Source organism: Mangifera indica, chromosome 9 (genome assembly GCF_011075055.1).
Source record: "Mangifera indica cultivar Alphonso chromosome 9, CATAS_Mindica_2.1, whole genome shotgun sequence".
Classification (NCBI taxonomy): domain Eukaryota; kingdom Viridiplantae; phylum Streptophyta; class Magnoliopsida; order Sapindales; family Anacardiaceae; genus Mangifera; species Mangifera indica.
In genome coordinates, this window is record NC_058145.1 from 7345399 (window position 1) to 7417487 (window position 72089).

A 72089-nucleotide genomic window follows, 5' to 3' on the forward strand; every position below is an offset into this window, starting at 1 on the left:
GAGAATCTGGATTTTGTGGATTCAAAATCTTTTCGTCAAATGAAGAAAATAAATTATATTGGGGACTTTTTTACTGTTATGATCTTATGCAATTTGTTTAAAATTTTTGAGTTAGTTTGGGTTGATTCGGATTTGTTTCGCATCTACTTGAACATAATCTAATTTTTTAGTGGTTAACCCGATCGGAATTACTTTTTGTGTCAAAAATTATAACTCTAATCCAATTTTTTTGAGTAGTGTCGTGTCAAGTTAATAGATCGTATCAAATTTTGTTAGGGATAAATAAAACTATCTATACATATTTTTGTATACACAATTAGGTACATAAATAATATATCATTATGTAATTGGATGATTTTAAATTAAAGATAAAATAACACTTAATCACATAATAATATATCGTTTATTTACTTAAAAGTATATATACATAATATTATTTTACTGAAAAATTCAAGTGAATGATTTGGGCGTTGATTCATCCATAGCTACCCCTTTGACATTAAACTACTAGTAGTTGGTACCCTTTGGTGCCTCTCTTTTAAGATTTAAATGGTATCCATGAAAATAAGTGAATTTACGATTAGATATCTGGAAATTCAAATAAATTAGTCCCACCGTGGCCCAACAACAAGCATCACTCCTAATTCTGCAGTATTCTTGGAGCCAGGTTTGAATTTTCCAAGGTAAAGCTATTCATGCCTTGTATACTGCACCTTTGAATCCTTAGTTTGCACTACTTTCATAACTTTGAAACACACGTAAAGGTCTCTTATAAAATGGTTAGATGCATATTTCTACTACTGTGTTTAAAGACTTTTCTCAGAATCTAAGACTCTTTTTAGTAGAGCATTGCATTTTTTTAATTAACAAAAAAGCAATTAATTAGATCGCTCTTTTCAAAGCTAAACTAATCAGACTAAATAAATGATATGAAACCCTTTGGGGATAGCAATGCATACTTTAAATAATAATTTTCGAGTTTAATCTGCGTTTCAAGCGTGAACAGATACTCTTATTAAACAAAGAATTTGTTCAGACTTATTCAAGACTCAAATTTTTTACACAAATTTTTTTTTTTTCATAATGAACAATTACACTTCGTATTTCCTACAAATTCACACTCCACCTTAATCACCAAAAACATTTGAATTCAACAGTCTTTTACCAAATGATGAAGACCGTTGAACTTATTAACAAGCAAACTTTGTTAACATCCCTTTGCAAAGAATGGAATAACAAACATTTATCTTCAATCATCAAGCTATCATACAGATGTAAATGTTAAGATCAAGATGGTGCCAGTTGAGGAATTTCAAAACCTTGTGTAATAGCAACCAAGAGAGAACTTCCCTCGATCACTTTAGAACCTTTACTGTTTTTGCCTCAGCAGCAAGAACAAACAAATTCTTAGTACTGTAATTGTATAAAATTATCCATAATTACTAATTTGTTGTCTGTATAACGTGTAGTCAACACAATCCACAAGGGATTTTACATTAAATGACCATAATGAGTCAAAATCATGGCAAGAAATTTCTTGCTGTTTGATCCAAACAAGCTCTCTACCTAATTGACCCACTTTGAATGGATGAAACAGTGCAAATACCTGCTGATGTGGTGAATGGAATATCTTTATAGCAGGCCACCAGTTCTGCATTAGTGTTCAGATCAGCTTGCACAGTCTCCCAGACCTTTTTCTTAGGGTTTAAGACAGCATCAGGCTCACCCTCATAGCCAGGGAATGTAACTCTCTCTCCAATCTTAGCTGACTTTGGTGGCTCAACCAATTCAACCTGAAAGTGAAACACCACTCCTAGTAAGTGAATAGCAGCTGCAATTGAATCATACAAGATCCGCCCATTTATGCACAGTAGCCCATTCTAAAAACTAGAGTGAATCATCCCATAGAATAAAGTAACTGACAACCAACTTCGTTATCATTGCACTTGAATTTTGGACCACCCATTTAGCTTAAATTCAAAGAAAACACTCAAATTGCTTGTACATTTTCATGCTTCTTGCACGAAAAAAAATATATTAAAAATAGTAAAGAATATGTAAGAACTCATTGATCTTATAATTTTTCTACTATAATTTGCCTTTTCTTAATGCATATGACTCAATACTGTCAAGTGGTAAAAGAATTAAACGACAAAGGCTTAAATGTGATGACATAGCCAAGTAGATTTTAAAAGGTAATTCAAGACACATAAGAACCAAAGACTATTTTCTTAGTATTTAGATGTTATTGTATATTCTCTCCTCAAAACTACTTTTTGACCCCCATCAACGTATATGAATGATTACAAAATATGTTGAGGCATGAATGAACATGATAATAGCAGAAACCTGAACATGAGTGAGTTCTCAACAAGAAATGAGATTGTTCTTCTATAGGAAGAGAGAGGACCTCAATTACAAAGTTTATATTGGAATCTGCTGGCCACTAATCAAGCAAGTTATAGAAGGAAAATTAGACACATTCTCAGGCAATGAATTGGCTGTCATAATATCAAATAAAATAACTAAAGAAGAATTCAAACAAGACAGCAGGACAAAGGCATCAATCAAGGCAAAACAAATAGGCTCCAATCAAGGCAAAACCGACAGGTAAGAATCAAGGATGATGGAGGCAAAATGGGAACTGAAACCAGACAAAAGAGAAAGGAGGAGTATACAGGAGGTGATGGATGAGGAAATATTCAAGGGAAGTATCAAGGAGCCTTTGAGAAAAGGGAGGACACTGTTACCACCAGGAAATTGAGTTCGAATTGTTAGAAATTCTCTAACAAATTGGTATCAAAGCTGACTGGGAAGTTTGGAATAGTAAACACTCGGATGGAATCTAGAATGGATTAGTTAGAAAGAGATGTAACCAAGAGACTAAGTGTAGAAACAAAAATGCATACACTCAAAGAAGGGTTATCAGATTAAAGGATTTACTCGCTTAGATCTATCAAAACAAGCAATGAAAAAACGGTGGGAAAGAACCAATGGAACAATCAGAGACTCTAGGAGAAGTCTAAGTACCAGGTAGCCACCAAGAAGAACCAAGGAAGAATGAATTCAAACCAAGAGACCAAGTGGAGTTTATCAGAATTATAGGACAACCAAGACATAATAGACATCAATGGACAAATTCAAACAACCACTCTTGGTGGTTGGAGCTTCCAATATTCAGTAGAGTAGACCCAACAAAATGGATATTGTGGGCCAAGGTATTTCTCAGTTAACCAAATTAGTGACGCAGAAAGAGTGTCAATCAACATCATATGCATGGATGGTCAGTGTTGAAATGGTTGTAGTGAATAGAGGTCAGACAATCGATAATGGACTAGAGGAGGTTTAAAGAGGAACTATTGGAAAGATTCTGACAATCACAGGGAGGGACGACATACGAAGAATTAGTTTCTCTTTAACAAACGAGCACCTTAGTCGACTATTTGAGCTAGTTGGAGCAACTATTGGCACCCTTTCAAGACTTATCAGATGATCTTATGAGAGGAGCCTTTATTAACAGGTTATCAGACAAAATTCAGGTTACAAAGAAGGACATGGTTCCTCATTTGATCTTGAGAAAATCTATGAATATTTGGAGTGCGATTTTCTAGGCTTTGTTTTGAAGTTAAAAGGTTTTGAGTAGAGATGGAGTTAATTGATTAAAGTTCAAATATACTAATGTTTCAAGTTTTATAGTGGAAGATTGGGAAGATTGTTTAGGCTGCTAATGGGTTGAGATTCAGAATCCTTTTGTGTACCCTCTCATTTAATTTGGTGGTAGATTGCTCGTGTAGAATGGAGAGGAAAGGCATGCTTGTGTAGAAGGTTAGGTGAGGAGAGAACTGGCTTACATGTCACATGCACAATTTGAGAAGGATCCTTATTTCTTTAAATGCCAAGTATGACCATAATATGATTAATCTTTAACATTGCTGAAGTTGTTTTCTTTTAGAAAGTTAGAGCTGGGTAAAAACCTAGATTAAAATGCCTCCTACAATATGCAATGATTCATCATTTCTTTAGTATGACTAATCTTATACAATTGTTGGAGTTGTTTTGTGCTTTATCATCTGAAGAAAATATGTGAGGCTTCACTACATAAAATTATGATGGCTCTTTTTTTGGTGATATTAAAAATAATGCAAATTTAAAAGGTTGCTAATCCTTCTTAAACATTATGAATCACTAGATCTATAGGACTTTAAAAGTTCAAATTATACCTGCAATATGTCATTCCCCAAGGTAAATTAACCATACACAACATATTGTACTATCAACCATAGAAATTGCTTCATCTAATGGTTAAAAAATTGCTAAATTTTGTCTTAAAACCCATCATAATAATGTACTATCAACAGCTATAAATGTTATGCATAATTAATGCATCTTGAGATAACATTTATTTAAATGTGATAAAAGCCATTAAAAGTGATTTTGTCACATAAATATCATCTTTTCCCTAATTTGTGCAAAGGGGCCATTAATCTATAATGGCATGTAAAAATGTTCTACATTTTTAATAAAAAGCAATAAGTACAGACCATTATAAATTAATATCCAAATATGTCAAAGGCAATCATAAGTGAAATCTGCTAAGAGTTAATAATAATAAAATAATAATAATAATAATAATAATAATAATAAATAAAATATACTTAAATTAGGATAATATATTTGAATTAATTATGATAGGATACTTGATTTAATTAGGATAAGATAATATTTGAATTTGAAATTTAAAATATCAGAAATATAAATATGAGTGGTTGGATTGAGGAGTGGGAGGAGATTATTGTTATTTGGATTTTTTAGGCAACCATTGGCTGATTGGGAGGGGAAAGACACCTCTATTTGCCTTGGGAGGAGTTGGCACCTCTTATGGCCAACACTATTTTATTCAACATTAATAAAAATTGAGCTAGGTTCCTATCACAATCCTTCATAGCTACGAAAATAAAAGAATGTAACTTTGCATCAAAAGAAGTATGCCAAAATAAAGCAGGCAGCCCATCTCTACAATGATTCTCAGTCCTTTAATGTGAATACAAGATATATATTATAAGCAGAAATTATGCCGATATTTGTCACAAGGTATGCATCTCTACTTACCTTGGTGTGATCACTGCTGGAAGCACAGAGAACCATCGCATGTGATTTAATCCCTCGCATGGCTGCTGATTTTAAATTGCAAAGAACACAGACCATTCTCTCCTGCAAAGAATCATTATAGAAAATATAGTATTGTCAACTTTCAAAACATCAAAAAGAGCATTCCAAGGGAAAAAAGGGCATATGTATATGTAAAACAAAGTATGTATCACTATTATCAATAGAACATATGACAAAACCTGCATTTCTTCAAGAGGTATATACTTGACAAGGCCACTAACTACAGTCCGAGGCTGTCCTTCACCCACATCAATTTCTTCAACGTACAAAGAATCAGCATCAGGATGCTTCATCACTTTAGTAATTTTGCCAACACGGATGTCAAGTCTTGAAATGGAATTTTCTGGTTCAACAGCAGTCTTAGGTTTGGTTTCAGAAGCTGATTTAGTCGGCCGCTGTTTCTTTTCATTGCCATCTGTAACAGACAATAAAATACTATATATTAAAAAAAGGACAAATGCAAAAAAGTTAGCATTGACATGTTAAAGCTGTTACATTACTAATAACAAATGAGATAAAAGAGTACATTCCAATCTTGTTATTATGTGACAATGACAGCCATGCGGTCCAGTTTTCAAATAGATTGCTCTTTCTACACAAGCAATTGCTTTTAGTAGACATCTGATTCATATTACCCAATTTTGGATACAATATGTTAACTTACTTTGGTTCTCCTAATGAGAAGATTGAGAAAAATAAGCATAAGAAACGAAATGGCAAGGATCTCTAAAATTCTCTCGTACAAACTTGAACTCTTTCACTGATGTAAAACTTGGTGGAGAACAGACAGAGAATAAAGAAATAGAAAGATAGTATAAGTTTGAGAGATTGGGGAGCCAGAAAAAGGACAGATAAGATAGACAAAAGAGAAATAGGGACATAGAATAAGTTGAATAGCAAGAAAGGGGAGGAAACTATAAGAATACAGATAAAAGGAATGCAATCAAGCAGGGAAAACTATAATATCATTCGATAAATAATCAAGTCTGCTAATTAAGCAAATGGAAGGCCTATTTACAGGCTCAAACATGATAACACTTCTCAATTGATAAGTTTATCATTAAGTGATAAAAGCTATGGTTTGCCATAATCTGAAAACAACAAATAAATGAAAGAAAACCCTAAAATATAATTTGACAAATAGATCCCTAAGAAATAAAAACTCACATAATCTTATACTAGTCTATTATTCCTAAATCCTTAAATCTTTCAAGAAAGCTTCAGAGAAACCAAAATGGGCTCCCATTCTTCACTTTTGTTCTCTTCTAACCATCAAGTAGACAAAAGATGAACTCTATCCCCTGCTCTACCGTCTACTTTCCTTCCATCCTATTGTCCTCTCATTTCCACCCAACAATATGAATTAAATAAATTCAAATGGTTATAGACATAAGTTTATAGAAAAAGAACTACATGCTTCGGCCTTAACCCCTTGAATAAGTTTATCCTACCGCTTCAAGAGCAAGAATCGCACTCCCCACCTGCATTAAATCTTGACATAAAATAATTTGTCTTCTTTGGCAAAAACATCTTTCTTTGACTCTTTAATTGTTACAACATCCTTAATAATTGTTTGCGAAGCAGCAGCAAACATGAAGAAGCATTTGACGTACACATGCTCTATATGCAAAACGAATTTCTTCTTTTTCAAAGATATCCAATTATGAAGAGAACCAAGAACTTTAATAAAGAAAATTTTTCAAAATAAAAAGTCTATGTTTAGTGTGCTCTGTCAAGATTAAACATAATTAAAAAGAAAAAGGAAAAAAACTCCTCAAGTCCTGAAAGATATACATACACCTTATACAAATCAACAAGTCCTGCCTGCACCTCAATGGCATTAGCCCAAAGTAACTTCAACAGTAGGAATTCAATAACAAATCATGAAATTCTAATCTTAACACTTGAAGGAACTGATAATGGCAAGATGTTACAGCTATAATACCCATTACTTATGATGTGGAAGTGTTAAGGTGTATATCTTTCTGGACTTGAGTTTTTTTATAGCCCACCGTCACTTCACTAGTAGGAATCCAATAAGAAATCAAAAAACTCTAATCTTAACACCTGAAGGCACTGATTCTAGCAATATGTTACAGTTGTAACGCACATTATTTGTAATGTGGAAGTGTTAGGCTTTTAATATTGAACTCAAACTTGTCACATCAAGAATGGGTACTAGCTCATGTCAAAATGGTTACAATCCCATGTTAGGATGGTAATCACAAGTAATCAGAAGAAGGCATTGATACTTACATAACATGATAATGGCACTAAACTCATTTAATAAAAAAATAATTGAATTAGCAAGTGAATGAACAAGTAATATAAAATATTCATAAAATAAATATTAATGTAACCTGAAACTTTTGTTTTCTTCAGATGTGCAGCTATTTTAGCAGCTTCAGCCTCCTCCCTAATAATCCTATCGGCTTGACTTCCAGCAAACCTCTTCCTGAATTCTTCCACTTCTTCGTCTTTCTATACATCAGTTAATTTGACTAAATGAGTACAAATCAGAAGAAATAAAATCAAACCAAACATATCACCACTGCAAATAAAAATCAATAAAAGAAATCTGGCATATGAGAAATACCATTTCCTTGAATAATGGCATGGGCGTCCCAATTTTATGACCAACAGGGATTATTTCCCAAGGTCTTCTTGCCCTATCAATATCTCCCTTTTCATCGCAAAGTGAAACTTGCTTTTCAGGTTGCATGTTAAGCTGCTTAAATACCTTCAAGTGCAAGCAAAAAGCAAAAGAAGTCAGCAGAATGAGAAATCAGTAGTAAAATTGAACACATATGCATGTAGATCTGCAAGTCAACTATATTACCTCAACTGTAAAGGAAGGCATAAATGGTTCTAACAAACATGCAAGAAGATGTACTAGACCCACTGAAGTTCTCATAACAATAGAACAAGAAGGTTGGTCTTCCTTGTAAAGCTTCCAGAATTGGCTTTCCTAAACATATCATTTACAGCAGGCATTAGAATCACCATGTTAGTTCATAAAAGAAACCATAAGAGATCTAAAATAGTGAGTGCAGAAGGCAATTAAATGGCCATATTAGTGCAATAAGAACACACAGAAATTTATGATAGCAAGCTCACACACTCAACAAGGATAAAAACAAAAATTCAAAGTCTCCCAGGCTGATTTTTTTTTTTCCTTTTGTTCTGAAAAGAAATGCAAAGGTAGGTATTATTGTTAAACCAAAAAAGACAGTGGATCAAGTATCCACTACAACACAAAGAACCCATCTAACTAGGGTCTAAGGTTTTATAAAGAAAATCATGAACCTGTGCAGACTTACTTGCAGATATGCATTGCCTTCACTTGAAATGCTCATCGCAGTTTTTAGCCCTTGTTTTAGTTTAACCTACACAAACACACAAACAAGCACTTAAAACACATGTAATAGCAATTGGATAGAAGAGTTGTAGTAACTACAACACCTATCTAGTAAACTATCAGTCACCTTCTCCATGGCTTCTATATATAGATCCACATGTTTACCAACTTTTTCAGCCAATGTCTTCGTCAATAAATGTAACTCGGCATCATTAGCATCAGGAACAAAAGAACCATATCCTTGACCTTCAAACATTAAACATAAATAAGACTTTAACTTAAAAAAATTAAATCATCATCACCTACATCACATTGTCAAAGCAAATCAAGAAAGACTGTAAAAACAATAATGCAAAATACTTCTCCCATTAAATGGTTTTGGAAGAAGGTCAAAAATTATATAAAGTAGATATCCCAGCCACACATGTTTCAGAATAAAAGGCTTAAATATTGAATAGCTTACTGACCTGAAGGTTTAGCAATGAAACTCAAAACTCGATTGATGAAGTTGCCCAAATTACTTAGCAACTCACTGTTTAATTTTGCTTGCAGATCAGCCCATGTAAATAATGTATCAGATATCTAACCCAGAAAAATGCATTAGTTCACAATAATTATTACACTAAAGTCAGAAAGTAATGGCATTAATAAATGAAAGAATCATAAATGATGTCATAATAATATATACCTCAGGCCTATTAGTTAGCAAGTAGTATCTCCATACTTCTACAGGAATGTTTGTGTCCTTTGCATCATTACCGAAAACTCCTATACCTTTGCTCTTGGAAAATTTGCCTGCGGAAACAAGAATTTGAAGATTAATAAAAAATACGATTTGGAATATTAATCGTCATTAATTAAAGCCATAGCCATGTAAAATTGCGTAACCAAATCAGATAGTTAACTAACCAGCTTCATAATTTAAGTACTCAGTGACACTTATAGTCTTCATCAAAGTCCAGTTTTCAGCAGTCCCAAGAAGTGTAGAAGGAAACATCACCTGATATATTAAAATTATCAAAAACTTAAGCTGCAAATCACTGATAAGATATAATCTGCATCATTATTTAATTTGACTTCATCAGTTAAAAGCAGGAACAACAAACTTGAAACATGAACATCTTATCCACTTCTAACAAGATTTATAAGAAATTTGACAAGAACACTTACTGTGTGAAACGGCACATTATCCTTTCCCATAAATTGAAACAACTCTACATTCTCAGGATTCTTCCACCACTTCTCCCAATCAGGGGTGTAGCATGCAGTGATCGAAACATACCCAATAGGTGCATCAAACCAAACATAGAAAACCTATTATCTCAAAACATAAATTAGTAACATAAATAATCAATCTCCTTGATATCTTGCAGCCATGCACATAATCCAGATAAAAGTACTATAAACAATTCATAATCAAGCAGTATTGCAATGTAGCCATGTCTGATACCCAATGGTTATCTTATCTTACCTTCTCCTTAAATCTCTCGTGAGGAACCGGAACCCCCCACTTAAGATCCCTAGTAATGCATCTTACTTTCAGCCCCTCTTTAAGCCATGCATAAGTTGCTTGAATGGCATTTTGGCTCCAAGACCCAGCCACTGACATATTGTTGATATACTCTTCCAGCTTATCCTTTAGCGCAGGAAGATCAAGAAACAAGTGGTTTGTACCACGAATATGTGGAGTGTTCCGACATACCTGTTTATATAAAAAGGTTTGATAGCAAGATCATAGGACTGGACAACACATAACATTTCCAAATTTTTTATATATTAAAAGCATAAGCTTTAATAGCCCTCATTATAGCTTTTTTCTCATTTAATGTTCAACAAAAATAATTTGGGTTTGTTAAAACAAATAAATTTAAAAATAAAAATAAATAAGAACTCATCAAGAAACAGCCACAAAATGCAGACCCAATTTCAGTCCAAAACTTCAACATACAATTTCACTGTTTTCAGGTAATTTAGCTAATAGCAACATTAAATTTTTCTTAAACAAGTAGCGGAGTCAAGCAATAGAAATTTTGCAAGAACTCAAGTGCTGCATTAGAAGGTTAGAAATATTAATTTTAAAAGTCCATAATATAGATCTCTTAAAACTCCTTAGCACATTTTGAGTCACACTGCATGTTTTATTACCAAAATACCTCCAGCCCAGCAAAAAAAAACCACTTCATTGGAAAACGACTTATAACTTGTCATGTTGGGTGATAGACACAAATATGAGACATTGATAAAGAAAATAGAAATTTTGCAAGAACTCACGTGTTGTATAAGAGGGTTAGAAATATTAATTTTTGAAGTCCATAATGCAGATCTCTTAAAGCTTCTTAGCACATATTGAGTCACACTACATGTTTTATTACCAAAATACCTCGAGCCCAAAAAGAAAACCACTTCATCATAAAATGCTTATAAATGTTAAGTGATAGACACAAATATGCATTGATAAAGAAGAATCTATGACATACTTTGCATTTAGGATCTTTCAAGTCTGTTGCATTCAAAAGCCTTCCACAGTTTTCACACTGATCTCCCCGAGCAGAATCGTAATTACAGCCTTCAGTTGGACAGGTACCCTCCACTAGTCTGTCAGCTAAGAACCTTTTGCATGTATCACAATAAGGCTACATGGCCAAAGGAATTCAAGTCAAACAAGAGTCTAGATAAATCATGGGAAATATAAATGCAAGTTGAAAAGACTACCTGTTGCATTGTGTTCTCAACAAGCCAATTGTTCTCCAACAGTTTCTTGAAAATTGCTTGGCACACTTCAGTCTGTTGTGGAGTTGATGTACGTCCAAAGTTATCAAAACTGATGTTGAACCATTTATAGACTTCCTTATGAATTGCATGATACCTATAAAGCCACAGTTCACAATTATACATATGACAAAGACTTGCAAACAGGAATTTATCATCACATGTACTCAAAAGCACCCATGGCAACAGAGCATGTCTAAAAAAATAAGTATTAATAGTTCCAGTCACATACAGACCATGTGTTCAGTTATCATTTCCAGCTTGACATCCATTAATCCAGCTAGCAGAGGAGTATCTATGGATCAATTTATTTACTTTTACTGGAGATTGGGAATAGACAGACTTCCTTAGGACCTATTTTACCGACAAGATTTATCACCACTTTAGCTACTTCAACAACTCAGCCATTCATTTATTAATTATAATTACACAAGCACTAAATGTAGATCCAAATATGAATTAAATGACATATAGAGAATCATTAACCAGCAGTGATTTTTTATTATCACAACATTCACTAAAAGTTTATCAAATTGGGAAATTATACAAGTACAAACATTGTAAGCATCATCATTATTTTTTAAGATACCTAGTAGCCCTTTCAGTAGTACACAGATAATCTTGATTGCTATCAAACAAAAAATTCGTCAAATAGTTTAAACCAATTATCTAAATGATTAGACTTAGCATAAAAAAGAGCTTACTTGTCACAAATTTCTTTAGGAGAGCAATTCTCTTCCATGGCCTTTGTCTCAGTGGCAGTACCATATTCGTCTGTCCCACAGATGTAAATAGCATTGTAGCCTCTAAGACGACAATACCTAGCAAACACATCGGCACTCAACACACCTGCAAACACCAATACTCCAATTAATACAAAAAATTAAAAATTAACACTTTTTATTCTAAAATCAGAAGAAAGAGAAAAAGAAATGGTACAGCCAATGATGTTCCCCAGGTGAGGAACGTTGTTGACATAAGGCAAAGCGCTGGTGATGAGGATGTTACGCTTCCCCGGAACCGGAAGCTTGGGGACCGTCTGATGCTCTCCGGTGCTCCCCATATTGTGTGTTTATAAAAAAGATTAGATTGTTCAAGACGGGGAAAAACTTCGACTGTGCTTATTCCGGCAGTGGTCACCAGTGATTGCCAGAAAAGCAGAAGCGGCGGCAGCTGTAAGCTTCTGAATGTAAAATGCGTCGAGAAAGGTAGGGTTGAGTCTAATTTCATTGGCCAAATCACTATGTCCCCCGCAAGTTTTAGTGCGCTCTTAAGTCATGCCTGTCGAGTTTGAAAAACTGGAAGTCCCACTCATAGGCTACTTCCTATTAAAAGAGATAAGGATAAAATTGTTATTTTATTAATAATATTAAAAAATATAAAAATAAATACATTTTTTCTTTACAATTTTAAAAACTAATAATTTCATCCTGCCTAAAGTTTGTTAACTTACAAAAGTAATATTTTTCCTCCTAAAACTAAGGATTATTTTTCAAACACTCTTTGGCTACCTTTCTAACCACCGATGACAACACTTCAACCCACCATCCCTGGTCACCAGATCTTCACTCTCCGACACAAGAAGAAGCGATGAAGACGCATCCATTCATCTGAATCGACAAAGCCTTCGTTAATTTCCACGTTCTTTTGGAATCGATAAAGACTCTCATCTTTGTCGATTCATCTAGAATCGACAAAGCCGATGAAGAATCATCTTCATCGATTCTCGAGTCTTCGTTGCCTCATTTGGAGGCTTCAAAGAGATGAAGGATGGTCAGCAAGATGATGGGTTGAAGCGTTTTCTTCAATGGTCAGAGATTGTAGCCGAAGTGCTTCTAGAAAATAATCTCTAGATTTTTGAGGAAAAATATTACTTTTAAAAGTTAAAAACCTTAAGCAAAGGATTATTAGTTTTTAAAACTATGGGAAGAAAACAAATAAATTTTATATTTTTTAAAATTATTAATAAAATTACAATTTTATAGCATATTGGGTTGGCTTTTGATTTCTCAAACCCTATGTGGCGTGACCTTGATAATGCACTAAAACTTGGGGGGCAAAGAAATTTTTGGGCAACTTCATTTTGACTGGTTATCTTATGCCACTCTTCAGAGTCCCCTTTCCATCCCTTTGGTTTGAAGAAAATACTATGATATCCAGTACCATATAGAATTGCTATTTTAGTCCCTGACATACATGAACTGAAAGAGAATTAATATTGAAAGGGTGTGCTTGTTTTTTTCTGCATGATTGTAAAAATTATAAAGGGTAATTAATTAAAATAATGTGATTAAAGAGGTTTATATGAAATTGACAAGCTTTGCAAAGATTATACAAATATGACCAACACATCTATTTGGACTATATTATCCATATACAAACAAGTCTTAAATTCATTTCCAACAATTGAAAATACAGCCAAAACACTTATTCCCACCCAAGTCTTAGTTTATTTCAAAAGTTTCACTTACGAGATTTTAAAAATTCAAATATCAACTTATCATCTAACTTCTGCTAAATTTTTCAACTAGTTATAAGGATTCAACTGTCATTTTATAATTAATATTAAAACAAATAAAATTATATCTTATTTTGCCTCCTTAGATTAAAAACTAAGTTTTTCTCATCCAAAAGTTTGAAAACTTACATTTTCCCCCTAAGGTTTGTTTTTTCTCCATTCCGACGACTACTCCGAGAAGATTGTTGGTTGGCCTTCCCAGCGGTGGTTTCCCAACATGGAAGCCACCCAAAAAGCCTATTCAAATGGTTGACAATGTCACACAAATCTATGTAACGTTCGATTGTCTATACGTCAGTTGGACGATGCACAAGCATGTGTGTCATGTTTGTACATCATCTAGCTAATGCACAACGGTCGGATGTCGCACAGATCTGTGCAACATCATCGGCCATTTCAACTGACCATTTTAATCAGTTTTTCAATGTTTTTCATGCCAAAAAACTACTAGAGAGGGAGGTGGTGGGAAGTTCAGTAAACAACTTTCCTAGAGGAGTTGTCGAAAAGGAAAAAAATTAATCTCTAAGGGGAAATGTAAGTTTTCAAACTGCTATATGAGAGGAAATTATTAGTTTAAACTAAAGAAGAAAATAAAATATAAATTTATTTATTTTAATATTAATGATAAAACAATTTTACCCTTATAACTAACTGAAAAATTTAATAGAAGTTGAATAATAGATAACTAATTGAGTTTTTGAAATGCACATGTAAATGTTTGGAAATGAATTAAAACTTAGGTAGTAATAAGTCCTTTGGCTTTGAAAATACAAATACAAAACATGTGTAGTGAGAGAAAATTACCCATACCTATTTATGGGGATTTTAGTCATCATGATTTATTAGTATATTGTTAATCATGTTTTATTACTTATAATTTTGAGATTTAGCCTTTTTTTTTTTTCATAGGTTACGAGTTAAGATTTTAGTGATTGTGTTTTGACGTGAAATAGTTTGAATACTTTATGATTTGTGTGAAAATTTCAATAGTTTTGTGTTGGACATATTTATAATTAATTATTAGTGAAATTAGGTTTGAAAATGAGTGAATTACGGTGGTTTTGTCACCATGTATGATTTGTAATCATTATACGAGTCATGCTCATGCATATTGAAAGCCAATGAAGGGTATGGGTTTTTAATATTTGTCAAAGTATGTGTGATATACATAATCGAGATTATGATATTTTTTCGTATGTGAAGGTTATAAATATTTTTTGCATGTGGACCAGATATGGTGATTGATTAAAATTGTGTTTATTCTAGATATGTAATGTGTGTGGTACACTTTTTGAATATTTTTCAATTTAGGGATTATTGATATTTTCCATTTCAAGATAACTAATATTTTATATGAAGGTTTTCTAACATGTTTATTTTTTCAAATTTTTTATCTATTTTTTACAATAAAATATGGTAATATGTAAATGTTAAGTAAAAATTTTGCTATATTTTTTAATAGAATATAGTTGCTTGACATAAGTGAAAACATAAAATATCAATTAGAAATAATAGATTTTTATCATCACATTACTTTATGGTGCAAGTCACGACTTAAAGCCATTGTGACAAATAAGTAGAAAATTTTTTTCATAACTACATGTTCTAGAAATTGTTTAGATTTAGAGGAGTCTTACTTAATGTAATACATGCGAGTACATTTAAAATGTATTTTGATTATTTTAATTATATTGAATTATTTATATTGGGAAATTTAAGAAAACAAATAGTCATACATGGCCCTAGTACACCTATTCATTCGTTAGGCATCATTCATGTAAAGTAATAATTTGGCATGATGAACGATCATGCATATATATAATTTCTCAAATTAAATTCAAATATTCTATAATCACTGCATGCACAAATTAAGTGATTGAATAACCTTAAAGTCTTTATTTATTAAAATAAAACCCAAGTCTCAATCATCCTGAGCATAATGGTATATCATCTCAAAATTCATAATTTAGGTACTAAAATAAAAATCAAATCTATAACAAATCGTAAAACATAGTCATGACTCATGACTATCTATACCTATGAGTTCATCACTCACACACAGCTCTATCACTGATCTATTATTTTATTGTCATTACCTCTAATTTTATCATCTGTAAAATGCAAAGAAAGTAAATAAGTACGAAATACTTAATAAATATGAATGACTTATTTTATATCTTTTATTCAAAAATTTCCCTTTTCCTTTACTAACCTAGGCCATCCCCATGAAAAATCACTAGCGTACCTTTCTTCTACATAACTTACAGTCATCCCCATGAAAGATCACCAACAAACGTGCATGTAAGGAAAGGCATATAGGCGTATGCGCATTGACATATAGTGGTGTGTTGCTTTATATTAATTGTTCATTTTATTTGAAAATTGATTTTGAATGCATAGAAAGACATATGGTCGTGCATGATTTCATGCACAGGCGTACGCCTTCATATTTTTTGGGGATTCCAACCCATGTATGCCCTAACCCAATTAAGCACAAGTGTACATGGCATCCTAAAAATAATTTCGTGGCCAAGTCTTGGCTAGATTTCCATCTACACTCAAATTTTAACAACCTAATGCCAATCCTCACTCCATAGCATCAACAAGCAGTCAATATTTATCAGTTTAATCATAGTTCTTGCAAGTTTCTCAAAAACTTAGTTATTAAATTCAAACAATCATCAAATATTATAAATTGTCAACATGTGTGAATCGAAAATTCTATCAGTTCATCAATTCTAAATAAATATAGGTCATTCTAAAAGTAAGAAATAATCAAGAATCATAGAATCTAGGAGGAGGGATTGTCTCACTTGTCAAGTATAAGCAAGCCAATAAATTTTGTCACTAATCTCCCTTTTTTCCTCCCCTTACGTACTTGCTAATGACTCTCTCTTGGCTGTTGGTGGTTTCTCTTCTCACAACCTTTCTCTCATTCTTGTGTGCAACAAAACGAAAGGAATTAAGGTTATTGCGGATGAAACTCAATCAATTTATAGCGATGGGTTTTCCTTCATTCATCAAAATTCCATCTTCTTTTGAAATTTTAAATTTTAATTCACATATGATTGTATCCCTTTGTGAGGGTATGAGCGTTTGTCACACAAACAACTTACAATTGTGCCTTGCATAGACACCACCATATATTAGACCAAATAAGATATCAACTTCTTGATTTTGACTTGATTTGACTCAAATTTTAATATAAATATATTGAAAGGACAATAAAACCCTGGGAGAAGGTGTTACAAACATGTGTTTAACATGCACAGTCATGCATTGCAAGTCTGAAGATTGCCCAAAAATTTAGAAGCCTAAATAGTCAACATGTACAGTCTCATAACTTTGCACGAATGATTGAAAATATAATTATGCACACCCTTTAATTTGTTTTTGTGATAATCAAAATTAATTCTTTGGGGTCTAACAAATAATAACACTATGGAAGTAAGCCAATGATCTTTTTTGACCAAACCATATAAAAAACTATCTACCTTCCAGTTATATTTGATGTCTTTTTATATTTTTGTATTCAAATCTCACTAATTTGATGTACTTTTCGTCATTGCATAATTTCACACCAATACCACCCATTGTGTCGCTCTTCATTGATGGTGATGGCTCTAGATTTGCAATTTTTTTTTTTTTTCAGTTTTGGCTGCAATAACAATATTACTTTGTTGACATGTTTAAACGGATGATATCAGAGGATGAATTATTTTATTTCAAATCAACAACCTTGAACTTGGCTGGATGGTGGTGACGGTGTTCGTTTTTTTTCAGTTTCAGTATTGATTTGATTCCATTTTATTAATAAACTAAATAAATAAATTTAATTTAATTAGTAAAGAAATTGAGGGCAGTATAGTCTTTTGGGTCTAAGAGTTTAAATTCTTCCGACATCTGCCAAATATTGGGGCTGGGAAGTTGTGATAATCTCAAATGTGAAACAAACCCGAAACTAATAGGATTGAAAAGTGGAAAAGACGAGTTACAACGCGTTTCTAGATTCTTTTCTTGAAAGAATTGAAGTCCCAGAATGATTGAAAATTTCCAGGAAAATCCTCCTCCATTCGCCCAACCAAAGCAAAGGAAAAATCCATTTTGTAAATTTGACTTTTAACCTCTCTATTTCCGTTTCTTTAATTCGTAAATTCTCTTTTCCTTTCTCTACGTATATAACAGAAAAACTATCTCCTCACCTTCAACTTCAATTCGTTCAATCTCTGAACAACTTTTTTTTTTTTCTCGATACTCAATTATGTCGAATTCGGATTCTGATTCCTCATCACACAATGATCCCGATTACAAAAAATTCAGACAAATCACGCGTGACAGTAACTTGCGTCTCTCTCTTTTTGTCTTTAATGTATTTTAATATTAGGAATTTCTGTAATTGAACTCATTTTCTTGTTTTAATTTGAATTTAGATTGGAGTTTAGGATTATTGCATGAAATGCTTGGGTCAGCGAAAACTGGAAGCTCAATATCAAACTGGAAGGTGATCGCGTCTTGTGTTTGATTTAATTTTTGTTATGTTAAAATTTACAAGTATTGTTTTGCTATAAGTGTTTAGGGTGCCTACATTATGTGCAGGTACTGATAATGGACAAACTTACGGTTAAGATTATGTCTTACTCTTGCAAGATGGTTGACATCATACAAGAAGGAGTTTCATGTAGGAATCATTTATTAATCATTTCTATTCTTTGTTACACAATTATAAAGTTTCCAAACAGATGGTGGGATTGTTGCTTTCCTTTTTATGTTTACTTATTTTTCATTCTTAGGTGTTGGGATAATGGGGAATGTTTCTTTATTCATTTAAATCTATTTTTTTTGTGGGAAAAAGAAATAGTTTGATTTTTGATTTATTTCATGCAGTGGTAGAAGATATAAATAAACGGAGACAGCCATTGCCCTCTATGGATGCTGTCTACTTTATCCAGCCAACCAAAGAGAAGTAATTATTGGGTTTTGCTTTTATATTTTGTTTAATCTATTTTTTTGGTTTCAACCAATCAGATTTTGCATTGGTATAATGATCAATGAGTTTAGCCCTTTTGATGTCTTATTTGTGCTGTTAGGAATTAAGTGATTCTATATTCATGTTGTTTTGTCACAGTTGCATTCTTTTTGAAGAAATAATTGAAATGATAGATATGTGTTTCTATAGAACGGGCACATGGATGCTAGCTCTCTCTTTCTTTCTCTTTACAGTGGATTATTTCTTTCTTTGTTTTGGCAGTGTTCTATTGTTCCTATCGGACATGTCTGGAAAATCGCCTTTATATAGGAGGTATGTGAAAGAATTTACGTATGATCCTAAATAATTTTTTTGTTTTTTTAGAAGTTCAAATGCTCTTTTTTGTGGGAAGGGCATTTGTTTTCTTTAGTTCACCTATTTCAAGAGAATTGGTTACTCACATCAAGAAGGATACAAGAGTTATAACTCGCTTAGGTGCTCTGAGAGAGGTTGGTTCTTTTGCTTTTTAAAAACTTATACATTCTTCAGATTGATTGTGGTGCTTAAGCAACATAAATTTATCCATCAGTTTCTTTCCTTCTCTTCTGCCATTGTTGTTTTCTAACTTATTTTGGCATACTGATATTTTATTTTTTTCATTTGGTTGAGAAATATGCAGATGAATTTGGAATACTTAGCCATAGATAGCCAGGTAAGTGATGCTATGTTTTGTAGTTGAATTTATACATAAATTAGATGCACATAAATGATAATTTCAGTTAGAGGTGAGTAGGTTTGGGTATCTTGCTGAAAAAATTGGAACCACAATCATAATCATAACTGGCAAGTTCCTAACATTTAAGAATTAGAATCGGAACCTATATAGATAGTGGATATGATTCTACAGTTTATTTGCATGCGACTAAAGAAATAGTAAATTGTTGATGGAACATCTTCGTAGACTTAAATTGTGAAATGGCTCATGAGGAAAAGGTTTATGTATCTTGTTTGTTTTTGAAAGTACAAAATATTACTTAATGCTATCTTTCATTTGGTCAGTAGCCGGTGTAATGTTATTGTCTTGTATAGTCAACTATAATTTTCCTGAGTACAGGGTTTTGTCACTGATAACGAAAGGGCTTTAGAGGAACTTTTTGGTGATGGGGAAAATTCTCGCAAAGGTGATGCATGTTTAGATGTGATGGCCACACGCATTGCTACAGTTTTTGCTTCATTAAGGGTATTTATAATCAATATTCAATGTATATTTTTAAGAAATTAAAATTTTTTACTCTTGTATATATTTTACATTCCAGGAATTTCCTTTTGTCCGCTACCGGGCTGCCAAGATGCTTGATGCAATGACAGTTACAACTTTCTATGATCTAGTTCCCACAAAGCTTGCAGCCGCTGTGTGGAATTGTCTCATGAAATATAGACAAACTATTGAGAATTTCCCTCAGACAGAAACATGCGATTTGCTTATCCTAGATCGTTCTGTTGATCAGGTCTTTTAATGTTGGAATATGAACTTTTTGAAGTTCTTGCCACATACTTTGTCTATATTACTTCTAATATGCTTGTTTTGCATATCTAGATTGCTCCTATCATACATGAGTGGACATATGATGCCATTTGCCATGATTTACTTAATATGGAAGGCAATAAATATGTGCAAGAGGTAAGTTCTATTTTTTTGAAGTTTTATAGCTTGTGTTGAATCATCTATAGATGATTTCCTGCGGATGTCTTAGAACAAGGAACCAAATTATATCAGGTTCCAAGCAAAACAGGTGGTCCACCAGAGAAAAAAGAAGTTCTTTTGGAGGAACATGATCCCATTTGGCTTGAACTTCGTGATGTACATATAGCAGATGTATGTTTGCTATTCTTTATTTTCACTTTTCCCTTTATTTTATTTATTTGCAAATTCTACTATGCTCTTTGATTGTCAGGCTAGTGAGCGTTTACATGAGAAGATGACCAACTTTGTATCAAAGAACAAAGTTGCTCAAATTCAACAAGGTTCAAGGTCTGTGAAAGTTTCTTATTCTTTCGATTATAGCATTGGAGAAGATGTTGTGTACTATCTTTTAATATTTCAGGTTTTATCGAATTTTCAAAGCTAGTGTTTGTTTATTAGTTCATTCAATTTTCAGAATACTGCTTAAATTCATTAATGACATATATTTAACATTAAAACCTCCTCACCACATAAAATTGATATTATTATCCTCTTCAAAATTTTGGTGGTAGTGCCAAGATGTTGAAAACCAGTGAATAATAATGTGTAATGGACCAAAAGGTTGTGAGAGTCGTCTTACATAACAAGTTGATCCTTACTTCCCTTAGATATTTGAACATTTTGATTGAAGTGTTTTTATGGTTGGTTGATAGATTAGATTATTGAAAGTAAAAAATACAAAGTTTTTTATATTTTCATTTAGAATGTTATTTTTCACTCTAGATCAAATCATCAGTTCTAGTTCATATATCTTAGGAAATTTCATTTTACTCATCTTCGGGCTTACATAATATGAATTAGTCTTTTCAAATTGATCCTTCAAAACTCTTTGAGGAAAATAGAGATTAAGACATCAACAATTTCCTAATTTTAAGTGTATTTTTCTTTTTATTTTTTAATTGTGTGTTATTCTCATAAAACTAAAGATTGGTTTCCTTTCATTAAGATCTAGGTTCCTTTTTTGTGAGTTTGTAAATAGCTTTATAAACCATATAGCTTGTATAGTTGTAATCATAATAAAGAAGTTTTAAAATTACTCAAAAACAGTATAGTATTAGAGTGTAATTTCTACGAAAATTAGTCTCTCTTTTTGTTGGAATATGAGGAATATCGCTGGATGTCACCGAAATCTCATAGAGACCCTAGAGTGCTTTCATAATTTGTTAGAAATTATAGATCTTGCTTGGTTGGTGTCTAAAATCCTTTGACACTATCGAAATCCTCTCCAAAGACACCTAAATCCTTCAAAACCTGCTAAAATTTACTTAGCAGTCATAATCCACTTAAATCTGTTGGAATTCCTCCAAAGCTTGGAAATTACAAATCTTCTTTCATCGTTGTCGAAATCCTTCAAAAGTTTCTAGCAACTCAAGGGGTGTTGTTTGAACTTTGAAATTTCCCTATAGTTTTGAAAGACCCTTATAATCTCTAGAAGTATCAGATAGATCCCTAAAGTTACAAAAATAACAAATATATCCTTATAGTTTCAAGAAGTATCAGATTCATCGAGTAATTCTAGAAAATATCAAATACACCTCTTTATCTTCAAAAGATATCAAACATCATATGAAATATTCTTCAACATAGAATCCTCAACTTCAAAGTGATGTCTTCCCAGGAAAACTCATCCTTGGCTCTTTTAACTATTGGTTCTTTAGCACAGAAAGATAATGCTCTCAACATGACTCAAGAATCCTTGGATTCTGGACTCGGTTGCCTTTGATCATATGACAGGTGACATTGATGTTTTTCATAAATATTATCCATGCCAAGAAAATCTGACCGTATAAATTGCTGATGGTACCTTATAGTGACTGGCTTAGGCTCAATTGTAATTTCTAGGGATCTAGTGCTTGAATCTGCCTTGTTGATGCCTAATCTGGATTTTAATCTGTTATTGATTAGCAAATAAACTTAGGAAAGGAAATGTGTCACTAAAAATCACTTTTAAACATGTGTTTTCAGGAGCTGAGTTTGGGTAAGACAATTGGCAGTTTGAGATGTGCTCAGGATTCTATATCTTAAAAGTTTCTCCATCAACCATGGAGAAAAAGGTCTCTTTCAGTTTTCAGTTCAAATACAAATAGGGATATTATACTTTGGTGTTATTGTCTAGGATATGCTAATTTCTCATACTTGAAAAAATTGCTTCCTGTTTTATGTAATAAAAAATCAGTCATTTGAATGTGAAATATGTTAAATATCTAAACACTCGCGTAAATTCTCTCATTCATCCTTAATAAGTGATCTTAACCTTTTTACAGGGATCAATAGTAACATATGGGGGCTAGAAAAAGAAAATATATTTCCAAAGTTAGATGGTTTGTGTTGATTGTTGATGATCACTTGATCACTCTAGAATTTTTTGGATATTCCTTTTGAAAGAAAAGTAGAAAGTTAGTCTTCAAAATTTTAGCAAAATGGCCCACACTATTTCAAAGCAAAATTCGAATCCGAAAGTCTAATAATGCAAAAGATTATTTTTAATTTTATTCAAAGGGATTTTCTAAGGTAGGAGGGCATAATTCACCAAAGTTCTTGTGTCAACACACTTTAACAAAATAAGATAACTGAACAGAAAAATAAACACCTTCTATTTCCAAATTTTTTTGGAGACAAGCCACCTTAACAATTACATATCTCATCAAAAGAATACCTTCACGAGTTTTACACTTCAACACACCTTGCAAAGTTTTTTTAAAATCTTAGTATAATACTATGTGTACACACTTTTAGTATATAATTTTGGTACATAAATGATTTATCATTATGTGATTGGATGTTATTTTATCTTTAATTCAAAATCATTCAATCACATAATGACACACATCCGTATACTTAAATTGTGTATAAAAAATATGTATACATAGTTTTATTGAAAATCTTATCCTAGTTCTTGACTCCTATCCTTTCTTCTGTCTAAAGTGTTTGGATGTTCAGTGTTTGTTCACATACTTCATCAAAATTGAATTAAACTTAATCCCAAAGCCATAAAATGCATCTTTCTCGGTTACTTTTTAAACTAGAAGGGTTACAGATGTTACCCCCTTGTTACAAAAAAATTCTACAACTTAATGGATGTAACATTTTTTGAAAGACAACTTTATTATTCTAAAATTGCTATTTAGGGGGAAACACTTTTTAGATATAAAAGATTAATTTAGGGATGTAGCTATTCGATCACCCATCCAAATCGAGTCTCAAGTTCTAAACATCTTGAAGTCCCTCAAATTAAGTTTCAAGCCCTTTAAACTTAGTCGCAAGTCCCTTAAACCAACAATGCTAAGCCTTATCTTCTTCCTTTATCTTAGTCGGTCTTTTTTTCTCCCAAAACTTCAAAATAATGAGATCAAGAGGATGACGAGTGCCAATCACATCTTACCACTCAAGAGTCAGACCTAAACTCAGTGCTAATAGATAAACTCTTAGGTTACATAGATCCTAACCTTAGTGAATTTGAAGATCTTGATTTACCTGTTGTTTTACGTAAAGGGGTTTTTTCATGCACGAACCATCCTATTTTGAAGATGAAGTGAGGTCTCTTGAGAAAAATGAGACATGAGAACTTGCTATTTACCTAAAGGAAAAGTCGACTACAAATAGATATTCACTGTAAAATACAAAGCAAATAATGACATTGACAGATTAAAAACTTGCCTTGTTCCTAAGAGATTTACTCAATCCTGTGGGATTATTTAACAAGAAACTTTTTCCCTTAGGAAAAGTGAACACAATTTGAGTATTTCTTTCCTTGGTAGTTAATTCATATTTGACAACTTTATCAGTTGAATATTAATAATACATTTATTAATGGTGATGTGGAGGAAGAAGCATATATGGGGATCTCCTTGGGCTTAGAAAACAAAATGAATGTAAACAAGGTTTGTCGATTGAAGAAGTCTCTATACAACCTCAAACAGTCTAGAGCATGGTTTAATAGGTTTACAAAGGCAATCAAAAAATTTGGATACAATGTCGAGCAAATCATCTTTGATCGTGAAACATTCAACTGTAGGTAAAATCACCATTATCTTTATTTATATGGATGACATTATTTCAACATGAGACAGTGGGAATGAAGTCACTAATCTCAAAGAGTTCTTTTTACATGAATTTGAGGTTAAAGACTTGGGGATTTTAAAACATTTTCTTGCGATGGAAGTTGCTCCATTGAAAAAGGGAATTGTAGTGTCAAAATAAAAGTATGTGCTTTACCTGCTAAAGGAGACAAGGATGCTTGGCTGCAAACCTGCAGATAATCTAACATACAACAAGTACATATAGAGCATAACTAAAGAAAGCCCTCCCATAGATAAAGGAAGGAACCAACGCCTTATGGGTAAGCTTATTTATCTCTCCCACATAAGACCGGGCATCGACTTTTCAGTTAATGTTGTAAGTTTGTGAACAACCCGACTGAGAAGCACTTGGAGGGAGTCTATGATATTCTCAGGTATCTAAAGATGACCCTAGATATTGGACTATTATTTAAGAAAACTTAAAATTTAGATGTTTAGATTTACTTAGATGCAGATTGGGCCGGTTTATCATTGATCAAAGTTCTACTACAAAGTTACTGCACCTATGTGTGGGAAACTTGTTCATGTGGAGGAGGAAGAAGCAATCTGATATTGTTAAGAGCAGTGCAGAGGCAAAATTCAAAACTATGACTCATGAAATTTGTGAAGAGATATGGCTAAAAATGGTTCTTGATGAACTAAAAGTTCTTTCAAGAGAATCTATGAAGATGTATTGTGATAATCAGGCATCAATAAGTATCGCAAAGAATCTTGTACATCATGATAAAACCAAGCATGTAGAGATAGATCATCATTCAATAAGGAGAAAATTGAGGGAGAACTTATTTCCTTGATCTACACACTTTCCACTCTCTTAAACTTGATGTCTTCACCAAAGCATTGTCACACACCAAATTTGAATATATTAAATCCAAGCCAGGAATGACTAACATCTAAAACCTAGCTTTAAGGGAAGTGTGGAAAATGGAAAATGGAGATTATGATATCAACTATTTCCATGTATTTTTCCTTTTTGATGTGTGTAATTCTCCTCATAAAACCAAAGATTAGTTTCCTTTCATTAGGATCTAGTTTCTTGTTTTGTGAGTTTGTAAATAGCTACATAAATCATGTGTCTTGTACAGTTTTAATCACAATAAAGAAGTTTCAGAATTACTCAAAAACTGCACTTTGGACTTCATAAAATTGACTAATTTCTTTATGTTGATATTTGGATAAAGATATATTATGAGAGGGAGGATTTTTATTCCAGTCAACGCTATGGTTACGCTATTACTTGGTGAACAAATAGACCACAATATGAGTGCCTGGTGGTTAAATCAGGATTATAGCTAAAATTCCCTTCAGTATGGAGGGTACATACTGTTAGAAAATTTGTTTATAATCAAGTTGAAAAGCAGCCATAAGTGTAGTTCTAGCATTTTAATGGCCCTTAGTGTGCTATGGAAATTTGCTAGCTGGACTGCCATGAAGTGTGTTAAACATCTACGTTTAGGTGTAGTGATTTGGGTTTGAGTCTTGAGAGCAGTGACTTTATTGCAACATTCAAGGATCCCTGATGTAGAACTTAGGTTGAAAATTTAGCTAGGAGATGATTAGTCTGCTGCAAATAGGCTCGTCATCATACAATATTTTGTACAGGTTTTGAGTAATGTTTCTGAGGTTTAATGTCATAATCCCCTTAGGTTTGTTTGAACAAACAAAAATCCAACTACTGTTAAGTTTTAGATGTTAAAATAAATGAAAAGAGAGTAATTTGGTAAACATTAATTAAATTATAATAGTGTGAATTCTAATGGATCACCAACAGTTTACCAATTCTAGGGCTTTTTTTTTTTTCATTATTTTGGATGGGGGGGTGTCAAATCATCAACTATTTATTTTTTAATTTTCTTTTTCTTGTTATACTTTTGGGTTTGTGGAAGGACAAAATAACATAAAACCTGTAGATTTAAAATCTCTTAGTTATAATTATTAAGTAGTCTAAAGTGTGGGTGTTTATTACTAATTTTGGCCCATGTTGAACAAGATACCTGCACAAAGATATCTTGCCTGCCAGGTTGTAGTATAGTATGCACTTTCTTCCCTGATTGTTTATAAAGATGTTCAGGGTTCTTCTTTATTCAACATTCTTAGGAAGCATTTGTAAGATAATTATTTTCTTGGGGCTGTTCTTGTTGTAAACAATTATCCCATGTCTATAAGGGCTAGTTAGATGTTGATTCTCACAATCAGGGTATAGATGTGTTCCCTCAAGAGCTTTTGTTTTGCGGACATGTATCTCACATTGTAATTTTTCTTCATTAATGCAAATTGTCTATCAGTAAAAAGAAAGTATTGCTGTGAACCCTTTTATTTAAATTATTTTTCAAATTTAAATTATTTTTTTTTTGTTTCCACTCTTGAATTTCACCGTGAGTGTAAGTATGATTTATGATTTCTTTCACATGAACTTCTGTACACTTTTTCATTATCCCTTCTTTCTTATGCATCTTTTGCTTGGCGTTTCCCCTCTTTAAAGTCAAACTAATTAGTCTGACAACTGTTTTATTGTTTATCTTTTTTTTTTTTTTTTGATTTTGAAACTAGGTTAAGTGTATCTTTCCTGTTACTGTCAGTATGTTTCTGAGATCAATATGTGTTGTGCAGATTTGGTAGTGAACTTTCTACAAGGGATTTGCAAAAGATGGTTGATGCATTGCCACAATACAGTGAGCAAATTGAAAAGCTTTCCCTCCATGTGGAGGTTAGTTTTGTGTTTCGCGAATAAGTATTTAAATATCATTGTCCACACCATCCCTGACATTGTACCACAGTAAAGAGACCCTCAAACACATGCTCACAGAGATATGGGAGTGAATTTTTGTCTCAATTTTACAACCTAGGTGAACAAGTGTGGTGTGCCATGTGATTCTTTACTTAAATTTTGGGTAGATGCAATGTGAATCACAGTGCAATTTGCCTACTGATTTTACTCTGAATTAATTCAACATGTAATGCATTGCCATTCCATGTTGATTATAGCGCAATATTCTTATATTAACATCCATTGTTGCACCTTCCTGTGCTCAGTTTTGGTAATTGTTTCCATAAGCCATAGTTCTCAGTAACTTCCTAATTGAAAAAAAAGATTAAAAAGTTGTTGGCTGGTATCCAGTGCATTTGAAACTCTCTTTAGAGAGTATGTACTGCCCACATTTGGTGAAACACCAATTATTTTATCCTTAATGGGTAGTTGATTAATGTTTAAGTATTTTTTAATCTTACTTTTTCCTCTGCATTCATTATGTTTCATGGTTTTGTATCCTCTTTAAAAGAGGCATTTGCATATACTGTGGAAAACCCTTTGAATGTTGATTTATTTATTTTTTAAGCATGATTCCTTTTCTATTGTTGTTTTAATTTACAGGTCAATATTTTTGATTGATTTCCTTTTTGTTTGAACTTCTTTTGGTATTTTTTTCATAGTTGCAAAAGTGTTTATGTTCTACATTCTCTAAGAATTGGAATAAATAGTTAGATAAATTTTGCTTAATTATTCTGACTTGTAGTGTTTGTTAAGAAAAGTGTTTATATTTATATTCACTAATACAATTGAAATAAATAGTTAAATAACCTTCGCTAAAGCATTCTTACTCTTAGATTGCATTTGGTTTGGGTAATCTTTTATTACTAAAAATAAAAGATTACCATAAAGATAAATTACTTTTAAAATTATTGGGTATAAATTATTACTATATTTGATAAAACTTAGTAGGTATAAATAATTATTATATTTAATTGAATGTAATAAAACTATACTAAGATATTATTTTAGTTAAATATCTTTGCGTATAATTATTCTAAAATATTTTTCATGTTACCTTTTATCTTGATTGAAGAAGAGAGTATTTTTATTCTAAAAAATTAATAAATAACGATAAAATTGTAATAATATTCAGTATTACCTTGGTAATTTTTAATACTCAAGGTGGAAATGGTAATCAGATTACTCTCCATATTACCAGTTGCACCATTATTGATGATAGAAAATTACTAGAATATTTTATTATTGACAAACCAAATAAAGTAGTATTAGTAATAAAAGATAGAGTATCAAAGTAATCTTTAAATACTTGAATCAAATGCCCTCTTAGTACATGTTATAGTAGCGTGGCAAGACTTGGAATCATCTCAAGGTGTTAAATTTGTGATATGATTTGTTTAGTTGACATTGTTGAATTGTTTGAATGACGATGACAAAATTTAATCTTCTTCTTTTTCTTCTTCTTCTTGTTTTTTAAAGATTTGATTCATATCTTTTTGTGTCATTTTCAAATGCTTTTGTCAATTTGAGAAAAAAGCCAAAAAACTATTTTATGTAATAAAGGATGCTTACATAAATAGAGTGAAGAAGATCCCACACATTTTGGACTTATTGTTTTATTCAAAATTTAAAAGAAACTAATTCCTAATTTAAATCTGTAACAACCTGATCTGCATAAGGCAATTCTAGATGTTAAGAAATCCAATTTATTCTTTAAAAATTAAATTTAAAATAGCAACAAACTCTTAGATCTTTGACACTCACCTTTAAGTTGTTGTGTATATTTCGAGCATTTCCAACTTGTAGACAAAGAATTCAAAATGTGGTTGTAGCAGTTTTTTTGTTAGGATATCTGTTGTTATTGTTGAGTTTAGCCTTGCTTGTTGATAGACTAAGCGAATTTGTCAAACCATGCCCTTGGAGATTGTTTAAGGCCATATAGAGACTTCTTAATCCTTTGAACTTTTGTTCTGAATTTTTTTGTAAAGCCTAGTGGAGGATACATATACAACTCTTCTTCTAAATTTCCATTAGGAAAAACATTATTCACATTCAATTATTGTAAGGACCATTCTCAATTAGCTGCTATTGATAAGAGAACTCTTACAATGTTTAGCTTAGTTATATAAGAGGTGGATATGAGCCAAACTGAGCTTGAACAAGGATCAACTCGATCTCGATTTGAATCTAAAATAGTTAGGTTTAGGTCGAGCTCGAGTTGACTTAAGTCGGGGAACAGTAATGCCAAAGAAAGAAAATCTGTAAACAAAAAAAAAAAAGAATTGTTGAAGAAGAAGAAGAATTGCCAAAGAAAAATTATTGTTAGAGAAAAAAAAAAATCATCGTGAGGTGAGCCTCAATGACAACGTTAATTTCGAGTCTAGATTGAGTTTATCTTGTTCAACCCAAATGTGAATTCAAGCCTAAGTCGACTAGGCTTTAATCCACCCCTAGCCATAGGTGTAAATGTTTTTGTATAGTCAATCCTATGTCTCGATAAATCCTTTTGTGGCTATCTGGGCTCTATACCTTGCTAAGGATCTATCAGAGTTCTTCACAATAAAGACCACCATTTACACCCAATTGTAGATTTTTCTTCAATAATCCATTATATTATAGTCTTTATTCTCCATAAGAGCCTTTGTCTTTTTACAAATAGCTTCCATTTTGGAACTTTAAGAGCATCTTGAAGATTTTTTAGAATTTATATATTGGATAAAAGTAAGTGCAAACAAGGAGACAATCATTGATGTTTGATACATTCTTCACTTTTTCTATGAGCAGTTTGAAAATTTAAATCATTGACAAACTCAAAGTCAAATTTACTTGTAATGTTGTTCAAATTTAGATTTGTACTTGTGTAGAATTCTTGGTAGTGTGAACATGTGGAGTCCTTTTTTCTTTGATCTTTACATTCTTCCTTAACTAGACAATGAACTCTTTTGTGTTTTTTTCTTGTTTTGCACATTTCTCTAGTACTAGTTGGGATTTTGATGGCCTAATAAATGGATGCTCATTATTGTCAAGCTCTAATACACAAGTTTTTGAGTTTCCCAAAGGACTAGAGTAACTCAAATTCCTAGGAGAATTAGAATTGGGACGGCTTGGACTGAGGTGATTTAGTGGGAGGCTTCGGTTAGGATGACTTGGCATTTCTACTTGTAGGTTAAGCCATGAATCTTCACTTCTATTCTCCCTCTGCAGTTGATTTTCCAATTGAGATTTTTGAGTTTAAATGTGACATCCATAATAATAAACATTCTTTTTGAAATAGGATCAAAATGTATAGATCTCTTTTGAGTGGGAGAATATCTCACAAAAACTATATTTTGTTACTTTAGGATCTAGCTTTCCTCAATGGTGATCATGGATATGGATAGATAAAAAACCACATTTTCTTTAATGGATTCTAGTTGAGATTCGAAATTTTGGAAAAAATTTATGGACATAGTGTAAGGGTGTAGTGAAGTTAAAAACCAAAGAAGACATTCAATCAATCAAATACATTGCTATGAGGATAACTTCCCTCCATAAGCATTTAGAAATTGTATTTTTGAAAAATAAAGATCTAGCCACTTCAAGAAGATGTGAATTTTTCCTTTTTGTAACTCCATTTTATTCTGGAGTGTGGGGGCAAGACCTTTAGTGCATGTTACGTACCTAAAAAACTGTCACCAAGCTCTTTTGTTCCTTCTTCCAATAGCTAACTCCTTCGCACCTGTAAGAAACCACACAACAAACCACCACAAATGCACCCAAAAACAATTTATAATAATAATAGACACTATTTGATTCACACCAATCTAATATTTCACTCAATGCAACAGTACATCAGTTTCCCTTTACACATCCAACATTCGAGAAGTTGGTTCTCTCTCTTCCATCACTTAGATTACACCAATATTTTCTCCTTCTACCTACACACTCCCCAGTCTTTTTCTCTTTATCTTTTGCATAACTGTCTGTCCCCTTTTTGGTTGCCACATCTCTTTGGAATATCCTTGTGGTCCAGCTCCCTATCGATTTGTTGATATTTTTTCCTTTGCTAAGTTATTACTATTTGTTAGCTCTAGTCTTCTACCATATGTCTTTAGCCTCTTTTTTCCTTCTAAGCTTCGTACGACATATATACTTGCATCTTAACATTACCCCACCCCGTTTAGAGACACCTTGTCTTCTAGGTGCGAATGAGGGAAGAGTCGTCTGAGAGCCTTATATGGCTCCCAGGAGTTCTTACACTTTGGAGTTGATTTCGCTTAACAAGTATCTCTAACTCTCCTCAAGACGAATATTGGTAGTTTAAAACCTGTTTTGACTGCATGTCTAATTTTGCCTCTTAATTTAAGTAGTCTACAATAGGTCTAATTATCTATTTTAATTGACACATGGAGGATAGGGTTTATTTAGCCATACAAAGCGTTGACCCATACAATATAGTCCTAAAAATTGGTATTAGAGCATGATCTACATAAAAGCAATACATGAGAGAATGGTGATAGAAGGAGCAAGATGACCATAACGAATGAATCAGGGCAATCGAAGGAAAGCTTTCTGATATCACTACATTGAAAGAGATTACTACAAATTTATGCCAAACATAGTTGTTAAAGGCGAAACGCCTAAAAGTAATGAGGGGGCTCATCCCCTAAGTGAAAAAAACAAGGCGAAGACGTTGCTTTTGGACCAAAAGTGATAAAAAAAATATAGAATTTAAAGAGACTAATCACTCAAATGTCAAAACATAATATCAAGTCCCAAAAATAGATATTTTGGGTTTGTGCTATTTTTAATTGAATATCGATGTTGCAACACTTGATTGCATTTTACAAAGACTTGTGCTAATTTATACTTTTGTTGCTATGAATCTACATACATATGAAACTCTGAATCCATCAGAAAATTACTAGAATCCGTCGGAAATATTTTGGAGTTGTCAGAAATCTCACTAGAGAACAGACAAAATAGAAATACTTAGCTATCATAGTGAGTTTTAAAAAATAAATATTTTAAGATACTACTTATATTATTAGGATTCGATTTCTTCTCCTAAAGTGTCAAAAAAGCACGCTTAAACTTTGTTTCTACACTTCCACTGACCTTGCATAATTGTAGCTGGTGACACTATAGCCTTGCGTAGCCTCTCGCTTAAGTGTGTTTAAAGCGCGTATTTAACAACTATGATGCCAAAAGGTACGACAACAAAATGAGTTTACCATAGGAACTTTCAAGCTCACTAATCACTACAACAACCTCCAATTATACCAAACTTGTCCAAAATTTGTCTCTAACCTACTTATCAAAAATTGTCCAAACTGTCGCATATGGTCAAACAGTGCACATATTGTCCTAGTCGTATGTTAATTTTCCCACAAATGACAATATCACAGGATCAAAACAAAATCACACTTTGCAACAAACTTATCTTGGCAACTAATCACATCCATTCACACAAACCTACACCACATTCTTCTCACATTATTTTTTTCAACCAATTGCATCGCACACTCATTCTACCACATTCACCACACAAACGCACACCCTACCAACCACACAAGCACAATACTTTGCCACAACCACAATAGCTAACGATGAAAGGCTGAAAAAGAGAAAGAAATTCTCATGTGGAAATTTTCATGCATATATAGTCTATCTACCACGAGTTTGAGGTTAGGAGAATAGAACCACTAAAGAAATTTAAGCAAATGGTTAAAGTTTGTGAATAGGTGGCATAGGTTGAAATTTTAAACTAGCTAAATTATCTTTTGATGTCCATACTCATGACTCCACATAAGTAATAGGTACATTTAGTTACTTTGCTTAAGAACATACATTAAGCGAAAAGCTCATAGAAAAATAAGATGTTTTCTCTTTTAGGGTCAAGCTTTAATAAGAAGAAGAATAGTGAGGGACAGACCTAGCCTCTCTATTTTTAGTAATGTCATTCAGACTATCTAACACCTTTCAAAGTTTTATGAATGAGATACTCAAACCATATCTCCATAAGTTTGTACTTATTTTCTTTGATGATATAACAATCTATAATAAGACGCTTAAAAACCATTCAAGACATTCACAAGAGGTGTTGAATCTTATCCAAACTTATCACTTGGTGGTAAATCAGACAAAATGTGCATTTGGACAAGATAGGATGAAATATTTAGGTCATATTATATCAAGATAAGGAGTAGAGGCAGACCACAAAAAAATCCAAGATATGAAAAATTGGCCTATACCACAAGATTTGAGAGATTTACAAGGATTTTTTACGTTGAGCGAGTATTACTGAAGATTTGTGTGAGGGTATGGGATGAGTGTAAAACCATTGACAAACTTATTGAAAAAAAAAATGTCTTTGTTTGGAGTGAAGAAACGGGTAAGGTATTTGAGGCATTAAAGGAAGCTATGATAACAATTTTGGTATAAGTGATGTCTAACTTTTCTAAGGATTTCGTAGTGGAGATAGATGTATCCAGATTCGAACATGAGTGTAGACCCATAGCATTTATTAGTAAGGTTTTCTCTATTTGTAACAAGGGGAAGTTGATTTATGAGCAAGAGTTAATGGTGATTATCATGACATTTTTTGGAGAGACGTTTTAAGGTGCGAATGGATCAACGGAGTTTGAAGCTTTTAACAGATCAATTGGTAATTATACATGATCAATAACAATGGCTACTGAAAATGTTAGGATATGATTTTGAGATCGTTAAGGCAAGGGTCTATGTAAGGAAGAAGGGAAGAAAAGAAGCTCGACAAGGGGGAATAATTGGCCACGTGGAATAGTTGACTAAGAGCAAAAATCACTAAGGAGGACAAGCAGCAACCGAACTGAATGAGTCAGTATCCATGCCATCAGAAATCAAGACCACTGAAATACTAGGTGTTGAGGTGGCAACCAGGGAGGAGGTAAACAGCTACAGAAGGATGAATGAAATAGAGAAGGAAAGAGAGAAGCAGGGGAGCTAAGCTTTAATAAGAAGAATAGTGAGGGACAGACCTAGCCTCTCAAAAGCTAGAGAATGGTCCTGGAAATTTGTTTTATTTATTGTGTATCATTTTGAGTTATGGGATTTTGTAAAACAAAACTCATCATTGTAATTCAAGGGATATTTGAATACAATTAGAAGCTACTTTTGTTAGTGTGTTGACATACTTTTTGTTTACATTGAATATTGTTATATTATATTCTCATTACACATCTCGCAAATACAAACATTCGACACTTCCATCCACTCCAAAAGCTTAATCCAGTAAGCCATCACTAGTAGCGCAATTGTTCAACAACAAACTTATCGGCTCTACATCAAGTCCATATCAGAGATTCATTATGAGCCAGGTGTGAGAATTAGGCAACAGATGCATTGTCACACAATCAAAGGTTTGAGGAAGAATAAAGAGTTGTTTTGGTTACTAGAATTGTCGGGATAAATGGTATAGACTAAGAAGTGACTAAGGATGAGAAGTTGCAAAGAATTGTTGAGGGACGCACAACCACATGAAGGATATTCATTAATGAGTGGGAGTTTGTTGTATAAGTGACAGGGTGGTAATTCTAACATGCTTGAAATGCATAACTCAATTTTTAACAGAGGATGGCATTCAAGATTTTATTGAACATATAAGAGTGTGGCATTTATTCTATTGGGAAGGTATGAAAGTGAAGAGATTTCTTACCAAGTGTGATGTTAGAAGGTAAAGTATGTAGCTACATCACATACAAGACTGTTGCAACCCCTTACAGTTCCATCACAGGTTTGGGAGGATCTTTCAATCAATTTAATTTTGGGACTGCCAAATGTAGCGAAGGTTGATACCAGTGGTGGTGGATAGATTGATCAAATAAAAACATTCTATGGCAACACGACACCTTTTTACGGCAAAAGATATAATTGGGCTCTTTAATAATGAAATTGTATGACTTTATGGTTTTCTCCACACTATAGTATAGACCGGGACATGTTATTCATGAGTACTTCTTCGACAAAGTTATTTGGATTGGTGGATACTACTCCAAAGTTTAGTTCGGCATATCACCTGCAAATCGAAGGGCAAACTAATGTGGTGAATAGGAATCTTAAGACTTACCTTACATGTTTATGTTTTGGGCAACTTTGACAATGATCTAAATGGCTAGCTTAAGTGGAATATTGGTATAACACACATTTCATGGAGCTACAAGAATAATGTCATTCAAGGCAACGTATAGGAAGGAGCCACCACCACTCTTACGATTAGTAGAGAAGTCTAAGATAAAAGAAGTCAACATCATGATTAAGGAGAGACTTAATGTTAGATGAACATAAAGGCAACCTACACAAAACACAAGAGGATGAGAAGAGTGTTAGATAAGGGCAGGAGAGAGGTGGAGGATTATGTCTTCCTTAAAATACAATCTAATCATTTTCGTTCATTGACTTCCTGCTCAAACAAAAAACTCAATCCACATTTCTATGGTTCATTTGAGGTGGTAGAAAGGATAGGCAAGATTGCTTAAAAGTCATTAATTGAACTTTCATAGAATGAACTTTATCGAATTAAGATCGCAATTACAATGAAAAATCCAATATCTATAACACTAAACCAAGAGATTCCCAGTGATACTCCACCCCTGGATATAGAGCTACTCTGAAATTGGGTTCTCTAAAGTTAATTCCAATTCTCCCTAAACCTTACTATTTATTCAATTCAAATCTTTATCCTAATTGAACTCCTAACCCTAACCCTAAACCTGATTGTATTTCTATTTATAATTGGTAATCTTAAACATAATTGGTAGTTATTAAATCCTAATCCTAAATCATCTCAGTTTCCTAAATTATCCTTCTAATAGGGGCCTAATAGATCCTTTCCCAGCCAGTGCCGAAAGATAACTATTTGCAACCATGATTTTTTTATTTCCTCCACAGGTTATATAAGATGAAAACAAGGTATAGAAACTGGTCATGTGATTGGTGGTCTCGGAATCTATAATCCAAGTATACTTTGGGTGCGATTTGCACTAAAGAGAGTGACCTGAAGTTAATTACCTTTTTGAGCCAAAGAACATGGAGGAGATGGAATAGGAGTTACATTGACAGAATGAAAGAGTTTATACAGGTGTTCTTTGCTGAAAGGAAGATTTTCTAAAGTTGTATTTTTCCCCTTATTGAAACTAATGGCTCTAGCATCACCTGCTGATTTTTTCTTCTTGTTTGATGTATTTCTATGCAGTTTCCAAAAAGTCTCTCATGTTGCACTGATCACACCACAACTTCTTCGAATTGCGATCATCATTTTCTGGCCCTTCAGAAGCAAGAGCAAACCCCTCACTGTCAGTATGCTGTTTGGACTTGGTCTTCTAGCCTCTTCTTGACACATTTTATAAAACACTTCCCGAATTGATGGTAGAGATATTTTCCCCCAATAAGCATCCTCGAACATCTCATTTGGCATTTGTTTTGATTGATGAATACTATCATTAGGAGAATCCCATTCTTCATCATTGCATAAATCTAACTCTTGCTATAGAGTCACCATTTCATGATAATAGATTGTAACATCATGTTCCCCTTGTGTAATCCTCCACAACTTCCTTTTTAATTCATATATCTGAGGCAAATCCTCAGTATTTGAATACTTGTCACGGACTGAATCCTAGAAGGGCGTCACAATTGAAGATTCCATGATATTAATAGGCCAAGAAGTCACCATGGAATTTTCAGACCCCAAGAACTAAACTTTGGATCATCCATCACTTGCTTCTTTGCTTCCCTTAAATGGCTGAGCTTCCCTTTGCTGTCAATGACTAACTTCACACATTGAGCCTGCTCCATATAGTTTTTTCCATTCAGCTTCTGACTGGTTTATTGAAGGGAGGAAGACGTGGTGCTGTTGTTAAAGGGTTGTATAGATTGAGAGGAAGTAGGATAAGAACTATTGGTGAACCCACCTGATGTTGGGAGATTCATCTGATGTACCAGACATTTTGTGTTAGGATTTTCTAAAAAATGCTCTGATACTATGTCAATTTGAGAAAAATCCAAAAAATATTTTATTGAATCGAGGATGGTTACATAAATAGATTCAAGAAGATTCCACACAGTTTGGACTTTTTGTTTTATTCAAAAATTAAAAGAAACTAACTCCTAATTTAAATCTGTAACAGCTTAGTTTGCATAGGGAAATCTGGATGTTAAAAAGTCCAGTTTATTCTCTAATAAAATAAGTTTTAAAATAGCAACAAGCTCCTAGATCTTGGACAGCTTTGCTCATTGTTCTTTTATGCAAAAATCAGATTACCATCCTCTTCATCATGTTGAAAAAGAAAATAAAGGAACCTAATTTCTTAAGGGGGCACAAATGTACTAGAACAAAAATACTTAGGATTAAATACTGAAGTTTCAACTTTTTTGTTTCTGGGTGGGGGTGGTGGCATTTCTCATCAGTGTGAGTCCACCCCTCTTTCTCTCTGCTTGTATCATTATTTTTCTTAAAGTAGGATAGTTTTATATGTCTGCTTATTGAAGAATTTGATAGTACTGTTGAGATAATGGATAATAGGTCCTATTGTACAGATTGCTGGAAAAGTCAACAAAATTATCAGGGAGTTTGGACTCATAGAACTTGGGCAGCTGGAGCAGAATCTTGTTTTTGGTGCTGTTGGAATGAAGGATGTGATTAAGTTCTTAGCTACAAAAGAGGTGTGAACTTGTATGTATGCAGAAATGTAAATTATTTCTTGTAAGTATATTCATGAAATTAAAGCATACTTTTATGCAGGATATAACAAGTGCAAATAAGTTGCGGTTATTGATGATTCTTGCATCCATGTATCCTGAGAAGTTTGAGGGTGACAAGGGTATGAATCTAATGAAGGTAGGCATTTCTATCTCCTTGATTTTATTAAAGATAAGGTTAATTAGTAAACCTTTTGTCAATCATGTATTAGCAGCCTTGTTTTTTGAAATTTTTGCTATGCACGTCAGTTTTGTTGATTTTCTTTGGGGCTTTAATGTGTGGATACCTTTCAGTTAGCAAAACTACCACCAGATGATATGACTGCTGTAAATAATATGAGATTGCTTGGGGGATCATCAATTAGCAAAAAGAATTCAGTTGGGGCCTTTGCTCTTAAATTTGATATCTATAAGGTAAATTTGTGTATGTTGGTTGAAATGATGCTTCTTATGGTTGGATGTATGCTTTGTTTGCATCCTCACTTTCTAGTTATCAAATTGTCAGAAGAAGAAGAGAGCTGCTAGGAAAGACCTCAATGGTGAAGAGCAAAAATGGAAGTTATCACGCTTTTACCCCATGATGGAGGTACATCTATAGTAGGTTATTGTGATGATGTTGGAAATCATATATAGAGTCATGATGCACTTGCTTCTACTATAAATTGGGGTGACATTCCACTTTCAATGCATAGGGTCCATTTGGTAGGACTTATCCAAGTAGAGTTGATCAAAGTAGAGTTTATAAAAATATATATATATATTTTTTTAAAAAAAATTAATTGTTTTGATAGGAAACTGTAGAAGAGCAATTTAGTATTAAATTACTAAAAAAAGCTTTAATATGCAAGAGAATAATGTAGGGGATTTTCTTTGTATTTCTTGGAGTTTGCAATAGTCAAGTGCAATTTTTGAAGCTTTAGGTGGTGTAATGTATTATGTCGTTTACATATATCAGTGAAATCATCCCAAACACTTTTTAAAATGTTTCAAGTTTGAAAAAAAATTAATTGTTTTGATAGGAAACTGTAGAAGAGCAATTTAGTATTAAATTACTAAAAAAAGCTTTAATATGCAAGAGAATAATGTAGGGGATTTTCTTTGTATTTCTTGGAGTTTGCAATAGTCAAGTGCAATTTTTGAAGCTTTAGGTGGTGTAATGCCATTAACCTTTTTTCTATTATGTCGTTTACATATGTCAGTGAAATCATCCCAAACACTTTTTAAAATGTTTCAAGTTTGATGCATTATGTTTAAGGGAGTTAATTGATAAATCTGACAACACAACTCAAAAGTAAACAGCAGTAAATTTAGTAAAGGGATTTTTACGTGGTTTACCAAGAACATTAACCCCCTCAGGTGCTGATAACTATGTTCAACCCCTTGTTAGTTTTTACAGGATGAAGAGTAGAAAAGTAAGTGTCCCTAAAAAATTTTATATAACTTTAAAATTTGATACTATATCACCCCCTTAAACTCGCAAAAATTACTTTTGTTGGCAAGAACTTTGGAAACCACCACATAGGCCCCCAAGCATTAATTTTTCTTGTCAAGTATGAAAGTTGACTAATTTTGACGTAACACAACTATTAATTACCTTAATTATATTTTGAAATTGACTGTGTTACCCTGAAATTTATGAACTTATTTTTAAATTAAGAAAAAGTGAAATAACTAATAAAAATTCAAAAAAGGGACATTATAATAAATGCCTAAAACTAAAGGGTCTTAAAGAAATTGTCCAAAACTCTAAGGATTAAGCAAAAATACCCTCAATTTGGGAAATGATTAAACTGTCGTTATATATAAACCTCAAATTTTCACGGATTTATTGTTTATATTTAGAGACAATTTGGGAAATGATTAAACTGTCCTTATATATAAACCTCACATTTTCACGGATTTTAAGAGAAAAATTCGTATCTCCCATGGGCGCAACAGGGTTTGGTATTTTTCATCGATTTTTCATATTTTCTGACAACCAAAAATGAGAAATAAGGATAGTACATTATCCCACTTCTTATTTGAATCAATTTATGGTTAAGAGTATTGAGATTTAAGGGAGATTTTGAGGTTTGAATGTTTAGGGTTTTGATTTTGAAAAATGTATAAAATGTTTTAATTCTTGGTTGTTTTGCTTAAATTTCTTGAGGGTTTTGTGTTATTGGATGTTTAGATTTGATCTTGTTGAAATTAGAGGCTAAAATCACGATTTTTGGTCGGAAAATAGGTTAGATCTGTCGGCGCTACGTTAATCTTCTATGCGCATTCGAAGGGGGGGGGGGGGAGGGAATTTAGCATTTTCAAAATTTTAGGGGGAGGGGGATATCCACGGGGTCCGTGGAAAATTTTACACTGAACCTTGAAAACCGTGAGTTGGGTGAAAATTGACTTTTTTAAACTATAGGGCTTGTAAAAGATAGACTTTGATGACTATAACTTTTGATCTGGGAAGAGTTACGGGGCTTATAATATATCAACGCAAAGCTCGTTTTGAGCTCTATAATGACAACTAGCTTCGCCAGTTGCACCCAATTTGGAGGCCCAAATAAAACTGTTTTAGTGCGTGTTATACAGTTTTTTTGTTTTACCAAATTTAGGATTTTTGGTTTTTATGATTTTGAGCTTGTTTGTGACCGGGCTAGACTTTTTTTATATGTAGTTTTCAAATTTGACATTTTTCTCTTTAGTTTTATGTTTTTCGAGTTACGTTTTACGATGTAATTATAAAATTTCAGATTGATTTTTTGGTTTTCTCGTCCTAAGTTATTCGAACGTGCAGTTTTTGAAATTTAGATATGTTTTTTCAGATTTTTGAGTGATTTTTTGATTGTTGACATTTTTGGGTATTTCAATATATCTATTTAAATCTTTTATATATTGTGTAATATCAAAATACCCTCCATAGTTTTCTAACATTTCATTTAATTCCTAAATTATTATCAAATATCCAAATGCCCCATTTATATGATATACAAACTAGATTTAATAAATATAATTAAGTTTTGAGTTAAAATTCATATAAATACTTTTTTTCACAAATTAATTTTTTCGATTTGAATTCAAAAATACGAATTTCTTTCTTTCGAACGAACCCGCAGTAATTGATATTAAGTAAAAATGAGAGTGAGAGTGAGTGTTTAAGCGATATAAAAAGTGTATGTAATGAGAGTGAGAGTGAGAAGGTTTATATAGATATGGTGAAGGGTAATTTTGATATTTTAAAAAAAATTAGGACATTTTTGTTTAGGAATAGGAGAAATGAACATTTTTGCTCAATAAAAGGGTAAAATGGATATTTAATGTAATTTCCCTTCAAAAAAAGTCTTAAATAGAATGTAATTAAAAAATTAGAATAATTAAGAATACTTTAAAAAATAATAAAATAGCTGAAATCTAAAAAATATTTTTCAAGCCACTAACCTAGCAATAGCGAATGTTTTGGATTCTTTTTTAATTGTGTTTTTTATGATTTTCAATTTTTTGTTAATTTTATTTTTATCTATTTTTTTGTTTTATTTTAATTTTTCTAGATTTTTCCCATTTTTATTTTTATTTTCAGATTTTCAGTTTCAGTTTTTTAGGTTTTTTAGATCTTTTTCAATTTTTATAAATAATGTAATAGTAATACATTTTCATATTTTTTTTAAGTCTAACATGTGAGAGGCGGGTGGCTGGGTTGGTTTTGTTGGGTGATAGGGGTTTCTAGATTTGGAGTCAAAGTTGGTGGGTGCTTTGGGGTTATGAAATCTACATATATTACTTACCTGTTTCTAATCTTTATAATTTATCTTCTCTTTTGTTCCCTCTGTTAAATTTCTTTTTGCTAAATTGGAGTATGAATATTGATATTTGCTTGTGTGGAAGAATGTGCAATATTATTTTATAGATTTTGATGTAGGTTTCCCCTAAAAGATTTTTGTTATGAAAACATAGGTATCACAGTAAATTGTGTGATTTATTATCTATTTTACCCTTCAATCAATCTTTTTTGCCTTAATTGTGGATATGCTGTTTGTGATATTTCAGGAACTAGTTGAAAAACTTAGCAAAAGAGAATTATCGAAGGATGATTATCCATGTGTTAACGATCCTAGTCCAACATTCCACAGTACAACCCTTCCTACGGTATGTGAAGCTCCAGCAGCTCATTCAATGAGATCCAGACCGAAATCAACATGGGCCCGACAACGGTATTCTGATGATGGATATTCAAGGTGCATGTTTTCTTTGGATAGATTCCTGGATTTAATTAATCCGTCTCCTTACGACTTTTAGTTTTTTTAATGCATCTCTCTTATGGGAACAAGTTTTCATCAATGGTGATGCCCTGCATAATCTTGGTGGTTGTGACCGGTGTGCAGCTTATTTTTCTCACTTTTTATGATATCTTTGGCTGTAAAAGGGAAAATTTGTTGCTTAGGATCTTTCAATTTATTCTTAAATTGCTTATACTATCAATCTACCTATGCATGTCTTAGATTATCTTTGCTTTAGTAAATGGCCTAAAAATTAAATGGTAGCCTTATCTCTATGTTATTTTCATTGTATTGTTCTCTTCTGTAATATAGTGATTCAGTGCTAAGATATGCATCTGGTGAATTAAAGAAGATGGGTCAACGTATTTTTGTATTTATTGTTGGTGGAGCTACTAGATCAGAGGTACGTGGAGCTTCTAATTCATATCTAGATAGGAGTAGGTAACCACTTTGGCCTACGTAATAGCATGTTATGTTTGCCATCTGCAGTTACGGGTATGTCACAAGCTAACAACAAAGCTGAACAGGGAAGTTATTCTGGGCTCATCAAGTATAGATGACCCTCCTCAGTTTATCAAGGTATTTACTTTCCCAAGTAGTTCTTCCTATCCAGCCCAAATCAATCTTGCAGTTTTTTGTTTTGCAGAAACTAAAGTCGCTGACTGCACCTGAACTTTCATTGGACGATATCCAGATCTAAATGAGGTTTAACTGCACTTCTGATCTAGATAAGTAACCATATATACATGTAGTCTTATCCACATTAATCTTCTAGCGGTTGGTCAAATTGAATGTCTCTTGCTATCTGTCGTTGGCATGTCTAGAATGTTTTGGATGTTGGTCAGGTGATGTTTTTCAGTATGTATTATAATTAATTCGGAGTCACTATGAAATTCAGTTGTATAGTTTTTATTACATCTAATAGAAAGCAATTCAAATCTGAAATTTAAGGATAGTAAAGCATGAAACTACTCTTAAGTTAGCCTGCATGAGTGTTGCTGTTTTTTCATTTCATTGAACAGTCCCATCTCTGTTTTCACATGTAAAGTTCAAGCCAACAAACAAGCATCGGTATGGGCTTTCTATTTTATTTGAATTGGTTTCCATGTTGTTGCTTTAAAATTATATAATTCTGCTGTATAATTGGCTTCCATGTATAATTATTAGCTGATGTGGGCAATCTTAGGATCGGTATGAGTACTTATAATTCACAAAAATCCCAAAATAACGTATTATCCTAAATTTATTTTCACAAATATCATAAAAACCAGCTAGAGTAAATTAAACCTAGCCAAAGTTAATCACCAAATTAACAAAATCAAACATTAAATGAAAAAGTCAAACAAACTGGAACCAATGGAAAATAACCCTTGAGGCTCTTAACATCATCAGATGCTTCAGTAATGTAAATAATACTACTAGCAAACTTACCAATTTTTATTGATTTACATTTGACAAGGTACCAACAGTGAACAAATTATCAATATGATAGATACCCTGATATTTCATGTCGTAGTAAACAATCCATACATATCTGTGTGACCCATATGTCAGTGAATAAAATTCGTATCTAATCTATAATTAATTATTCTTTCATTCACAAAGCATGAGTAATCTCTAAGCCAGACATCATGACCACCTATATATGTGGAATCAATGTTAATTAATGTAATATTTCAATTATATGATTACTATGCAATTTAATCTTTTTATCATACTAATATCTTATCAATACTTAGACATAAAAGTAATATCTACCTCAGTTATCTTGATTTCTTGACTTGAGTTCTAAGACTACGATTAAGTTTAATTATATTTGGACATTGACCTTAATTTACACTATGACCTTAAGTTGTGTTGGTCATGATCATCAACCAAATAACGTTATAATAACTCTTTCTCCCAAACTTGGGAGTAATGAATTTTTTATTGATCTATCATAGACTTGTTATAGTTTTTAACATAGTCAATTATTATTGTTATGATAATCTTAAAAAAAAATGTTATGTTAGACTAGTGTCAAATTAGGTCGATTAATGTACGAAATTTTCTGGTGATTTCAAGTTTAAACATTAGATGTATCACTGTTTAATAGAAGATTTATTTTATAGACATTAGGGTTACAATCTTTGTGGAATCCTCTTGGTCGGTCAGATTGGTAGACTTGAAGTTAACATGCATTATAGCTTCGAAAAGTGGTAGCCAACCCCGAATAATCAATCTTTACTCTCTAAAATGTTTGATTTATTAGTGTGACTCTTTAAGTTCACTGTAACGTAGTCATGAGTCATTTTTTAGATGATAAAAATATATATAATAAAATTCAACAATTATGGTAAACATCTAGCGGTGTGTTATAGCTATTAAATCACGATAAAGAAACACTCAATTGAAGCTAATTTCCTAATCGAATGTTCCATATAGGTAAGATCCTTTAGTTGTCTAATCCTAATCGAGTTAAGACTCATGATATGTCAAAACCCTAATCTCGATACTTTATGAATCATCAATCGATATATTCAAAACGTGTCATCATGAACAAGTTTTCTATGACTTATATTATACTTGGTTTAGAGATTTTGGTTTTCAATATTTATCAACATTCGTTCAGAAACTCAAAATTGGATCAAGTCAGCTGATACTCTGAGTTCAATATCTCTGGTTTAATAGATCATGTTTTGATCATCATTTGTCTTTTCATATAAATAGTAGATGACCGATATGACCTTTTGTACGAAATATGAGTAGTCTCGTATTTATATACCACATGAACCATACATATCCATATCGAATCTGACCATGATATCTTAGGTCAAATGATTAATTTGTATACTAGTACAATTATAGGATAACTCATTGACTACAATTTAATGACCATGTGACTTATTATTATTAGTCATGTTCGGAAAAACTGTTCACTAACTGTTAATCCATACTAATGCTCTAATGACATGACCATCATTATTATCCATACTAATATCATCTCATGATATTCAACAAAGACATTTAATCGGTATATTATGTGATATTATTATCCAACTTATATCACATCTGTAGAAAACAATTTGATAATTCAATTTTATATACTAAGTGAATTATTTAGACAGTTCGCATATATACTTTATATTAATGCAAATAAAAGAAGTAGTTTACGTATATGAACAAAAAAACTATTTCTTTTATTAATAAATTATTACATATATATACAAGATAAAATGTCTTGAAACCAACAACATGAATAATTCTTAGGGTATACACTAATAATCACATGATTTGAAAGATCACTCAACATGGGGACATACAAATTACAAGGGTTAACACAGATGAGAATTTGACAAACCTAATGACTAAGCCTTTGTTGCAACAGAAGTATGACATACATATAGCAACATATGATATTAGACATATGAGTGATTGATTATAGTGTTAGTGAGAGATTCTTAAGGTATTACCCTAGAGTTAATTGATTTGTATTTTTGTAAATTGTAATTAGCTCAAATATTATTATAATATCTCTATTATTTATTCATATTAATGTATATTTAATATGTTTGTAAAAAAATAATATATCTTTAAAATGGAAGAATTGTGACGAAGGGATTAAATAATTGATCGTGGAAACTCTACGAACACAGTAATTGCCATTTTATAAATGTTTGTAATCCTGACATTACTTTGACCAAGAACATAAGTAATGAAAATGAGATTATTATAGTGTCAAGTGACACAGCCAAAAGGTGGCGACAACCTTCACATGTCAAAGCTGTTCGACGACAACTTGGTGCAATACATAGGTGCATGTTGTAGACGTGTTCACCAGACTGACTGGACCTAAGGACTTTCATATGGATAAGTGCTCAAGTGTCTATGGAATACATCAGTTAACTCATGGATACATATGGTCTTTAGACTTGAGGTCACCAGTCCGTTTCATATAAGGATTGATATGGTTTAAGACCACCTAACATGCTGTTATAAAATGAGTAACCAAAAAAGGCTGTGATTGGCCATACCGAGATCTGTGTGAAGTTTATGGTGGAGTAATAGAAGATTTATCACTTCTAAGCACATGAAAAGATATCTCAAATAAGAATTTTAAAAGATATTAATGACCAATAGGATTGCATTGGAGCCTGATATGAGTCATTTGGTCATTGATGTGTATTAATTCATATTGAGAAGTTACTAAGATAGACACTTATCTTTGTTTCAGTCTCGAGAGATATTAGTTGATGAAATGATCATATTGTACATAATTGTGAACTTGACAAGGCTTAAGAGTTGTTCGTTAACACTCTATTGACCGAGTGATCATGTTGCGCTGTTAGAGGCCAATCTTAGTATGTGTTTAGATTCGATCCAAATTTAAATATTACTAGTGTAATAAAGAGTTTATAGGTTACATACATATATGAGTTATTCAAACTTGGAGGTATAGGGTAATATATGGATAATCTTGTAGTGTTTAGGTTTGGGCGAAATTAGGAATGGTCTAAGTTGTCTAGTAAGATTAAATCAACTTAGTTTAACTTTTTTCGTAACCATCAATAACCATGAATGGACTAATCTTGTAGTCTTTAGGTTTGAGCATGAATGATCATTCATGATCCATGAACGACCATTCATGCTCCATAAACAGTCATGCATGGTAAGTTGGGTTAGGATAAAACTTTATCCAAATTTTTTTCTTAGGATATGGATAAATCACTAATTGTATGGGATAAGAATCAAAGATGAATAGCCATGCATCTAACAATGAACGACCTTTCATGACTTTTATAAATAAAAATGTGATTTCACAATTGTGCATATTTTGCCAAAAACGCATAGATAAACGGCCGCCCCTGTAAACACTTTCCTCATGCATCATGTTCTAGCAGACGTCCTTGCACATTTCCAACCTCCTTTCGTTTGTGCTTCGTATAGATACCAAAGTGTTTCCTTACCATAGGTTGGAGAGCAAAAAACTTGTCACACAATGACCGAAGGAACTGTCTAACACATGTATTGTGTTCTAAAATACCCTATGGTTGCTTTGCCATGTTTGTGTATATTTCACCTAAGATGTGATCAATGGTTGGGAATCTCATGTTTTTGTTTGATTATTAAAATTTTAATTGTATTCGACTGCCATTATCAATTTCTGATGACCTGAAATTTCCCTCCAGTTACACCATGAATGTGAGGGTAATTAAAAACTGCATAAGTTACGATATCTAAATGTAATTTTTTTAAGTTATGAGGATTAAAATAATTTTTTAAGTTGAGCTGAAATAAATTATTCTTGTCTTTATGACATCTTGGGCTATTTTTGCTTTTTAATTTACATGAAGCATGTTTACAAAATTTTGAATTTTTGAATGTGTTGAAATTAATTGAAATTTCTTATCATGCATATATGGAAAAGAGATAGTAGAACTTCCTTTGGAGGGTAGAGTTTCAAAGAGGGATGTTATATTTTGACTTTGAATACGAGGATAACTAATAAATATATAATGTTTTTTTTAAGATTATAAGGTTTAAATTTGTTAAAGTTGAGTTGGAGTTATTTGATTTTGTCTCGAGCTCAAATCAAACACTACTTAATTTGATTTCAATTAATTAATTCAAATATGAGTATGATAATAGTATTTTTAATGTCTAAATATTTATCCTCACGCTATTTCTTTCTTGTTAAAGTCATTTTTTCGTAATTTTATTAAAAAATATTATAAATAATTTTATTAAACATAAAATAATGTTCTCCTATTATCCGGAAATAACGCCAAAACAGCAAGTAATTATATTGTGAAGCAGTAATGATTTGTAATAAGCAAATAAAATATTAAAACCATACTCAATTAGGGTTTAAATCGAATCAAGTTAGTCACAAGCAGTTTAGGTTTGATTCTACAGATATAAACCAAATTTGAGTTTTATGATGTTTAACTTGATGACTTAATTTGAATAAAATATTTTAAGTTTCTAAAAATTTCAAATTTAATGGCTACACTCCTAAAATTTCATAGTTGTAATGTTTAAATTAATAATATAAAAATAAAGGATTTAAAATATAACTTTATAGATCAAGTTTGACTCAATCAATCTTGACTTAAGTTTAAGTACGAGTCTAAGATCTTATCAATTTGACAAGTTTAAATTTAAAGTCTACCTAAAATTGATAGAGTCAAGCTCAAACAAAACACTAGAATGGATTTGATTACACCACTATTCTCAACTAATAACTTCATAAAAGTTAAATTATGGTTAAAACCATTAAGACACCGCAATCGTATGAGAAGTTGATCGCTGACTAGCAATTTGTATTCCGAGAAGAGAATACACTTCAGACAACCATTTTGTTCCTAAGCTCACCGTAAAAATTAGTAAATGCACATGATAACTAAGCAATCGCCTCTGACTTTTACAAACCTAGTGCTGACCATTTTTAATACGACCCATTAATTCAATATGATATGATACAAAAAATATTGGATTATGGTTGGGTTATTTGACACGAAATTTATTTTGGATCAACCCAACATAATTTGAAATTAAATCAGATAGTATTAAGATTTATACGAAAGTAATCCGATACGAATATTTTAGAGAAATATTACTTTTATAGATTATATATAATTGTATCTTTACATAATTATAATTACTTATATTATTATTTATTTTTATTTAAATATTTTATTTTATTATTAAGTAGTAATAATTTTAATTCGATTAATCATATTATGGACGTGTTTTTTAAAGTTCTTATATTATAAATTTATAATTATATCTTGTATATTTATAATAATTTGAAACTTTTACAGATTATATGTAGTTGTATGTTTGTTTAATTATAATTATTCATATTATTTTTATTTAAATATTTTATTTTATTATTAAGTCATAAGAATTTGATTTGATTAGCTAGAATATTAACGTGTTTTAAAAGTTTTCGTATATAAATTTTTAGGCTATTTGTCAATAAGAAAAAATATTATATTATGTGTTTTATTAACAATGGTTGAGGTAATTTCGTAAAAAAATTAATATTATAAAAACATTTTGAAGACTGAAACCAATAGATAATTTTGAATTAAATTAGATCAGACTGAGTCAATTTAAATAGTAAAAACTTAGGATAAGGTTAAAAAATTTCAACATATTTTTAATTCGAATTAGATTAATATTAAAAGTCTTTAACACGAAATTTAAACTGATATGATATGAACACGATGTGATGGGATAAATTGTCAAGTCTATACAAACCCGTTCCCTCTCTCTCAATCTATGTATATACACGCTTTTCCCTGTCTAAAACAAAGTGTGAACCAAACCAGAACAAGTATATTCTGTGCTTCTTTCATGGCTGGCCTTCAATAAACATTTTTTCCTGCTAATTTCTTCTACCCTCGACCCTCGTGCATCACCTCCATCAAAGTCTACTTGCCAAGAAAGCAATTCTTCCTTCCAACTTAGTACTTTTATCATCCTTCTCTGAGTGTGCAAATGTCTACCACTATCAACTCTCACCAATCTTAACAACAGATTCTTCTTACAATCAACCTGTTGTTTTAATCAATAAATAAACATATATATGATATATTATTATGTGATTAAATAAAATTTTATTTTTAATTTAAAATTATTTTACCATATATGATAACATGTTATATATACTTATTTATATACTAAAAACCATATATATTTTATTGTTATCATTGTAATTTTAATTATTACAGTTAGCTTATTTATTTTCCGTTAAAATGGTTTAGACTATTTTTATTATTTAAAGAATAATATATTAAAAATATACTTTAATGATATGAACATATTTATTGTTTACTAATTATGTCACCGAAAAAAAATCTCCCTGATATGTGTTAGTATCAAAGTTAATTTGGAAAAGGCATAAATTTTTATTCTACTTAAGTTGAATGGGTTTTCTAATTGGCCAAATGACTATTTTCCACCTTAGGTTTGATTATCCTTTAAATTTGAAATTTTTATTTTTTCCACCTATTTATTAAATTTGTTATAGAAATAATTAAATTTTATTTGAAATTGTTGAAAGACCAAAAAAAGTTTTCAAACTAAATAACAATTTACCTAAAAAATATTATTAAATAAATTTTTGTACCTATAATTTATATTAATTTTTAATTAAAAATAATAAAATCTTCTTCCTAGTACAAGTATAATTTGTATGAATATGGTTGTGAATAATGTATAAATGTATGTTTAGATGTTAATGTAATTTTGAAAATGTTAGGGGGTGTTAAAAATTTGTTTAGGGGTTTTTTAAATTAAAATAAAAGTTTGAAATTTTTTTGAAAATTTAAAATTTTAATATATCATTAAATAATTTTAAAAAAATGATAATTAAACTCTCAAAACTAAATAAAAATGTAACAAATTAATAATATAAATATCTTAATACAAGCTATGGAAACTATAATTATATTGTCAAAAAATATAAGGGTAAATATGATAATTTTTCGAACAAGATAGAAAAATATATATTTTCCTCTAACAAGTTATGCTCTCATAATATTTTCAATATTTAAATTTTAAAGACAAATGATAGTTAATTATACATTTATTATAATATTTAAGTAAAATGACATTGATATTCTTTGACTATTAAGACTAATATAGATAATTTTGATAAATAAATGAAAAAAAAAAAAAGACTTTTTCAAATATAAAGTATAAGAGTCATGTTTTTGAACTTAGGTGGGAAATAGTCATTTGACCTTTGCTTTTTTTTATCCAATGAATCTATTGTTAGCCAGGTTAAGATTATTGACTTAGGTGGTATTGAGCAAGTCCAACGTTAAAATATAAAGAGGAGAAGGGAAGGGGTGCGTCATGCAACACGCCGAGAAAGATTGGTGAAACCGAATATCCCATTTCCGGATGAATGCCAAAATAATTCTCAACCGCAACACAGTGTTAAGGAAAATGAATTTATTAAATGTGGTAGTTGTAAGGGCAAACTGAGCACCTGAAAGTCAACATTTGAAGATTTATCAAATTTAGCGACCAACTCCTAAATCGGAAACCAACAATGATCCAAAGGTTAGAGTAGAGAGATGGTGTTGATATATTCAATGTTTTTAAAATCAGATCAATAATCGAATTGATTATTTTACTGATTTATGATTTGGTTAATTTGATTGAAAATTGATCGGTTCAATTTATTATCAAATTATAATGAATTTTTTTAAATAATATCAAATTAACCAAAAATTTTGCTTAAAAAATTGTAAAAAACAAAATTAATCAGGATACCTAAACAATTAGATAAAAAAATGCCAAAGGAATATTTTCCACTCAAGTTTAGATGTGTTTTCAAAATCACATCTGCAGAGTTTGAAAAACCCAAAGTCTCATCTATCTGAATAAAATCTCAGTTAGAGTTAAAGATAAAATTATCATTTGATAAAAAATTTTAAAAACTAAAGTTTTATTAAGTTTACCCCCTTCAGTTTGAAAACTCATAATTCCCTCCAGTCAAAGTTTGAAAAATCAATATTTTTCCCGTAAGGTTTGCAAACCGTCATTGGAGACGATCATTTCTGATCACGTTGGCTCTCTTTCTACTTATCTCTCTCTATTGATCAAATCTCAACCACCGGTGAAACCGATTTCCTTTAACGAAGACAAAATCATCTTCATTGGAGTGTCCTCATCTTAGATGAAAAATATTTTCATCTTCATCGGAGAAAAAGATGACCATCGGAGGTCTCATATGAAGACGACATGGCCATATGAGTGTTGGAGGAAATTGGTTTCACTAGTGATTGGGATTTGATCGGTAAGGAGAGATAAGTCGGGAGGGAGAGCCAATACGGTCGGAGACAACGAACTTTGTCGTCTTCAGAGACGATTTGCAAACCTAGGGGGAAATATTGATTTTTCAAAATTTGAGTGGGGAAAATTATGAGATTTTCAAATTGTCGTCTTAGTTTTTTAATTTTTTTATTAAATAACAGTTCTACCTTTAATCTTAACTGAAATTTAAAATGGATGAGTGAGACTTTGAGCTTTTCAAACTCCATAAGTGTAACTTTGAGAATACATCTAAACTTGGGTGGGAAATAGTCCTTTGGCCAATGAAAACAAGTCCTCATCTCATAATAAAAAAAAAAAAATTTTGTAAGTCAGTGCTTATAAAAGATATTTCAATGAATATGAAACTCATTTTTTTCTTCTTTTTATTTTGTTTTTGAACTTATATTTTCTTTACAAACATTTAGAAATTCATTTACTCTAATATAAAATAATTAAATTTTTTAAAAATACCATAAATCAACATGTAAACCACCTTTTAGTGTTAACTAGACAAGACTTGATGTTGGTTTTCAATTCAACCGATTAAATTGATCAATATGATCTGGTTTTCAAAATAGTGGATATATGTATAATTTATTTCTATTCAAATTATGAATCAAAATAGTAAATTATGAGAGTTTTAGATACATTTCCCCTAAAAAAAAAATTGTATATGAAAAAGAGATAAAGAGATAAGAGGAAGAAAGAAGAGACATAATAAATAAATACATAACACATAACATGTTTTCGCGTAGATATTATATTCCTTCCACTGAATGCTGTGAAATTTTAAGATTAGACTGCATGAAAACATTAGAATTAGTTCCAAAATTATAATTGTGGATCTAATCAGACAGCTATGCAAATTATTTGCCCATGCCATGTGCGACTACATTGTCTATGGTTCCTAGGGTTAAAGAACAACATTATAGATACAATAAATTCGATTTATAGATCAGTAACTGCTTTTGGAGGCTAATAAAATGTAGATATATGATATAATCATTATAATTAATCTATGGTTAAAATCTTTAAAACCACCAACTTATTTAAAAATAAAATGATTTCAGTTAATAAAAAATAAAATTTAATATATTAAAATCAAAATTTTAATTTATTTATATAATAATTATAAAATTTATTATTAAATTTAAAATGTTACTTATTTGACGTGTTGGTTTGACTACAAGAAAAGGGTTCCACTCCAAATACATTCCAGAGGAATACAGGTAGTATCCAACCTAACCGCTTTGTTCCAACGCACACTAACAAACTCTTAACTTGTAAGAACCCACTTGCCCATTTCCTCTTTCTCTCTATAAATAAACGATTCCTCGTCTAAACCAAATTACAAAACCAGATCACACCAAACAGGTATATTCTTTGCTTCTTCCATGGCCGGCCTTCAATACAACTTTTTCCCCACTGATTTCTTCTATCCTCGTTCTTCACCTCCATCAAAGGCTACTGCTGAGAAAGCTGCTCTTCCTTCACAGCAATACTACTTCTTTCCAACTGATTACTTTTATCCTCGTCCTCAATCTGCGCAACTCTCCACCACTCGCAGGGTCACACAATCCTTAAAAACGGATGCTTCCCACAACAAATCTGTTGTTTCCATCAATAAATCTGATTGAATTTTCGTTTTTGTTTAGAAGCTATTTTATATATATACACGTACAAGAAGCAAGAAGAGGTTTTCTATATTTCTTGAATAATGTTTGATCATCAAATTACTTGTCCTCTTGGCTTTCTTCCAAAGATACTTGTGATTTGGCGATATTTTCTTTGAATTTTCCTTGTTGTATGAACATGCAGAGACTTTGCTATTTGGTTCTAATCTAATCTTTGTTTGTTAAGATTATCACTGTTGAACAATGATTATGATGGTATTAAGGACAATCTCACCAGACAATTTGGTGCAATTTTTTACTGATTACTCAAGCAACAAAATAATCTCAATAGTATCAAAGCTAATTTGGAAGAGGTATCAATTGCATCCAAGTTTAACGGGGCTTCTACTGGGGACTCTTTCCGTTGTTTGTTAAGGTAAGAATATAATTACAGTAGAAAATGGAGAAGAGGAGCACGCCAAAAACGTAATATTCGAACGAATATGCCACTGCTTTTTACATCCCAAACTAATTCTCAGCCACATATAGACTGCAGTGCTTGGAAAATATAAATCACTCCTTTCTAAGTCAACTTTCAGAATGTACTTATACTACGTGTCACATGTGAAAATCGCAAAATTAATTTGAGTAGAATAAGTTTAAAAATTTCTTTATTATTGATGATGTAATTCTTTTGTTATTTTTAGCGTTAATATAATTTTCTTTGTTATTAATTTATGAAAATACTTTTTATTTTTGCGCATATTAGGATAATAATGATTAAAATTCATTATATAATTTTGTTATTCATTATAATATAAATGATTAAGAGTGTGAAATAAATTTGGAATGTTGTTTGTCTTACCGTTTAAAAATTTACATTTATAGTTATATTGTTATTGATTTATATAAATAGTATTCCAATAGGGTTTATATGGGAGATTAAAAAAAAAATATATATATATATATATATCTCTAATGGAGAGTTGGATTTGATTTCAACATCCTAATTCATACAAGCTTTGCTTGTATGCTAGCTTTCTTGGATTTTTTTCTCAATACTTGTATCTTCATGGTAGTCCTCGATGGGGTGGTATAGTTGCATGTGATTATTATGTATGAGTATTATTAATTCAAATATAAATCTAGAAATGTATTCATATTATAATTATACTAATAATAAAATAATTACATTGATAACATGATCATAATTTATCAGGAAAAGACTGTTTTACTCTATAGGTGCAACATGAAGTAGAAAAGAAATCTTCTATTTGTTGGGCATATATTCTACTATGTGCAATTCTTATCATTGTTTGTTAAGACTTTGAAAACTTTTTTCCTTTCTACATAGGTGACACATGGAGACTCTGGGTAGGTAGTAAGATGTGATGACGACATCCATATACTTACCTAGATCCTATTACTCAAGACATATGAGACATCAATCTGAGTGCATAATATAACAAACATAATGATTCAAAAGTGGATTCATATAGAATCTAACTTATTATATCTCCTTTCTTGTGTTCTAGGATATGTATCCCAAAAGTGATATATGTCATATGACATAGAAAGAAATTATTTATTGGATTCTTTCATGTTATATCTATTTAACACCTTGCCGACATATGCACTGTAACTTAGGTCAAGCAACCTATATGACTTATGACAATAAATCTTAATATTGAAGATGTAGGCTACCTCTCCTAAATTCTTCATAGAAACACTTGGATAACCAAGTCTTTATTGATTTCAAGTTTGATATATAATTTTTTATAATTAATATGTTGTAACACCTTTTTCTAGATTTATACTTTTAGATGGAATATGGACCTAATGAGGTGTACTAACTTAAACTTTTGTTCAACATACAATGGATTTATCTTATGATTATTACTTATTAGCATATAACATGCAAAAAGGTGTATAAAAATTCAAAGTAAATTGCATCATCTCATAAAAATAACTATATCATCCATACAAACATAGCGTCTGAAATTGAACATAAATGTGAATAGTGCATAATCAAATACATAATCTCTATGAACAAAGAGCACAACTTAAAAACAAAATAATATAAAAGCCCCTCCCCTTATGCGACTTCTAAGTTGGATCGTTGGCTTCCTTGCATACCACATTACTCATCTTGTCTATTTACAAAACCAAAACAAAAAACACGTGAGTGATAAACACTTAGTAAGTAGGTGACCTCTTGACACCATGCATATATCACAACTAATTTAGTGTTCCATCTAAGTCTCAAAAGTGGTCATATTCGGATTTTATTTGACATCCCAAATGCTTATCTAATTAACTACGACATATGTATGTCTTACATCCATAGGTGGTGTCATCTTGGATGACTAATGCCTAAGCTAATCTCGTCATCCTAGATCTCTTGTGAAAGCATACGACATCCTAGATGTCTATTACTACTAGTTCACATAACACAATGTTGGCTAGGCTTTGAGCTAATTAATATTGATACCTTAGTCACATGAGGAATTTGATCGCAGTCATTCTATTACCATGTATGCATAGTTATAGGACTACTAACCAATGACCATCTTCGGACGACTCCTACCACGAGTGTGTATGTGTTGCATCTTGCTGACCATGTGAGGAGCTAACTAGTGCAACTTTCCTTACCATGCACCCTTAAATTGAAATGAGCTACTAAGACGCCTCGACATCTAGTGTATGATTCATTTCATGGGTATTCATCTTTCTCTTAGCCCTATTGCTTTCACACTTCATATGCCACATTGCACACAACTGGTAGCTATCTCAATGTAGATCTTTTTCTCACTTTTTAAAATTCAACTTAAATTTGCTTTATTTAAGGTCCATACCATGTTTGTAAAACCCTTATCCAGTAAAATACCCTTACAAAACATATATAACTAGAAAGATGTGCCTATTTAAAACATCACATGCATCACATTAAAACAAAAAATGTACCATAACAAAATCCCACGAATCCCAAAAAGAGTTTTATTTAAAATAAATAATTCGTAAGGTAATATAAAATCCCATTTACATAAATTAAAAAGAATAGCTTTAACATAGGTTCAAAAACATAAAAAGATATAAGTAGGTCTCATGTGTAAAAATTACAAAAATGCCCTTGCCTTCATACGACTTCATGTGCCGACTCATAGCTTTTATGCTGCTCTAAGACTTTACTACAAAACCATAAAAAAGGCATGGTGAGTGAAACACACTTGACATATTAATATCAATTGTTTCCTAAGTGTCCCCATTATTATTAACGTTGTGGTATTTCTATATATTTTTCCAGCATCTTATATGCCTATTTGAATTTACTCGAAACTTAATGCTCAATCTCAATCAATCTTGTCATCCCCGATGACTCTTGTCCAATGACGTCTAATGAAGTCCTTGACGCCTGGTGAAGGCACGTGATAACTCTGATGTCAACATTCGATGTACTTTGTATATATGCTGATCGAGCTCAGGGTTAAGGTCACATAGACACACCATATTGCTTTTACTACTACACTGCACACAGTTTAATGGCTACATCACACCATACACAAGTTGGTGATATGTCACATTACATATAACTCGATGACTAGTCATACTGCAAATGGCTTGGTAACAAATCCTCACTGTATTAAGCTTGGTGAAACTCATATGACACATAACTTGGTGATAAAATCTTATAACGCATTATTGGTGTTTTTGAATTAGATTTGCTCTGATCAAGGTTTGCACTTTCATCTATATATTCAGGCACTCTCAAAATGATCCCCATCATTTATAACCTTCATTAAGGCTTTTTCTTCTTGTTTCCCATTAATTATTCCCTTTTAGAGGTAAAACAATCATTTCCATAGTTATATGAAACATCTCTATATTATAAAACCCCTAAATTCTATTTTTCCCAAAAATACACAAGGGTATGTCTTTGACACACAGGGGTGTTCGGAACACGCCCATATGCACATCACACATAGGGATAACTTTTCCAAAATCTATAGGTTGTGTGTCACATGACACACAGGCGTGTATCATCTATTTCTTAGAATTTGGCTTCTTTCAGTTCTATTAATTTCTAGTCTCACTAAGTCATCTCTACTGCTCTGAAATTCATACCATTCAACATACCATCATACTGAACCAATACACACTACATAAATTTGCAAAAGCCTTCCCAATCAATCAAGTTTCAATGTAATTTTCCACACATAGAATGCTATGGCATAAAACATGTCAATTTATCATTATTTCAGCCTAAACCATCAACCAATATGTGTATACTCCTAATCCACTACTATTTAGGCACTCAAGAAAAGTCATAAACCTATGAATAACAAACCTCCAATTATTAAACATTAATCAACCAACTGACATATGTATAGGTCTATGGCGTTAGCATTTAACATAACATCATATTCATCAACCTATATTTCAACATAACATTACTATTTTAGCAAGAATAGTTCTACAAATCATTCGTCCAAATCATTTTACAAATAATTATTAAATTGAAAGTAAATCTCTACTTACCTCTCTTTTGTAGATTAGCAATAACTATTGGCATGGCATGGACTTCTCCTAACGAACCTCTGTTAACTCCCCCCTGATAAAACCTTAATTTGGCTTACTTACATGACTCTTAGTTTTTTGAGAAAATGATATGTATGTGAGCCAAAATGCATCTGGATTCATTTTATTTTCATTGAAATTAGCAATACATGGTGGTGTATTGTTCATACACGAGTGTGTATGTCGTTACTCATTAAAGGCATGTTTTGAAATCTCTGTGAAATGTATCCTTATCTGAATATTCAAATAAGCTAATTGTGTACATGTGTATATAACTCCATGCACGGGTGTATATGCCTCCATACACAAGCATGCATGTCATCCATTTTTAATGAATTTATACAAAATGCTTAGGAAAAGACCATTTTTCCTTTTACCACAATACACATGGGCGTGCGACCACCCTACATGGCTGTGCATCACATTTTCAATAGGTTTACATGCTTAGACATAATTAAGCACAAATAATTACACACAAGGCCAAAAGACCAAAATAACCTTGGCCATACTTATGGGTGCTACAATTCTCCCCCCTTATAAGAATTTTGTCCTTGAAATTCACTCAAATAGCTATGGGAACTATTGTCTCATATCCCTATTCTATCTACTAAACGGCTTCCTTACCTGATGGTTCCTCCAAAGAACCTTAATTGAAGGGATCTACTTATTTATGAGTTGTTTAACAGGACAATCCAATATTTGTACTAGACGCTCCTTATAAAGCAAGTTGTCCTCCAACTTTACATCCTTAATCCTCAACTCATGACTTGGTTCACTGATATACTTACGTAGCAATGATACATGAAACAAATTATGGATTCACTTCATGCTCGCTAGCAATGCAAGCCGATAGGTAACCTTACCTATATGTTGTAAAATCTTAAAGGGTCTTATAAACCTCAAAGCAAGTTTCCCTTTTTGTCTAAATCTTATAACATGGTGGTAAGGGGCTACTATTACAAATACCATATTACCTATATCAAACTCAAGGTCTCATCTTCTTTTATCTACATAACTCTTTTGATGATCCTAGGCCTATTTTGTCCGCTTTCTGATCAATCTTATATCCTCGATCATTTTTTGGGTCATCTCTGGTCCCAAGACCTACTCCAATGCATCATTTTCACCTAACTTATCCTAATTCAAATTCATACATATGGCCAATAATGTGTTGCTTTGAATTCTGGATGTTGACCGAATTGAACTTTAAGGATTGGCTTCAAATTTGAGAATTGTTCTAATATTTCAAAAGGTTGTGTATGTATTGGAAGTGATAATTCCACTTGATTTTGCTCCAGATGCCACAGATGATGAAAGAGAAGTTCGCAAAACTTGGTAAGAAGATAATCTGAGAGCTCAAAGCTACATGTTAGCTTCAATAACATACAACTTTAAACAATACATAAAAACATGCAGAGTGCATACAATATACTCATGGCATTACAAGAGTTGTATGGTGAAAACTCATAAGTGCTAGAGTATATTCTGTGTGCAATGTTTTCAAAATGAGACTAAGAGAGAGAATGCCTCCAGATGACCATATCATTAGGATGACAAATATTCTAGAGTAGTTAAATGCCTATAGGGTTGTAATTCCCTACAAAGTCAAGGTGAATTTGATTATTCAATCCCTATCGAATAGTTATAAACCATTTATAACAAATTACAATTTGAATATAATTGAATACACACTTCTAGAGCTTTTGAATGAGATTTAGGAATTCCAAGGGAAATGGCATGGGGAAGTCATATTAACTTTACGAGTGGCACAAAGAAGAAACACAAACAAACCCGAAAAGTTCTAAAAGTTGGACCAAAGAAAAAGAACTTTAAAAAAGTTCAACCCGATATAGATAAGGCCAAGGTAGAGGGGCAACGCTTCCGCTATAATAAGGATAGACACTAGAAGAAGAATTGACCTTTATACCTTCAGAGTTTGAAGAGAAAAAAGGTATATATCCTTCATTTGTAATAGAATTTGAGTTATATGTTAATTTAAATGATCAAATCTAAATATTAGATTTAGTAGCTATATCTCACATATATTTGTCAATATAGGACTTGTAGAATAGTTTTGCACTATCTAAGAATGAAACCATTTTGAAAGATGACCAACAGAGCAAAAGTTACAACTGAAGCCATAGAGGATTGTTCTCTGAAGCTTCCATCAAAACATCTTTTGAGACTGTACAAAGTTTTGTATTTTGCTAAAACTACTAGAAATATAATATCTATATTTGTGTTATGTAAAAATGGTTACAATGTGTAGTTCAATGATAATAAATGTTTCATTCATTTTGGAAATTCTCTACTTGGCAAAGCAATAAATACAAATGGTTTGTATGTTTTAGAACTAAATGATCTAAATATTATGAATGCTATCATGAATGAAAGATCTCGAGAAGAAACTAATCCAAGGTTACTTTGATATAATCAATTAGTTCACATAGGAGACAAAAGAACAATAAGCTTAGAAACAAATGAAAATTTGAATACATTGGATTCTAAATCCTATCCAACTTGTGAATCTTGTCTTCAAGAAAAAATGACCAAATCACCTTTTAAAATTAAAGGGGAAAATCCAAAACATTGCTAGAACTAATACATTCTAATATATGCAAACCATTTAGTGAAATGCTGAGATGTGGTTTTCAATATTTCATCACCTTTATCAACATATATTCAAGGTATGAGTATGTGTATTAATGAAATACAAGCTGAATCATTCGAAAAGTTTAGGGAATTTAAGAATAAAGTAAAGAAACAATTCAAAAAGAATATTAAAGCTCGATGATTAGATCATGGAGATGAATATTTGAGTATGGACTTTTGAGACTATTTGAAGGAAAATGGAATTATATCCTAGATGACTCTTTTGTACACACTACAACACAATGGGTATTAGAAAAGAGGAATCGTATCCTATCAGATATGGTATGATCCATGGTAAGTTTTGCAAACCTATCGACATCATTATGGGGATATACATTGCTTATCATTACGTATATTCTAAACAAAACACTATCTAAATCAGTTCAAAAAAATACTATATGAAATATGGTATGGTAAACTTCCTAGTGTCAACTATCTTGAAGTCTGGGGTTATCTAGTTTATGTTAAATTAATTAAAATTGATAAGCTAGATATCAAGTCTGTAAAGGCTCAATTAATAGGATATCCTAAAGATTATTTAGGATATTACTTTTACTTCTTAACTGATCAAAACATTTCGATCAACAGAAATGCGCACTTGTTAAAGAGGGAGTTATTGCAAGAAGAAGGTGTGGGAAGAATAATAAAGCTCAAAGAAAATTTTGAAAAGCCTCAGATAGAAGAAGCTGTGCTAAGAGAGTCCATTCAGTAGACCTCTATATTTGATGCACCAATTCCAATTTGAAGATCTTCTAAAGTATCCAGACCTCTAAAAAGGTATGAATTTGTTCATGAGTAGGATTTTGAATCTTACTTAGTGGGAGAAATAAATTATAATGATAATCCTAGAAGCTACAAAAAGGCTATACTAGATATTGATTCAAGTAGATAGCTAGAAACAATTAATTCTAAAATATAATCTATGCATGCTAATCAAGTCTAGAGACTTATTGATCCATCAAAAGGAATTATTTTTATTGGCTATAAAAGGGCCTTCAAGAGAAAGACTGACAAGGATAGACATGTGGAGAGCACAACTAGTAGCGAAAATGGATTATGAGGAAACTTTTTTGCCTGTGGCTATGATTAAATCTATCCAAAATCTCTCAGGTGGCCTTCTCAACGTGGTGATTCCTCTAAAGAACCTTTACTAGAGGAATCTGCTTATGTCTAAGCTCCTTAACTCATTAGCCTAATATTTGAATTGAATGCTCCTCGTAGACCAAATCATATTCTAGCTCGATATCCCAACCACTAAACATATGAGTAGGGTCATTGATATACTTGCATAACAGTGAGACGATCTTGGGCTTGCTTCATCCTCTTTCTGATCATTCTTACATCTTTAATCATCTTCAGAGTCAACTCTGATCTAAATGATTGAGCTAAGACATCTTTATTTGTTATCTCATCCTAGTGTAATGGTAATCTACATCTTTTACCATACGAAGCCTCATAAGAAGCCATCTTGATGGTTGCCTAGTAACTATTATTATAAGTGTACTCTATCAAAAATAACACATCCATCTAACTCACTCCTCTGTCTAGGTAATAAGTTTTCAACATGTCCTCGATCATCTAATTGACTCTTTTAATCTATCCATTAGTTTAGGGATGATATACTTTGTTGAATACCAATCATGTACCCAAGGATTTTTGCATACCCTGTCACAATGTTGAAATAAATCCAATGTCCTGATCTGACATTATTGTCTTAGGTACTCCATGATGTTTGGCAATCTTCTTCATTAGATTTAACTTATCTAATTTGTACTCGTGGTATCTCTGACTGCTATGAAATGTGTCAACTTGGTCAACAAATCAACTATAACCCATAATGCATTATAGCCACCTTTGACCCTCGATAATCTAACCATGAAATCCATCGATATATGTTCCCACTTTTACTCAAAAATACTAATAGGGTTGCAAAGGTCCAGATGGTCGCTAATGTTTAACCTAAACCTGTTGACACACAAGGCACTTAGCCATAAATTTTACATTGTCTTTTTTCATCCTGATTATTAGAATATCTTCCTTAGATCTTGATACATTTTTACACTCTTAGGTTTGGTTGTGTAAAGGGAATTGTGCACCTTGTTAGGATTTTATCTCTCAAACTCTACTTTTAGAGAATATATATCCTCCTACAGATCCTCAAGATATCCTTTGCTATACTGAACTTGGTTTCAATATTCTCGACCATCTTCTATCTGATTTGTAGATATCCTTTATTTAAAGCCTATAACTTATACAAATTTTCTCCAATAAAGTCAATTGAATCTGGAGACTTGTCAAATACCTTGTTATTATCTCAATCTGCTCTCTCACTAACTTCTATCGTAACTTATGGTGAGTGGTAATCTGTGATAGGAATACTTTCCTGCTCAAGATATCTACAACTATCTTAGCTTTACCCAAGTGGTATGTAATCTTGCAATCATAGTTTTTTACTAACTTCAACCATTATCTTTATCTTATGTTTAGTTTTTTTTTTAAGTGAAGAAATATTTGAGACTCTTATGATCATGTAGATGTTACTCTTCAACCCATATAGGTCATGCCACCATATCTTAAGTGCAAACACCACAATTGCTAACTTAAGATTTTGGGTAGGGTATATAGTCTTATACTCTTTTAACTGACAAAAAACATATGCTATCACCTTCCCTTTCTACATCAGTATTGCTCATAAACCCTGATATAAGGCATCTATGTATAAATTATTATCCTCGCCCTCCTCTCGCAAGGCAAGGATGGAAGATGAGGTCAATCTCCTTTTCAATTTCTAGAAACTTTGTTCGCATGCCTCAGACTATTTGAGAGGAATCTTTCTACATATCAACTCTATAAAGGGTCAAGCTAACTTGACAAACCCCTTAATAAAGCGTCTATAATAGCTTACCAATCCTAGAAAACTTTTGACCTCTTTAGCTGTCTTAGGCTTTTGCCACTCCAACATTACCTCAATTTTACTAGGGTCCAATGATATGCCATATGCTGAAACCACATGGCTTAGAAATGACATTCTATCTAATCAGAACTCACAATCATAGAACTTTATGAATAATTGCCTCTCTCTCAACCTTTAGAGCATAAATCTGAAGTGCTGCTTATATTCCTCTTAAGATCTAGAGTTGAATAAGATGTTGTTAATGAATACCGCTAAGAATTTATCTAGACAATCTTGAAACATCCTGTTCATAAGGTCTATAAATACTATTAGGGTATTAGTCAATCTGAAAAGCATGACCATAAACTCATAATACCTATATTTGGTTTTGAAAGTAGTCTTAGGTATATCTTGCTTTGCTACTCTAACTTAGTGATACCTTAACCTTAAATCTATCTTAGAGAACATTGAGACACCCTTGAGCTGGTCAAATAAATCATCAATCTTCAAGAGTGGGTAATTATTCTTCATTTTTGCCTTATTCAACTCTCTATAATTAATACACATATTTGTTGATCTATTTTTCTTCTTTACTAAAAGATTGTTGCACCCTATGGTAAGTGGCTAGGTCTGATAAATCTACTATCTAGTAGTTCCTGTGACTATTTCTTTAGTTCTTGTAATTCACCTAAGGCTATTCTGTAAAAGGCTTTGGAAATTGTTATTGTTTCTGAGGCCAAATCAATACTAAACTCTAACTTTCTCTTTGATGCTAACCCTAAAAGGCTATTAGAGAATACATCTGGAAACTCTTATATCATTGGAGTATCTTTTATGCTTAGAACTATCTCTGTCGATTCCTAAATCATGTGCACTAAATATGCCATACGCCCCTTACTGATCATCTTTTTAGCCTTCATACTGCTAATTATCATACTGAGGATCCGATCCTCATTGAATATGAATTGTTTATTATCATCTATACTCCATATATGCTCAAGAAGTCCATGCCTAATATCACATCCAAGTTTGACATGTCTATGATTATCAAGTCCACAACCATTGCACGACTTCTCAAGAAAATTGTCTCGTCTAAATTACTATAAACTTGGTCCTTATTTGACATCATTCTTCTGATTTGAGGGATGACTAAAGGCTCCAGTCTTAATCTCTCAACTATGCCTTTAGTAATAAAATAATGTGTGACACTAGAGTCAGTTAAAGTATATAAAGGACAAGTATGAAACATTAACTCACTCATTATAGTTGTAGGGCTAGCATCTAGCTATGTTTGAGTAACACAAATATTTGAGCTTGTCCTTCTCTAATTATCTATTTTGTTGGGGCTAGCACCACTATTAGGGCTGTAAACTACCTAGCAAAATGTTCTAGCTACTTACATTAGTAGCATACCTTCTATCCAGGTAAACACTTGTTGGTATACTTTCTACCATATCTACGACATGTAGAGGAATCATCATATCTAGGCTGCTCCTATTTTCTCTATTTTTTACCCCTTCAGTTCTTCTTATTCTTAGGTTTGAAAGGTCTCTTACCTTTGTTGCCTCTAATAAAACCATCTCTGTTACCTCCCCCTTGGTTTATACTAATAGTTAGTTAACTTTATCTCTACACTAGGGTTGATGGTGTAGGCTCCTCTAACAACTCTATATTTTAGGCCATTCATAGCCTTATGGTCTCAGATCTAGTACTCGACTGGGGGCCTCTGAAAAAGTCTTGGGAGGATTATCTCCTATCATTATATCTTTGGCTATACCTAGCCTCAACCCTCTTATGAACACATCCAGCTTGTCCTTTTTTGAATTAGCCACGCCAAGAACATGCTTGGCTAATGAGTTCAGCTTAGTCAAGAACTCCTTGACTGACATGTTTTTTTGCCTAAGATAAAGGAACTTATAAGCCTTCACATACATGATGTCAATTAAAACATACTTTAACTTAAAAGAGTGTTTGAAGTCTGTGATAAGACTGCATAATGCTATAATTTTACTCCTTAATACTTAGTCTTTTATGTTTATTTTATGCCCAATTATACTTATTAAGTTTAAATTTTGATTTAGGTAACATTTGGAGGCATTTGAATAAAAACGGAATTAATGTCACAATTTTTGGACAATCTTGACGTGTCTCCGTATTTTAGGCATAATTTTCCCATCCGAGCTCCAAATGAGACGATTCAAGATGCTATGGAAAGCCAAGAAAGAGATCTACAACTTTCATGTTTAGGATTTGTCTAGAACTGATCGAATCAGGGTCGAAATCGGGCTTTAAGTTGCTGCACCTGGACTGGAACGTTTCCTGCTCTGTGATTTTAGTGGCAGATCAGATGCATGATATTTCTTTTAGAAGTCTCCAGGTTGTGAACGACTTTCACAGCTACTATGTTGTCATTTCCTATTTAAATCAGGACTTTTATAATATTTTTAATATTTCCCATAATTAGTGGGAATATCCTATTATTAGAAGACTCTAGGAGAGGAAAACAGAACAATAACTATTTTTCTTTTTCTCTTCTCTTCTCTTCTCTGCGTGCTCTTCCATGGCCTTGCGTGGCTGATTATTTGGCTTGGTCAAAGGAAACTGAAACCTCAGAATTCATAAACTGTGAGATCTAATTAGTTTTATTGTTCAATTTTTGCTTTGAGTATCGATTGTTCTTTTGTGTTTGATTTATTTTGTTTGATTGCTAGGAGGCCTACTAGTTAATTATTCAGTATAACCTACTGCTAGATTAGATATCAAATCCGTAATTGTTTGATTTTTCTAATCTATGAAGCAACTAAGGGTTAATGATTTGCTACGTTAGCGATTATTAAATCTTAAGAAGAACGTTCGACTAAATTAAATACAATCGCTTGTGCTTGTGTTGTTTAGCTTCATTGATCTCTCTAATTTTTAATGTTGCTCTCAAATTAAATCTATAGTGCTTGACTTAGGTTGTTTGACAGTTAGGGTTAAGTAGACCGCTTGTTTCTAATTAACTATGACTAAGGAGAGATAAGAAAGTAATTCCAATGGTGAATATTTAAAGTATGAATAAATCTATTCGTGCATCAATGATCAGTTGTTGAGGTTCTGATGGTGAATGTTGACTTGGACCAAGACGTGTTTTCTCATTAATTTTGATAATTAATTTAATTTGCTGCTTAGTTGTTTCTTTACTTTTATTTTGTTATAAACAAACCCTCTCTCTTTAATCTTATTCATGTTAGTACAGAAATTAGATTAGACACTCTTCGTGGGACGATCCTTTACTTGTACTATCACATTATATTTTTTTTCTCTTTTATTTTTTATTTTTTTAATTTATTTTTCTCTTTTTTTTATATTTCTTTTTTCTTTTTCTTTCTTTTCATTTTTTTCCTTCTTTTTATTCTTTTTTTTATTTCTCTTTTCTTTCTTTTTTTATTCTTTTTTTAATTTTTTTTTGTTATTTTAATTTTATTTTCTTAATTTTTTTTGTTATTATTATTTTTTTTTTGTGGTTTATTAGAATTTCTTTGATTGTGTATGATTGTAACTCGATCTTCTAATCAAGGTAACTTAAAGTTTGATCCAAAAATAGAGAGGACTGTGCGTCGATTAAGGAGGGAAGCACGAAAAAAATTTGGAAGAGAACAACCTAACTCTATTTGCTAGCAATTCAGAAGAGGAAGTCATGGCCAAAACGTTGAAAGAGCTTGCTGCCCCTAACTTAAACCAGCAACCCTTATGCATTCAATTTCCTACATTACATGCTACTACTACTTTTGAGTTAAAATCAGGACTAATTCACTTGTTGCCTACTTTCCATGGTCTTGCAGGTGAAGATCCTCATAAGCATTTAAAGGAGTTTCATGTAGTGTGCACGAGTATGAAACCCACAGGGGTGATGAAAGAGCAAATTAAATTGAGAGCCTTTCCATTCTCTTTAAAAGACACCACTAAGGGTTGGCTCTACTATTTGCCATCTGGAAGTATTACCACATGGAACGAGTTGCAAAAATTATTTTTAGAGAAATATTTTCCAGCTTCAAGGGCAGCTGACATTCGAAAAGAAATTTGTGGTGTGAGGCAATATAATGGGGAATCCTTGTATGAGTATTGGGAACGTTTCAAGAAACTGTGTGCTAGTTATCCTTATCACCAAATTAGTGAGCAACTTTTAATTCAATATTTCTATGAAGGCCTTTATCCAACTGAAAGGAATATGATTGACGCTGCAAGTGGAGGAGCTTTGGTGGATAAAACTTCTGAAGACCCAAGAAATTTGATTGCAAACATGGCTGCCAATTCTCAACAATTCAGCACTAGGCTTGATCCACCTTCTAAACATGTTAATGAGGTAAATATTTTTTCCCTTGAAGAACAAATTGCTAGTCTAACCTTTCTTGTTCGTCAAATGGCTGTAGGTAACATGCAAACGGTGAAAGCTTGTGGGATTTGTTCAGTAGCACGACATCCAACTGATATGTGCCCAACCATTCAAAAAGAGCCTATAGAACAAATGAATGCGGCAGATGGATTTCTTGGATAACCACAAAGGAAGTATGATCCTTATTCAAGCACATATAACCCAGGATGGAGGGATCATCCCAATTTTAGCTATGGAAACTCACAAGTAAATCAGCAATATAAGCAATCACATCCTCCGAGACAAACACCACCTCAAGCTTCTAATTCTGGTATGTCTTTAGAAGATATTGTTAAGTCTCTCGCTACTAACACTATGCAATTTCAACAGGAGACAAAACAATTTCAGCAAGAGGCAAGAACTAGTATTCAAAGTTTGGAGAACCAAATGGGTCAGATGGCAATTGTAATTAGTCGATTAGCGGCACAAAGTTTGGGAAAGTTACCCTCTCAAACAATTGTAAATCCAAGAGAAAATGCAAGTGCAATTGTTCTGAGAAATGGTAAAGAGGTTGAGATTTCAGTAAAAAAGACCCCTACACCTTCGGACCAAGAAAAGGAGAAAAGTGTCATTTCAGATAATTTTATTCCAATCGATAAAAAAGATGTTCCTGACAGTGACAACGTACCTAAATGTAAGTTTCCTCTTCTTTATGATTATAAATTAGTACCTCATTTTCCTCAAGCTTTAGTAGAATCTCGAAAAGATGAGCAAAATAGAGAATTATATGAGACTTTTCATAGATGTGAGGTAAATATTCCACTTTTAGATGCTATTAAACAAGTACCTCGTTATGCTAAATTTTTGAAAGAATTATGTACAATTAAGAGGAAACAAAAACTCAAAGGATATGAAAAGGTAAGAATGGGGGAGAATGTTTCTGCAGTTATTCAGAGAAAGCTTCCTGCAAAGTGCAAGGATCCAGGCACGTTCACTATTCCTTGTATGATAGGGAACACTAGATTTGAAAAGGTCATGTTAGATTTAAGAGCATCTATCAATGTCATGCCATACTTTATATATGCTTCTTTAAAACTTGGACCTTTGAATGAAACTGGTGTTGTGATTCAATTAGCTGATAGATCAAATGCCTATCCTAAGGGTGTTATTGAGGATGTGCCTATGCAAATTAATAATTTGGTTTTTCCTGTTAATTTCGATGTGCTTGATATAGAGAATAATGATCAAACAGCTCCTATTTTGTTAGGAAGACCATTCTTAAAAACATCTATGACTAAAATAGATGTCCATAGTGGCACACTTACCATGGAATTTGATGGTGAAATTGTGAAATTTAATATTTATAATGCCATGAAATACCCTGTTGATGATAATCCTGTTTATTCTATTGATGTTATTGATTCTTTAGCACAAGAGATTTTTGAATTGGATGGAAAGGATGAATTAGAAGTTGCCCTTAGTAAACATCTTGAGAAAGAGAATGAGGAGTTGGCTTTGAGTATTGATTTACAGGAAATAGTAGCAACATTGAATGAATCCTCAGAGTTACGACAGCAAGGTAATGTTCATTATATCGTGTTACCAGTCTCTAACATAAAACCTTTACCTTCTGTTTTGCAGGCTCCCATTCCAGAATTAAAACCTTTACCTAGTCACCTTAAGTACGGGTTCCTTGGAGACGGGGGAACGTTACCCATTATTATCTCAAACAAACTCACTGCAATGCAAGAAGAAAAACTTATGCAGGTTCTTAAGAAGCATAAGATGGCTATTGGGTGGACGATTGCAGATATCAAAGGAATTAGTCCATTTACATGTATGCATCGCATCTTGCTAGAAGAAGGAGCAAAACCATCTTGTCAACCACAGAGGAGATTAAACCCGCCTATGATGAATGTAGTGAAGAAAGAAATTCTCAAGCTTCTCGAAGTTGGTGTGATTTATCTTATTTCAGATAGCAATTGGGTTAGCCCAGTTCAAGTGGTTCCTAAAAAGACTGGGATGACTGTGGTGAAAAATCAGAATGATGAGTTGGTACCCACCCGTGTTCAGAATGGGTGGCGGGTTTGTATAGATTATAGAAAATTAAATGCTGTAACCCGTAAAAACCACTTCCCTTTACCTTTTATTGATCAAATGCTTGAGAGGTTAGTTGGTCGTTTTTATTATTGTTTTCTTGATGGTTATTTAGGTTATTTTCAGATTGCTATTGCACCAGAAGATCAAGAAAAGACGACTTTTACATGCCCTTTTGGGACATTTGTATATCGTCGCATGCCTTTTGGGCTTTGCAATGCCCCAACTACTTTCCAAAGATGTATGACTAGCATATTTACTGATTATATTGAGTAAATCATAGAGGTCTTTATGGATGATTTTACAGTTTATGAAGATTCTTTTGATGATTGTTTGCATAACCTTACACTTGTTCTTAAATGATGCGTAGAAACTAACCTTGTATTAAATTCTAAAAAATGTCATTTTTTGGTTGAACAAGGTATTGTTTTGGGTCATATTGTTTCCTCTAGGGGAATTGAGGTTGACAAAGCTAAAATTGATATTATCCAGTCTCTACCTTACCCCATTAGTATGCAGGAAGTTCGTTCTTTTCTTGGACATGTAGGTTTCTACAGAAGATTCATCAAGGACTTCTCCAAAATAGCATCACCCCTATACAAGTTACTACAAAAGGAAGTAGTCTTTGAGTTTGATAAGGCATGTAAATAAGCGTTTGATGAGCTGAAGAGACTTCTCATTTCTGCTCCGGTTCTCCAGCCCCCTGACTGGAACATTCTTTTCAAAATAATGTGTGACACAAGTGACTATGCACTAGGTGCTGTTTTGGGTCAAAGAATTGGAAACGCAACTCATGCCATTTATTATGCTTCATGGATATTGAATGATGCCCAGAGAAATTATTCTACTATAGAAAAAGAGCTCTTAGCTGTTGTTTTTGCTTTAGAAAAATTTCTATCTTATTTGCTTGGTACTAAAATTATTGTTTATTCTGATCATGCAGCTCTTCGCTACTTGATGATAAAGAAAGAGTCAAAACCGAGATTAATAAGATGGATACTTCTCTTGAGTGAATTTGATCTAGAGATTAAAGACAAAAAAGGAACAGAAAACCGTGTTGCTGATCACTTGAGTCGTTTGGTTTATAGGAAAGATGAAATGCCTCTGTAAGAAACGTTCTCTGACGAACAGTTATTTTCCACAAGTGCGACATTACCTTGGTATGCATACATTGTGAATTATTTGGTTACTAACATAATTCCTCATGGTTTGTCTAAAGCTCAAAAAGATAAGATCAAGAGTGATGCCAAACACTATGTGTGGGATGATTCATACTTATGGAAGCATTGTGCAGATCAAGTGATAAGAAGGTGTGTTCCTGATAATGAAATTATTTCCATTCTAACCTTTTGTCATTCTTATGCTTGTGGAGGTCACTTTGGAGCAAAAAGAACAACGAGAAAAGCGCTTGAATGTGGTTTCTATTGGCCGACTTTATTTCGAGATTCATATTCTTTTTGTAAGTCATGTGATCAATTCCAAAGGACAGGTAATATCTCTCAAAAGACTGAGATGCCACAAACCCCCATACTATTTTGTGAAATTTTTGATGTGTGGGGCATCGATTTCATGGGGCCATTCCCTATGTCTTATGGTTTTATCTATATTTTGCTTGTTGTTGATTATGTATGGAAATGGGTGGAAGCTAAAGCCACCCAGACTGATGATTCTAAAGTTGTTATAGATTTTATAAAGTCTAATATATTTTCCAGATTTGGAATTCCAAGAGCTCTAATAAGTGATCGAGGCA

General features: G+C 32.2%; 2 protein-coding genes and 1 pseudogene across 16 annotated transcripts; 2 read left to right on the forward strand and 1 right to left on the reverse strand.

Annotated features, from left to right (window-relative positions):
* Positions 1-1320: 1320 nt before the first annotated feature.
* LOC123225766 (probable methionine--tRNA ligase) lies at positions 1321-12544 on the reverse strand. Its single transcript, XM_044649991.1, has 17 exons — positions 12236-12544; positions 12001-12145; positions 11240-11393; positions 11005-11160; positions 9999-10229; positions 9698-9841; positions 9437-9527; positions 9216-9322; positions 8995-9109; positions 8655-8773; positions 8490-8555; positions 8009-8137; positions 7766-7909; positions 7530-7650; positions 5349-5584; positions 5110-5211; positions 1321-1793 (listed from the first exon to the last, which is right to left on the reverse strand). The coding sequence occupies exons 1-17, from the start codon at positions 12357-12359 to the stop codon at positions 1563-1565; spliced, it is 2415 nt and encodes an 804-aa protein (XP_044505926.1). The 5' UTR covers positions 12360-12544; the 3' UTR covers positions 1321-1562.
* A 5186-nt stretch (positions 12545-17730) lies between these two features.
* Positions 17731-43297, forward strand: LOC123225183 (SNARE-interacting protein KEULE-like). Of its 15 annotated transcripts, none has more exons than XM_044649078.1 (21): positions 17765-18160; positions 18245-18315; positions 18411-18492; positions 18699-18777; positions 19063-19113; positions 19193-19289; positions 19460-19492; positions 19895-20020; positions 20097-20288; positions 20378-20461; positions 20558-20656; positions 20736-20812; positions 27214-27310; positions 37925-38050; positions 38130-38225; positions 38381-38500; positions 38592-38672; positions 42113-42300; positions 42655-42745; positions 42832-42921; positions 42974-43297. In XM_044649078.1, exons 1-21 carry the CDS (start codon positions 18076-18078, stop codon positions 43040-43042), a joined length of 2034 nt encoding a protein of 677 aa, XP_044505013.1. In that variant the 5' UTR covers positions 17765-18075; the 3' UTR covers positions 43043-43297. The 15 variants fall into 15 exon arrangements, with proteins under 15 accessions (XP_044505009.1, XP_044505006.1, XP_044505019.1 ...); XM_044649079.1 differs by having other exon boundaries at positions 42989-43297; XM_044649080.1 differs by having other exon boundaries at positions 38595-38672; positions 42989-43297.
* Positions 43298-67567: 24270 nt separating this feature from the next.
* LOC123225710 overlaps positions 67568-72089 on the forward strand; it is a 5052-nt pseudogene continuing 530 nt past the window's right edge.

Coding starts and splice junctions, on each gene's coding strand:
- LOC123225183 (XM_044649070.1), top strand. CDS start 18,076: ATGTCGAATTCGGATTCTGATTCCTCATCACACAATGATCCCGATTAC. Junction 38,226..38,380: donor AGGGTATGAATCTAATGAAG/GTAGGCATTTCT, acceptor GATACCTTTCAG/TTAGCAAAACTACCACCAGA. Junction 38,501..38,591: donor TTAAATTTGATATCTATAAG/GTAAATTTGTGT, acceptor TCAAATTGTCAG/AAGAAGAAGAGAGCTGCTAG.
- LOC123225766 (XM_044649991.1), bottom strand. CDS start 12,359: ATGGGGAGCACCGGAGAGCATCAGACGGTCCCCAAGCTTCCGGTTCCG. Junction 12,146..12,235: donor CCTGGGGAACATCATTGGCT/GTACCATTTCTT, acceptor TGGTGTTTGCAG/GTGTGTTGAGTGCCGATGTG. Junction 10,230..11,004: donor TGAAAGATCCTAAATGCAAA/GTATGTCATAGA, acceptor TTATATAAACAG/GTATGTCGGAACACTCCACA.